Source organism: Emys orbicularis, chromosome 12 (genome assembly GCF_028017835.1).
Source record: "Emys orbicularis isolate rEmyOrb1 chromosome 12, rEmyOrb1.hap1, whole genome shotgun sequence".
NCBI lineage: Eukaryota > Metazoa > Chordata > Testudines > Emydidae > Emys > Emys orbicularis.
Genome location: NC_088694.1, coordinates 1,886,652 through 1,951,290, shown reverse-complemented (window position 1 = coordinate 1,951,290; position 64,639 = coordinate 1,886,652). Strand labels below are relative to the sequence as shown.

General features: G+C 45.4%; 2 protein-coding genes across 4 annotated transcripts; both read left to right on the top strand.

The window, feature by feature from the left end:
* Nucleotides 1–7,774: 7,774 nt before the first annotated feature.
* MAPRE1 (microtubule associated protein RP/EB family member 1) lies at nt 7,775–17,337 on the top strand. 3 transcript variants are annotated; one of them, XM_065414203.1, is made up of 7 exons: nt 7,775–7,844; nt 9,161–9,284; nt 12,413–12,558; nt 13,779–13,986; nt 14,581–14,699; nt 15,299–15,451; nt 15,836–17,337. In XM_065414203.1, exons 2-7 carry the CDS (start codon nt 9,164–9,166, stop codon nt 15,890–15,892), a joined length of 804 nt encoding a protein of 267 aa, XP_065270275.1. In that variant the 5' UTR covers nt 7,775–7,844; nt 9,161–9,163; the 3' UTR covers nt 15,893–17,337. The 3 variants fall into 3 exon arrangements, with proteins under 3 accessions (XP_065270275.1, XP_065270277.1, XP_065270276.1); XM_065414205.1 differs by having other exon boundaries at nt 7,781–7,844; nt 9,192–9,284; XM_065414204.1 differs by lacking the exon at nt 7,775–7,844 and adding an exon at nt 8,418–8,501.
* Nucleotides 17,338–23,335: 5,998 nt separating this feature from the next.
* EFCAB8 (EF-hand calcium binding domain 8) lies at nt 23,336–61,408 on the top strand. The gene is made up of 27 exons (XM_065414767.1): nt 23,336–23,415; nt 24,050–24,107; nt 25,423–25,597; nt 26,529–26,647; nt 26,871–26,974; nt 28,274–28,454; nt 29,299–29,404; nt 29,703–29,787; nt 31,144–31,265; nt 34,396–34,469; nt 36,724–36,854; nt 41,251–41,318; nt 42,585–42,733; nt 45,085–45,222; nt 47,247–47,354; nt 47,528–47,755; nt 48,237–48,307; nt 48,550–48,754; nt 51,498–51,752; nt 52,196–52,339; nt 52,434–52,655; nt 53,054–53,215; nt 55,685–55,853; nt 58,108–58,240; nt 59,353–59,557; nt 60,687–60,785; nt 61,202–61,408. Exons 1-27 carry the CDS (start codon nt 23,336–23,338, stop codon nt 61,406–61,408), a joined length of 3,798 nt encoding a protein of 1,265 aa, XP_065270839.1.
* The last annotated feature ends 3,231 nt before the right edge of the window (nt 61,409–64,639 follow it).

Genomic DNA, 64,639 nt, shown 5'->3' with positions numbered 1-64,639 from the left:
GTCTACTACTTACCATGGCTCAGCCTTCTAATGGAGCCTGAGTTGTTCTGTCCATTAAGCCATGGAGAGCTTGTGTTTAATTCCTAAATTATTTCTTATTTCACACGTTATGTAACACAGCAACCCGAGCCTCCTGTTGGCTGCAGCCTGCCACTCAGTTCTGCCTCTGCAAGCCAAGGCCTCGCCATCGACAATGGAGTCTAACCTTTGGTCTCTGCAGCTCACCTCACATCCTTGCATAACAAGAACAGCTGCTCAGCTCGTTCCCTGGATTGCAACCTTAACGAGGGAGCGACTGCTGTCTCTACATATATATTGAACTAACAGGACCCCTCAGTGTTTAGGTCAGGGAATCAGAATGGGTGCTCGGTGGCGTTGGTGGCCTTTGATGTACAGGAGGCCAGACTAAATGATGTGGGGATCCCTTCTGGCCTTACATGCTGTGCTTCTATGCCTCGAGTATCGAGTTATTCACACTGGGCAAAACTATTGATTTCAGTAGGAGCAGGGTCAGGACCTTGCTATTCATTCCAGTAGTCCTAAGAACCATCCTCTTCAGCAGCTGTCAGGGCATGTGACCAGGGGTACCATACCTATGCGTATCCACATTGTTCCTCACTCTGAAGTCAATATGAAGCCAGTGGTACTTTATCAGTTACAGCTGGACTTCTTTTCATACTGATATCTTTGGTCACCTAGAAGCCTTTGCTCCTGGCTGTGAATTCTCTGCCAGAGAATTTGGTCTGACCTGACTGAAGACTTTTTCCTTATTTTCTTAAAGCCCGTGATACTAATTAGAAGTTTTAACAGTTTTTCTGAACTGTTTTTTAGAGAGTGAAGCCCTTAGAGAAAGCTGTTGCAAAAAGAACTATATATAAATTATAATTGGTGAACCTTCTGCTCTCCAAAGCATTAGAAACTCACATGACGGGACAGGAATTTCTAAATAGTTATTGCTAAAGAAACACTCCTCTTGTTTGTGTTCATCATGCTCCTTATGTTACGCTGCTACATATCACATGAGCAAAGCCACAAAAGATAAACAAAAAAGGGAACTAACTGCAAGATATGTTAAAAATATACATGCATCAAGGAGCAGCATAAACTTTGTATTTTTGTTGTTTGCTTTTGCACATTGTAGTCATAAAGATGAGGTATTTTCTATCTTGTGTCTCCAGCTATGTGCAATGAAGAGATACAAGGAGACATAATTCTCCACTGCCTAGCATCTTGTGTCTCCATCTACACAAAGTGAGTGCAGAGCACAGGTGAAAAGTACAACACAGGATGCAGAACAAAGAAGATTCAGGCCCTTAGCTATTAACACCTACCCATGGTAACATGGTCTTCTAGAAAGCGATAAGAAGTTTGTGTATGTGAATGCAGGGAAGACAGAGTCATTGACTGATGGTACTGAGGTAGATTCCATGCATATTTAAAGAACAATTGACATTTGTCTTTCATCTCAAGTGAGGATCTGGTTTAGCCCTGGATTGAGGATGGCAATGGCTACTCATTGTTGTACCCAGGGATGGGGACTGGTGATGCCATATTTTCCTGTTGGCAAATCAGGGAAATTTTTTTATACCGTGGGGAGTTGAAGTGGCAGATGATGTGTTCCTAGAGGGTGGGGTAAGTCATGCCAGTCCTCTTTTGGCCAAGTGGGAACGGGCTTATCTTCCTGATTTGGGGCTGGGTCGAGATGAACATGCCCTACGTGGCGGTTGGGGGCTGCCAAGGTCTGGCTTGGGCAGTAAGCGGAGGGCTTTATAGACATGGCAATGGGCATTCGTGCCATGGCCACTATGCACAAGACAAGCCTGAGTAAACACCTCAAACGTTGCTGATTATTTTACATAAAGTGTGCGCGTGTCTTTAGAGTCCCCTGACCCTCCTGCTGCAAGGAGAGGAGCCCAGTTGTTTCTGCCAGGGTCTGTATGCAGCGCCAGTGCCAAGAAAAGGGCTCTCAAGAAACAACAGGTCAAACAAACTGGGAAGCTGGAGACTGCTAGGACCTAGAGGGGTCTGCGTGCGGGATGGTGAGGGTTTGCAGGGGTCTGGGGTGGAGGTCAGGGAGTCTAGGAGGAAATAAGCCTGGAGTGAGGTCTGGGGAGTAAGCATGGAGGGGATGAGCCTTGGGGGAGGATGGGGCTAGGGGTGAGTGAGCCTGGAGAGGAGGCAAGGAGACTGAACTGAGGAGGAGGAGGGACTGGGGGGCAGTGAACCTTGGGGGGGGCAGTTTGCCTGGGGCAGAGGAGGGGCTGGGGGGCAGTGAGCCTAGGGGGAAGCGATGAGCTAAGGGCAGGGGAGACTATTGGGGGAGGGGCTGGGAGGGGCAGTGAGCTGGGGGGGAGCGATGAGCTGGGGACTGGAGGGCAGAGAGGCTGGGGGGGCAGTGAGTCGGGGTGGCAAGCAATGAGCTAAGGGTGGAGGAGACTGGGGGGGCAGAGGAGGGGCTGGGGGCAGTGAGCCTGGGGGGAAGTGATGAGCTAAGGGTGGGGGAGACTGGGGGGGCAGTGAGCCGGGGGAGGGGGAAAGCAATGAGCTGGGGACTGGAGGGCAGAGAGGCTGGGGGGGCAGTGAGCCGGGGAAAGGAGGTGTTAGGGGCTGGGGGCAGGATGGGGAGGGGCTGGGGGAAGAAGGGGCTGGGGGAAAGTGATAAGCTGAGGGCAGTGAGCCTGGGGGGGAGTTTCAGAGGGGTAGCCGTGTTAGCAGGGCCGGTGCAACCTAGGGCGCCAAGATTTGGGGGTGCCGCCGCCAATCAAGACTAGGGTGACCAGACAGCAAGTGTGAAAAATCGGGACGGGGGTGGGGGGTAATAGGACCCTATATAAGAAAAAGACCCAAAAATCGGGACTGTCCCTATAAAATCGGGACATCTGGCTGCAGATCGCAGACTGTAGGGAGGTAGGACATATATGATAAGAACCACGCTCCCAATGAATTGCTCTCCGGCCATTTAGAAAGCCAGCCAAGGCCTTTGATTGTGAATGGATACAGATAGGTACATTTACACAGCACTAGCTCCTCTGTCTTGTAGATTGAACAACAGCCAGAAGGAGAGTGGAGCAGCTTGCAGGGGGGGGGGGGGAGAGGAGGGGGAGTGTAAGACCCCCCCAGCCCCCGCCGGGGCTGAGCTGTGCTGTCAGTGCGGTGTAGCCGGGGCCAGCTTGCATGGCATGCTCGGAGAGCGGGCTGCAGGATTTGCAGGCAGGGGCTCTGCTGCTCCCTGGGGAGAGAAGGGAGGGACGCCGCGGCTGGCAGCTCTGCATGGAGGGGCGGCTAAGCCTCCCTGCGCCCCAGTTTTCTACCCTCCTGACCCTGCTTTGGTGTGAGGGCCGCGCACTCTCTGCCTCACAGTCCTGCCTGCCCCACGCCCCCCTGCCGGAGCGAGAGCCCAGCATTCAACTCCTTGGCCCCGGCGCAGGACAGACTCGTGAAGGCAAAGCAGGCGACACACTCCCATTGCCCTGTTGCAATTGCACTTGGCCTCTGCTGCATGCCAGGGACTGGAGAGGAGAGCGCCCATTTCACCTTGCGGCTCTTTGAATCCTACTCTGCCCGCCACCCCCCGGCCAAACCCAGATTGCGCCCTCTCCCCCCTCCACACCCAAACCCGGTTGGCTTCCCTTCCCCTCCCCAGCCAAACCCGATCCTCCCAGTGACCGACCCCGGTCTGCTCCCCTTCCCCTCCCCAGCAAAACTCGATCCTCCCAATGACCGAACCCGGTCTGCTCCCCTTCCCCTCCCCAGCCAAACCCGATCCTCCCAGTGACCGACCCCGGTCTGCTCCCCTTGCACTCCCCAACCAAACCCGAACCCCCAGTGACTGAACCCGGTCTGCTCCCCTTCCCCTCCCCAGCCAAACCCGATCCTCCCAGTGACCGAACCTGGTCTGCTCCCCTTCCCCTCCCCAGCCAAACCCGAACCCCCACTGACCGAACCCGGTCTGCTTCCCTTCTCCACCTAACCCGATACCCCACTGACTCAACCCGGTCTGCTTCCCTTCCGCTCCCCAGCCAAACCCAGTCCCCTACTGACCCGAACCCAGTCTGCTCCCCAGTACTCGCCAGCCAAACCCGATCCTCCTAGTGACCGAACCCGGTCTGCTCCCCTTGCACTCCCCAACCAAACCCGAACCCCCAGTGACTGAACCCGGTCTGCTCCCCTTCCCCTCCCCAGCCAAACCCGATCCTCCCAGTGACCGACCCCGGTCTGCTCCCCTTGCACTCCCCAACCAAACCCGAACCCCCAGTGACTGAACCCGGTCTGCTCCCCTTCCCCTCCCCAGCCAAACCCGATCCTCCCAGTGACCGAACCTGGTCTGCTCCCCTTCCCCTCCCCAGCCAAACCCGAACCCCCACTGACCGAACCCGGTCTGCTTCCCTTCTCCACCTAACCCGATACCCCACTGACTCAACCCGGTCTGCTTCCCTTCCGCTCCCCAGCCAAACCCAGTCCCCTACTGACCCAAACCCAGTCTGCTCCCCAGTACTCGCCAGCCAAACCCGATCCCCCACTGACCGAACCCAGTCTGCTCCCCTTCCCCTCCCCAGCCAAACCCGATCCTCCTAGTGACCGAACCCGGTCTGCTCCCCTTGCACTCCCCAGCCAACCCCGAACCCCCACTGACCGAACCCGGTCTGCTTCCCCTCCCTACCAAACCCGATCCCCCAGTATGACAGAGTATCTGCCATTCTAATAGTCCGGTGGCACCTTAAAGACTAACAGATTTATTTAGGCACAAGCTTTCCTGGGTAAAAAAACATGCATCTGAAGAAGTGAGGAGTGAAAGTTACAGATGCTGGAATGACACATGACGAGAAGGGAGTTACCTCACAAGTGGAGAACCAGTGTTGACCGGGCCAGTTCAATCAGGGTGGATGTAGTCCACTCCCAATAATAGATGAGGAGGTGTCAATTCCAGGAGAGGCAAAGCTGCTTCTGTTATGAGCCAGCCACTCCCAGTCCCTATTCAATTGATGGTGTTAAATTTGCAAATGAATTTTAGTTCTGCTGTTTCTCTTTGAAGTCTGTTTCTGAAGTTTTTTTGTTCAAGAATAGTGACTTTTAAATCTATTATAGAATGTCCAGGGAGATTGAAGTGTTCACCTACTGGCTTTTGTATGTAACCCTTCCTGATGTCCGATTTGTGTCCATTTATTCTTTTACGTAGAGACTGTCCGGTTTGGCCAATGTACATGGCAGAGGGGCACTGCTGGCACATGATGGCATATATCACATTAGTATACGTGCAGGTGAATGAACCCTTGATGGTGTGGCTGCTGTGGTTGGGTCCTCTGATGGTGTTGCCAGAGTAGATATGGGGACAGAGTAGGCAACGAGGTTTTCTACGGGGATTGGTTCCTGGGTTAGTGTTTCTGTGGTGTGGTGTGTAGTTGCTGACGGACTCCTTGTTGTTTTTGTGGATACAGACTAACACGGCTACCCCCTGATACTTGACACCATGCAAGGCTCTAATTTTATTAATAACAATAATTGGATATTATAAAGGTAGAATAAAATGTAGTAGATTTTGATATGAAAGAATGAAGGACGGAAGTGACAGTGTATTGTGTATAATGTATGTGATTTATTTTAAGATCAATGCTATGTTGTGCAAAGTGAAAACAATAACAATGTCAACACTGTCAGGTTATTCATTTATTTTTATTAAATATGTAGACTAAATAATGAAATTAATAAATTTTCAAGCCAAACGTGTATTAAGTCTAATGAACAATGCCATATTATGTAGTATTCATTTTTTAAAGTTTATAATAAGCGATGTTCCGGGGGGAGGGGAGAGGATGGAGGGGGGCGCAAGGTGGAAGTTTCGCCTAGGGCGCAAAATATCCTTGCACCGGCCCTGCGTGTTAGTCTGTATCAGCAAAAAGAACAGGAGTACTTGTGGCACCTTAGAGACTAACAAATTTATTTGGGCATAAGCTTTCGTGGGCTAAAACCCACTTTTTCAGATGCATGCAGTGGAAGATACAGTAGGAAAATATATATACACATGAAAAAATGGGTGTTGCCATACCAACTGTAACGAGGGTAATTAATTAAGGTGAGCTATTAGGTGAGCTATTATCAGCAGAAGAAGTAGTGATAATCAGGATCGCCCATTTTCAACCATTGACAAGAAGGTGTGAGTAACAGTAGGGGGCGGAAATAAGCATGGGGAAAACAGTTTTACTTTGTGTAATGACCCATTGACTCCCAGTCTTTATTCAAGCCTAATTTAATGGTGTCCAGTTTGCAAATTAATTCCAATTCTGCAGTTTCTCGTTGGAGTCAGGGCCGGCTCTAGGCACCAGCAAAACAAGCTGGTGCTTGGGTGGCACATTTTTAGGGGCGGCATGGCTGGCGCCAGAATGCCACCCCTAAAAATGTGCCCCGGCCGCCCTAGCTCACCTCCGCTGCTGCCGCTCGCGCACCATGGCGCGCGAAACAGCTGATTCGCACGCCGCTGCTCTCCCTCCCTCCCAGGTTTGAGAGCCTGGGAGGGAGGGGGAGACTCCAAGTGGCCGCGGCGTGTGCGCCGCTTCTCCCCCTCCCTCCTAGGCTTGAGAGCCTGGGGGGAGGAGGCAGGGCTGGGGATTTGGGGAAGGGGCGGAGCTGAGGCGGGGCCGGGGGTGGGGTAAGAAAAAAACGGGGGGGGGGGGTGGTGGCCAAAATTGTTTCTGCTTGGGGTGGCAAAAATCCTAGAGCCGGTCCTGGTTGGAGTCTGTTTTTGAAGTTTTTTTGTTGGAGTAGTATTGCGACTTTGAGGTCTGTAATCGAGTGACCAGGGAGGTTGAAGTGTTCTCCGACTGGTTTTTGAAGTGATGAGCTAAGGGCGGGACGGGCTGGGGGGGCTGTGAGCTGGGGGGAAGCGATGAGCTGGGCACTGGAGGGCAGAGAGGCTGGGGGGAAGCGATAAACTGGGGGTGGGGGGGCAGTGAGCTGGGGGGGAAGTGATGAGCTAAGGGAGGGGCTGGGGGGGCAGCGAGCCGGAGGAGAGGAGGGGCTGGGGGGTGGAGGAGGGGCTGGGGGGAAGTGATGAGCTAAGGGGGGGCGTAGGAGGGGCTGGGGGGCAGTGAGCCGGGGGGAGAGGAGGAAGCGATAAGCTGAGGGCGGGAAGGTGGAGGAGGGGCTGGGGGGCAGTGAGCTGGGGGGGGAAGTGATGAGCTAAGGGGGGGCGGGGGGGCAGTGAGCTGGGGGGAAGTGAGCCAGGGGAGAGGAGGAGTAGGGGGCAGAGGGGCTGGGGGAAGCGATAAACTGAGGGTGTGGGGGCCGGGGGGGGAGTGATAAGCTGAGGGCGGGGGGGGTGGAGGAGGGGCTGGGGGGCAGTGAGCTGGGGGGGAAGTGATGAGCTAAGGGGGGGGCGGAGGAGGGGCTGGGGGGCAGTGAGCCAGGGGAGAGGAGGGATAGGGGACAGAAGGGCGGAGGGGGGCTGCGGGGCAGTGGGGTGGGGGGGCAGCGAGCCGGGGGGGAAGTGATGCGCTAAGGGCGGAGGAGGGGCCGGGGATGACCCCGGAAGGGGGCGGAGTCTGGCAAGGTAGCCCGACCCCACCGATCCTCTGACATCAACGAGGGGGCGTGGCTAAATAATATTACGTGACCCAAAAAGGAGGCCGTGCGGCGCCTTAGCAACGAGGGCTCGGCTCCGCCCCTTAGTAACCACTTCCCTCCTCGCCCCGCCCCGCCCCGCCCCAACGTGAGGAAAGGTGACAAGCGACGCTCGCTGTAACGGACGCCGGGTGGTGACGCGAGCACGTACGGTGCGCGTGACGTGCTGCTCCCGGGCAGGCGGGCGGGGCCGGTTTGAACGCGGAGGAGACGGGGCAGAGCGGGGGCAGGTAACGGACTCGGGGGCCGCGCGGAGGTGGCGGGCGGGATGGGCCCCTGGCCTGGGGGGGGCCGGCAGGGGCCGAGCCTGGGGGGCTTGGTAGGGGAGGGGCCGGCAGGCTGTGAGGGACCGGCACGAGGCCCGGGGGTGGGGCGGGGCGGAGCGGAGCCGGGCCGGGGGCGCTGCCTGAGGCGCCCCCACCCGCGCCGGGCCGGCCTGGCCTGTGGGGGCAGCTGCTCCGCTCCCAGGACACGCGTGTCGCCGCCCAGCGGGCAGGGCGGGGGGGGGGCTGCGGCCGCGTGAGGCGCCCAGTCGGGGGGGCTGCAGTGGCCGGGCCCTGCGGGGGGCGGTGTGGGGCCCTCCGCCGCTTTCTCTGCAGGCTGCCCGGGGGCCCCGCGCCGTGGGCTGAGAGGTGAGAAATGGGCGGGGGGGGGGCGCTAGCTGTGCCCTTCCCTAGGGTGGGACTGCGGGGTAGTTCCAGGGGTGACTGACCCACGGGGGAACTAGTAGCTGGTCCCAGTGAGCATCTCCCCGACACGGACGTGCTGCCTTTCTGGTCTGGAAAACGAGTCCCGCTCCGGCGGCCCTGCAGGGCGGGGGGGAGCACCAATTACATCACGTGTCAGGCTGAAAAAGAGACTCTGAGCGGCTCTTGCTTTTTGCTGAGGTGACTTCCCTGAGGGTTTGTATTGGGAAACTCGAGGGTGGCTACTGCTTAGAGAGGTTGCTGGTGAGCAGCTTCTCTGAACAGCGGTTTTATATTCTGTGGAATGGTTTAGTGGCCTCAGCCCTCGGGAGTGCACACCATATAATCCACTGGGAAACCTGCCTAGTAGTATCCGAAGAAGTGGGTTGTAGCCCACGAAAGCTTATGCTCTAATAAATTTGTTAGTCTCTAAGGTGCCACAAGTACTCCTGTTATTTTTGCGGATACAGACTAACACGGCTGCTACTCTGAAACCTAGTAGTATAGTGGACTATCCTTTTGGGCAGTCTTAGGGGAGATGGACAAGAGGACTGAACCAGCTCATTACAGAGATGGTTCCTTTAGGTCAGGGTGGAAGCATACTAGGGGAAGTTTGGGTTGCCACTACCTGATGGCATGTCTTTCACAAAATACTAAACCAACTCCTGTCTGCTTCTGATGATGTGAGGTACTTCCAGCAGCTAGTTCTGTTACCTGGCAGTGTTAGAATCTGCTCTCTGTAGCAACAGGAGGGTGTAAATCCGGGTGTACACTACTGTTCTAATGAGTCAAGTCTGTAGCGGATCGTATTCTAACCATACTTTAGTATGAAACTTTCATCTGTGGTTTCTATCTTTCAGAAAATGGCAGTTAATGTGTATTCTACTTCAGTGACCAGTGATAACTTGAGTCGACATGACATGCTTGCCTGGATCAACGAGTCTTTGCAGTTGAACCAGACAAAGATTGAACACCTGTGCTCGGGTAAGGGGGCTGACAGGGCACTACTAGGGGTTTTAAGAGCATCTCTCTGATGGTTACTATCAAAAGGTTAATAAGTGTGCAAAGTAACTGACTGCAAGTATACAAAATATAGTAGTCTGTCACTGGATCTTGCTTGATTTGAGACTTGCCAACCCTGAATCCCAAACTATAGCTCCTAGTTGTGAGTACAAAGGATTGCTTCTATAGCTTTGTGGAACCTGAAGACTTGTACACTCTACTCTTGCCTTAGAACATAGGCAATTTAGCGGAAAGTTCAAGGCTATTTCTTTTGACAACAGCGCTAAAGCTGGAAATTGTAAAACATGGTTATGATACGCCTCTACACTGCCATAACTACAGGGTTGGTTAAAATCCTAGTATAGACAAATCCATAGTCAGAGTTAATCTGTCACTTTGCATTATAACTTGCCTGCATTTAATGTGAAAGGTGTATTTTAAGATACAGGACAAAAGTTCAGGGAAGGGAGACTAAAGTAATATCATTGGTGTGGAGAGGGGAAGTTTCCTGGGAGAAACTGAATTCTAAAGAAGGAATTGAAATGGCTTTCATGGACAGGAAGTAGACTTTCCAAGCATCTTTCCATGTCAACACAAGAGAAAGATGGAAACTAGATTGTGGCCACTGTTTATAAATGTTGGTGGTGACTGACTTCTCTGAACAGCTGGTTACTAAAAAGATGAAAAGAAAAGTAAGGTGGGAAGCTTGGGAGGAGCTTAAGGATTGAACTGGGACAGCAGATGGATAGGACTTTGAAGGTGAGGTCAAGGAGCTCTAACTTAATGTGGTAAGGAGGCAAAGCCAACAAGGGGATTTGAGGTGATATAGTTGGAGTTGAGAGGATTTTGATATGGTGGTGTTTTGGATAGACTTGGATGGGGAGAGAAGGGTTATGGTACTGAAGAGTCACATTTTAAAGGAATTAGTTCTGGAAATTGAAACAAAAGGGTGTCTTTTGATGCTGATAAAAATGAAGTAACAGACCTCAAGACAGGATATGGGGAAGGGAAAAAGAGTTGAAGACTAAACCAAGGTTGTGAGCATGGGACACAGGAAAGGTAGTGGTAGGTAGATAAGGAAGGTGGAGAGGATCAGCAGAAAATAGTTCAGTTCTAGGAGGTGAGTTTGAGACCGTGGCAGGACATTCAGTAGGTGTGAAACATGAAATTTCCTGATTTGACAAAGGAGGGGGAGAAGTTGAGGTACATTTGGGAATTGTCAGCAGAGTTTGTGGCTGAATCCATGGAAGCAAACTATTACAGAGAAGCAGAAAGGAGAATGAGGTGCTATTAATAAGATGCTGCAGAAATGGTCAGCAAGGGTAGAAAGAACCAAAAGTACAGAGTTACAAGAACCAAAGAGTTGAGTTACCCAGTGTCCAAGGTTTTAAATCCGAATAAGAATAAAGACTTTTGGATTGCTGGTGACTTTCATTTAGGACCAGAAGATTTGGAACTCCATGAGAACTTCGCCCTGGGGAGTGAGAGAACCTACATCAGCTTCTGCAGAAGCTTTATTTATTTTTAAAGGTCTTAGATCCTACCACTCACAGTTGCAAAGAAAAACTTTCAAATGCATACTTGCTATAAACTGCGTAGTGTCACTTTCCAGTGTCTGCAGACAGACCTCTCCACTGCTGCTGCTCATTTCTCTACAGAGTGAAATAAGCAAGATGAAACAGCTTCACTGCTGTTCGATGAAAACTGATTGGTCGTGTCAACTTCCTGGGGAATGTCATGAACAGCAGAGGCAGACACTGGAGTTATTCACTGAATAGGAGGAAAAGATGCTGGAGGGTTCAATTGCAGACACTTCTTTCCTATCTTAATTTGCACTATCAGGAGGCTATGGAGAAGGGAGAAGAAGCTCTTTTCCAATAACAGGAGGAGACAGTGGGAGCTCCCAAGCAGGAACAGCACCCTGATTGAATTTCCTGCATTCTCCACCTTCCTAACAGCTGCAGGTGGCATGACAAGACCACACATTAGGACTAAAGGCAAAAGGGAATTTGGAATTCTATGTTCTTGGCAGTTAAACAGACTTCTTACAAACTTTCCACAAAAGTGTACCACCTGTCTTAGTATGACAGTTCAGGGTGTTTGGCTTCTGTTGCCACCAGTGAATGTGGACATGGACTCCTCTGGTATGTCAGGAAAAAAAATAACCCCTCTAAGTTATGCCACAAACATGGTAGGTGCCTGAACTGTTCTAGCTAGTTAACCTTCGAAACCTATTACTAAATACATATTACCTCTGCAGCCAACAATAAGGGCTGGAAACTTTTTTTTTTAATTAAAATCTTTGCAGAATCTAAGTTAATACTTAATGGGGAAAGATTTCTATTTTTTTCTTGGTGAGTGGCTTTCCCCCCCTCTCCCCCCCCTTGCAAGTTCTAATTGTAGTTATGGAGGGACTGGAAGGGAATGAGAGGTCTTTGAGGTGGGTGGAATGAAGCACTGGCTTTTTTGTTACTTTTATTATGTCTGGATTTTTGTTAGGGAGTGAGGATTGATATGGCCTTTTAACTCCCAGGGCACCAAGGGCTATGGATAAGTGCTGTTTGTTTTATTTATTTATTCTAATTTCTAAAATTATTTTTAATTTATTCACTAGGTAGAGAACCACGTTTTCTTGCCTAGCTGAATATGACAGGTTATCTATCCCACGCAACCCCACTGAGTTTATTGTTGCAGGCATGTCATGGCGCAGATCTTAGTTACATGTCCAACTAGTATGCTCACCCAGTGAATTATGGAGGCAATGTTATAAGGGTTCAAATCATAACAGGGACCATCTTATATCCTTCATATTTCCTCTCTCTTGCAGTGAATAGTCTGCCCAGAAGTCTCTGCTTCTGACTGACTGAATAAGATGATGTAGCCATGTTGGTCCCAGGATATTAGACAAGGTGGGTGAGGTCATGTCTTTTATTGGACCAACTTCTGTTGATGAAAGAGACAAGCTTCTGAGCTCCACCTGAAGAAGAGTTCTGTGTAGCTTGAAAGCTTCTCTCTTTCACCAAAAGAAGTTGGTCCAGTAAAAGATATTACCTCTCCCAACTTCTCTTGGTATAAGATGGCTTATGGAAACATTCTGTTTTTCTTGGCAGGTGCTGCCTACTGTCAATTTCTGGACATGCTCTTCCCTGGTTCTGTAGCACTCAAGAAAGTGAAATTTCAAGCAAAGTTGGAACATGAATACATTCAAAACTTCAAGATTCTACAAGCAGGTTTTAAGCGAATGGGTGTTGACAAAGTAAGCTGGAATTGTATTTGGTTCTCCTTGCACTTGGGTGCATGCAATTTAGTTTCAGGTTATCAGTACTGCCAACTGCACAGCTGTATGAACCCTATGGCTTAGACCTGGATTTCTGTTTACATCTGGGTGTCTGCCAATCATCAGCTTAGATGAAGCACTTACCCTTCCAACTTCCCCAAATTGGAAATTGAGCTGCTAGGTTTGGATTTCTGGCTCTTACTAACTGAATGAGTTTCACTACCTGAAACATACATGCTTATTTACAGACTACTGTTACAACTCTTCTGAGGTACTGCAGTAGAGCTTCCTGCTCTGTTTGTGCCAGACATGTGGCCATAACCAATTGGTATGGTAATCCCAAGGACTGCAAGTTTTACTTCTTCCCACAAATTCCAAGCGGCTGTAGAGTAGACATGTGAAAGTGGTGCTTCACAGTTTGAATAACCTTTGTTTTCATGGAAAGTGAAGTTTATTCCTGTAACGGGTACTGCATAGCAATATCAGTACAAGGTTTCAGTATTCACATTTCAATGTTCTCTTATTTTGAGGGAACCTCATCTAAGGGTGAATAGATAGGTGCACTGAATGGATATAGAGAATGGGCTAAGACTACTATTTAGTGTGACAACTGCATTAGTTTGTGCAGTTCTTGTCTAGTAAGAACTGGGCTGGACTGCTATGTCTCAAATCACTGAATAACCATCAGATGGCTAGCCTTGGTCATTGCCCATTTGGACTGACCTCATACTTGTTGTCTATAGGCAAAAGGTTTTTAATAATTCTCTGGCTTTTTTCTCGCGAGGTGGGGTGGGGGAGAGAGGAACCCCCCAAAACTGGGTGTTGAGTGTGTGTGGAGGTGGGCCAACAAGTGAGACTTGGAATGAAGTTACGATATTAGAGTAGGGAGAGATGGATGGACTTCAGCAGAGGAGGAGCAAATTTGACATTGGAACTCATTGCAGAAATTCTTATTGCTTAATGGTATAAGATGTGATAGTCGCCACTTAACTTTAAGGGTCCAACTATCTCCCCATTCCAACTAGTGGAGAAAAATCTTTGACCACTCCTGTGTTTAAATACATAAGAGAAATCCTCCCTGGACTTGGACTACAAATTGCATTTACACAATCCTGAGCACAATCTGACTTTGTAGAGCTTGCTCTTTACTCTCAGAATGTTTCCCTCTGTTTAACCAGCTTTATTTTCCCCTCCCCCAGATAATTCCTGTGGACAAATTAGTGAAAGGAAAATTTCAGGACAATTTTGAATTTGTTCAGTGGTTCAAAAAATTTTTTGATGCAAACTATGATGGGAAAGAGTATGACCCTGTTGCGGCTCGACAAGGCCAAGAAACAGCTACAGCACCTACCCTTGTTGCTCCAGTACTGAACAAACCCAAGAAAGCTCTCAGTTCCGGCAGTGCAGGTAAAGGAAACATTGAAGGTCTTCTGAAAGTCTTTCTAATTGATAAGAGCTTCAATAACCTAAATAGCAAAACTGACTCATTGCTTAATTTCAGTGCATTAAATTGTGGTAGTTTCATAGCTTTCTTCTATTTCACAAAGATTCCAGTCTCTCAAAACACAGAATCAAATCATGATACGTATGCCTGAGATCACACTATAGTGCTAAACTTCTTATCTCATGGAGGCTAGGAAGCTCTTTTCCATGTGAGACACTTAATCTGTTGGTTTGGCATGGCAGGCATCTTCAAGTCAGATAGTGTGTAACCATTAGAATTGCTATACCTCTTCTAGATGACAGTTACCTGGGAGCCACAGAAATGAAGGCTGCAAGAACAGATGCTTCTTCCTTAAAGAAAATGGCGATGATTGGTACCAACACCCTTGCCAGGGAGAAGGGACACTTCACATGGGGAGCTTGGGGCATTTCTTGCTACATTACACTGGCTTTCAAATTCTTCACTGTTCTATCTAAGCATGGATGGAAATAACTCCTATGGGGACTTGGTTCTAAAAATGCTTAGGCTAAGAATTAACACTGCATCTTACCTTCTAGCTCCTCAGAGGCCCATTGTTACTCAGAGAACCACAGCAGCTCCTAAAACTGGCACTGGAATGGTTAAAAAGGCTCCTGTAGGAATAGTAGAGGATGAATCAGCAGAGCTGATCCAGCAGGTGAGTGTTAAACCTGTGGACTGTCAGGTTAAGTGAAAGTGCTTTAGATTAATCTACACGAATCTTTAAGTTAAGAAATGACTGGGTCTTGGAAATTTAGCAAATAATTCAAATTCCTTTTGCAACATGGCATACACACACACTAACTTAAATCCATTACATGCTGATACTTCATCCTGCAGTGCTGTTGCAGACATCTAGCGGCATTGCAGTTAAACTATGAACGGCTGCTGCTATGCTGCAGTAGTCAGTGTGAGATGTCATGGGTCACACTCTTATAAGCTAAACTGACCTCATGTAAATGGTAATTTAGCCTCTAAAAGAATAAGCCCTGCAGATGGTTGGGTTTTTATCTGTGTGAAGTAGTGATCCCTTAACATTTGCAAAGAGGACCACCCCTTATGTGAATTGGATGTCTAGCACAGAAATAGAACATATAAGCTAAACTGAATGTCAGTAATAAACCAATGCAGTTCTTGATTATGCCCAAAGTGCTCTCATACATCACAAAAATCTGCTTTTTTTTGTGAACTATGAGAATCTTGCTTTGTGGACTTCTCTCTGGTGGAGAAATGATCATGTGTGACTCTCTTTGGCAGATCAATGTATTGAAACTTACTGTTGAAGATCTGGAGAAGGAGAGGGACTTCTACTTTGGCAAACTGAGAAATATCGAATTGATCTGCCAAGAGAATGAAGGGGAGAGTGATCCAGTGTTGCAGAGGATTGTGGAAATTCTTTATGCAACAGATGTAAGTCTGCCTTTACATAAATACTAGTTGGCAAGCAGGCGAATTTTCTCTAACTAGAAGTCTTCCATGAGGCCAGTGCCCAATCTTGCTTTCTTCTATGTGCTTTGGGGCAGGCATCTTTTGTACTAAAGCTCTAGATAGTATCCTTGTGGTTACGCCGGAGATTGTCTGAATAGAAAACTACTTGAAATTTCGTGACAACTGGATCCAAGATTTGAGAGGGAAAATCTTTCTAGTATCATAACTGGTCTTTCATAAGTGAATGTATACCTCCTTGACAGTATCCCAAGTAAAACTGCAGGGAAGGGTATGTGCAACCAGCTGGATCAGTGGGCCTGATTTGACATCTGCTTCCATTAATACAGTCTTTCTTTCCCCCTTCAGGAAGGCTTTGTGATACCTGACGAAGGAGCACCACAAGAGGAACAAGAAGAGTATTAACAGTCCATATACTGTACCAGCAGAGCAGGAACATCAGAATTCTTTGCCCCAAATCATGTGCTTAACTGTAAAATACTCCATTTTATTATTCTTAGAGGACTCACTGGTTTCTTTTCATAAGCAAAAAGTACCTCTTCTTAAAGTGCACTTTGCAGAAGTTTTACTCTTTTCCAATGGGTTTGAGTTAGGAGCTCTTTTTCACTTCGTAGCAGAACAGTATTAACATCTAGTTGGTATATTTAGGGAATAAGGTTGAATATTTTGAAGCTTGCTGCGGAATTGTTTGGTTGCTGGTAAAACATTGGTTTGTGGAAAGTCTTTTCTTCTGTACCTTACTGAGGTGGAGTGTAATAGAGAAACTAAACACTGACTCACAGAAAGATTGCGTTAATGTGAAATTGCAGCAGAGAACTTTTAATAAAAATGCCTTAAGAGTATTTAAAATATGCTTCCATATGCCAAATTATAAAGTAATGTGACAGGAGATTTTATGTGCTTCATACTGGGGTTAGAAAGTGTCTAACTTACACTGCTGTCTGGGAGGCCTTGTGCGGCAATGTGACTATTCAAAAGGGGCTAGTAAAATAAAACTCCATCCCTGTGTAAAGCCGCTCACTAAGTTGTTAGTTCTCAATGACAAAATAGGCCTTAATGTTGCCTGTCATAAGATTGGAGGGAGTATGAAGAGCTCAGACAAACGTGTACAAATTACCTTGAGTGCTAAATCCTTCTCTGGCATTGTGGCTAACAACTTTGCCAAACTCGTGTACTATATTTTCTGAGAAATAACATGGATCTAGTCGTATTGCCTAGAAGGTTCTTCAAAAGTTTCTCACTTCACTCTCTGGATCATTTTTCTACTTGTCCTGTCTCCTTCTATTTTTGTGGTGTCCTTTCTGGTATGTTTGTTTCTGGTTTCCTCTTCTCTCCCCCATCCTAGAGTACTGGTTAAACCAATGGATCTAACAGAACTTGCGTTATGCAAGTGTCTCGGTTGTATTAAAGGGAGTGAGTGGGTTGAGGATATACCTATTTTGTGCCTGTTGGGAAGTCTTCCTCAGCCCTTGGTGTATCTTAATAGTGATATTTGCCAGTACAGTAACCTTCTGGGGACAAAACAAATATGTTAGCTAATAGAAAAGCTAATGTTGTTGCAGAAAATACAGTACCCAGACTAACTTTAATATTAATATTTAAGATACTTTATTCTTGAACTGTCCCTTCCTTTGCTATCAAGTTCCTCTCATTGCTGTTTGTGTTTGGCAAGATCCCACAGGACATCTGATCCACCCACACTGAGTCTGATCAGTCCTGATATGCTTGTATGCATTGGTTTCTGGTTGTAGCTTGTCCTAAAATGTGTGTAGCAGGCGAGCATTTTATGGTAACTGTTGTGTACTGCATGAATCTTTGTGAAATTCAGAGGAAAACCCAATTTCAGTGAATGCCAAAAAAAAAAAAAAAAGCAAGTAACTAGCCATTGTTTAAAATTCCAGTGGTGCTATTTCTCTTGTGGCCTTCTAGACTTTTGTTGCCCTAAAATTCCATTTTACTGAAAAACCATATTCCACCTGGATTTTTCTTGACGGGTTTTTTCTACTTTAAGCCGTTTCTAAATAAAGTTCTGTATTTCAAGAGTGTCATGTCTGCTGGAGTCGTCATGTTCTGGGGATATGATTAGATTAAGCAAAGGATCCTGGTATTTTCAGTCTGAAGCTACACAACTTGCAACATTGGCCTTCATCCTCAAATCATAGCTCCATTCCTTGCTCAAATTACTGCTGCATTAATTTTTCTTGGGGCTCCCCTGTATTCTGTTGGGAGAGAACTTCTTTTGGTATCTTAAGCTTACAGTGAATACAAATCATAGTTGGACTGTAGGCTTCCCCTTCCTTTGGTGTAATGTAGTGGTGCAGTGTAACAGCAACATTGGTCTGTTTCTTTGTATCTGACTTGTGAAGTCTAATGCATTGCATTACTAGAACACCAAAGTTAAAAGAATACCATGTTTTTGACCTTAGGTTCTGTCACCAGCCTCTCTGAGCAAACATAATATCTTGTAACTTAGTCATCTTGTTAAGCTTGCCGTAAGTTTCAGTGAGCCAAGCCTTAATGTTAGACAAGAACTAACTAGCTTCTGCAGAAACAAATGCTAATGTGTCATGTCTAGCCTTTTAAAAGTTCGGATAAATCCCCCAAAGTCTTGCCAGTATTCATGCTGGCAAACTTTGGAATGGTCCATCGAGGTCTTAGCCTAAGGAATAGTTATTGATGGCAACAAAACTAGTACTGCAGTGTGAAAGTGCATTGGTAAAATGGGGTTTTGATGCACATAAAATCTTCTCTACCATTACTTATTTGGTATGAGGTCAAAAACTTACTATCTTTCAACTTTTGATAAGTGTGTCCATCACTCTGTTATCCTTTCTGCATACTCAAGGTAAAGTAGCAACATGTGGCTTGTGGGACCTGCCTGCCGTGGGAAATTACATTTTTAGGCTTTCCACATTTTGTGAAGGGTCAGCTACGTGCTATGGATCATTGGGGTTTCACCTTTGTATCGCAAGATCCCACCTGGTGAGGAGCAAGGATGGATCCAGGTTTACCATGACACTAGATGAGTTGCGCTGTGATCAATTTGACCTCTGCTTCTGCCAAAAGTAAACAAATCTCTTATGCTAAAAAGGAAGGAATGATGGGAATCGTAGAAATAGTACTAGTGCTCCTTGACTACAAAATTGACCACAACTCAATGTGGAAGACTTTGAATCTTGCAAGTCAAAGTCCTGTGAAATTTCAGATTGCTGAATCATTCCCTAATATACCAAGAAATGACAAGTCATAAATAGAATTTGGAAATTCATAATACAGGTAACTTATTTACAAGTTTGTATCATAGACTTTTTGGGCAGTCTTTTATAATTTCCTTGCTGGAAAGCAGATGACCAGAATAAACTTAAAACTCAAGTGACTGCTCTGACCTGGTACAGCATTGGCTGATAGATGTTAAGTGCTTTTCTGCTGGAATGACTATTTCAGAAAACAACCAACCTTTCTTAGATGTAGTTTTATCGGTTATCTGAAACAAACAAAATGGAACAACCAAAAGCTTATATCTGTCTTTCTGTACCCAGGGTGTCTTACAGGTGTGCACTCAGATTTTTTTAACTTAATTGTTCAATCTTTTCAAAATTCCTGGTTTGCAATGACAATTCTTACTGTAACTGTTAAAAGGCTCCAAATAAAAGCCAAGAATTTACATCACTCATTTGTCTATTAATATTTAATGTGACCACTGTTGCACTGACAAATGATATCCTGTTTTTGCTTTTGATGTTAGCACACATAACACGTTTATAGAATTGGCTGAAGTTGAACTAGTACTTGGGGGTCCTCATAGCCTGGTGATTTGAGCACTGCTGGGAGCTAGGAAGTAGTTCTGATCATAGCTCTCTCCCACCTCTACTGTGCTTACTAAGATGGAGCTATATCTCAGAGGGTTTGAGGATGAGCTGGGAATTGTTTGTACAGTGCTCTGACTAAACTGGGTCCTGAAGACTTACATAATTCTAAAGAAAAATGGCACTATGCAATGACCTGTGAATTTCTGAGCTTAGTAATGAAAATTATGCAGCTGTTCCCATCATTAGTGTAAACAGCTCATCTACACTTGTGCAATTAAGAAAAGAACCTTAGCCCGTTGTGCAGGAAACCCTTAAACTGTAGTCAGATTGCTTCTACAGCACTGAAGACATAATGTGTAAGTACTGAAGTCTTCTAATACTGCCCACGCATGGTCTGCAATACATCTACTCTGGCAGAATAGGGCTCTTAAACAGATGCCTGCCATGTGGATTATAGTCTTGTGATACGGAGCAGAGGGTGACAGCAGCCCACCTAGTCATTGTAAGATAAATTTCTACTGCATTTCCGTTAAAAGAGGGTGCCGGTCCCTCTTGGAAATTGCTTGACTTTTTCCAGAGCAGCTTCATTGTATTGTTACAAAAGATGGCAGCAGTTTGTATGTAACTAGGAGCAAACTGAAGTCTTAAATGTCAGAGACCTAAACAAACTGTGATGTGGGTTCCAGAGCAGCATAGCTTAGATGTGATGCTTTCAGCTTAGAATTGCCAGGTATAAAATCATGGCTGAGGGTTTTTTTTTTTCCCTTCTCCCTTGCTGCTTTTTCTTACAAGTTGGGTGGTGTAATTGATTCAAAGATTATTCTCAGAGTTCCATCTTTGAAAGATAACTTAATTTTTCCCTTTGCAGATCATCTTTGGGTTTTGACATATGAAGATTCGAAAGGACTTAAAAACCTGAGCTCTTATCCAGATAAATTATGTGTTGGTGGAGGATCCCTAATGGCCTGTATGCATTCTACTGCTTTTCTCCCTTCCCTGGTTATAGGATTCTTCTCAGGATTAGTGCAGTGTCTGTGTCTTGTTCTCCCTGTGTTATGGTGGAAGAGCTTTATGAAAGGTGGTGGTCTAGCAACACCTCTTGCTCATTAACAATTCCTGTGAAGTTAGGATGGGAGTTCTTTGGGATGGGAGTTAGGACTGGTGCTTGGGGGCCTATGATTGGATTCCGCAGCCACTTCTTTTATTAGATGGGGGTAGTTTCTGCCAGCTGTGATGACCGAATAGAAAGTTCTCTGCTTCCTTTACCATGGTGGCATATTCCTATGAAAAGCCTTTGTGCTGTTATTGGATGGGTTCAGGGCATACTTTGTCCCCCTGACATCCTCACTTTCTTTTTATGGGCTTCATTTCCTGATTCTCAATGGTGAACCTTGGTGATCTTCCTGCCCTGAGAGGAGGAAGCTTGATGTTAGTGGTCATCTGGTGATCCTACTGTTCTATTGACTTGTTAGCCCTTTGGTCTCACAGCTGGGCAGTTTTTCTTCCTAGTGTGTGTTGAAAACTTAGGATAAAACACGTACACAGACCAGTTGGCTTTAGGGGTTCATTCCTAAGAATGGTCTGACCCAGTATGCCCAATGGTCCATGTAGCCCATTATCCTGTCTTCTGACAGGGGCCAGTGCCAGATGCTTCACAGGGAATGAACAAAACATGGACATTCAATAGAGTGATCCATCCCCTGTCATCCAGTCCCAGCTTCTGGCAAACAGAGGTTATGGACACTATCCCTGCCCATCCTGGCTAATAGCCATTGATGGACCTATCCTCCATGAATTTCAGTTCTTTTTTTGAACCCTGTTATAGTCTTGGCCTTCACAATATCCTCTGGCAAAGAGTTCCACAGGTTGACTGCGTTGTGTGAAGAAATACTTCCTTTTGTTTGTTTTAAACCTGCTGCTTATTAATTTCATTTGGTGACCCCTAGTTCTTGTGTTATGAGAATGAGTAAATAACACTTATTTACTTTCTCCACACCAGTCATGATTTTATTAGACCTCAATCATATCCCCCCTTTGCAGTCTCTTTTCCAAGCTGAAAAGTCCCAGTCTTATTAATCTCTCCTCATATGGAGAGATTCCATACCTCTAATCATTTTTGTTGCCCTTTTCTGAACCTTTTCCAATTCCAATATATCTGCAGACAGTATTCAAGATGTAGGTGTATCATGGATTTATATAGAGGCAATAAGATATGTCTTCTTATCTATCCCTTTCTTAATAATGCCCAACTTTCTGCTTGCCTTTTTGACGGCCGCTCCACAGTGAGTGGATGTTTTCAGAGAACTAGCCACAATGACTCCAAAATCTTTCTTGAGTGGTAACAGCTAATTTAGACCCCATCATTTTATATGTATAGTTGAGATTGTTTTCCAATGTATGTTCTCTGCACCTATCAACTTTGAATTTCATCTGCCGTTTTGTTGCCAAGTCACCCAGTTTCATGAGATCCCTTTGTAACTCTTTGCAGTCAGCAGCTACTCAAGATAGTAGTTTTGTATCATCTGTAAACTTTGCCACCTTACTCTTTACCTCCTTTCCCAGATCATGTATGAATATGTTGAACAGTATATTCTCCAGTTGGGATGGGTGAAGACCTTGGTATTTGGTGGTTGGAGCTGGAGAGTGGGATATGTGTGATGTCCTCAATAGCAATACCTACCAAAAATTGGAGAGACCCCGGGTAAAACCTATAGCTTTCATATTAGACAAGGGAATGGGAGGTTTAAAACTCATTTTGGATACCCCTACTTCACTCAAATAGCTGAATTAATAGTTGGAAGAAAAAAATTATTTGTGAAAAGGATGTGGGTGTTGAATCTTTATCTAGAGGCTAAGAACTTCCAAGGCACAAGTCGGTGTTGTCTGAGAGAGGCTTCAACCCAAACAGGTACAAAGCTAAATTTGACCTTCCTGATATTACTAAGGTGAAGGGAAAACCCCTTTGTTTAAGGTTGAAGCAGCCACCATATTTCTACATGGTATAGAAGTAAAATATTGGCACAAACCCATTCTTTGCCTGCAGGCCATCGTGACGTGATCTGGAAGACACTGGTGTTTGTCAGAAGACATGCTTGTCTCTTTAAAGCAATTTTTTCTCAGTCATTTAGTAAGCTTGGCTAGCTTTCAGACAGCAGCCTTTTAAAAATCTGTGTCTGACCTGTCAGGAAATGTAGAAAACAGGAACTGAGGGTGCTTTTCTGAGGTCTGCAAGAAATTTCAGCAAGGCCCCGGAGGAGTGATGTCCTTTTGCAAAGTAGCTTCATAAACTGGTTGCCTCTTAATCTTCCAGGATCTCTGTGAATCTACTGCTGTTCTAATGGGAGCTACAAGAACAGTTATCCAGGAAGCTTTAAATAAAGTGGGATTATATTAACATAAATCTCAATATAACCTCAACTTCATGATTCAATATTTTATATCAAATAAACAAGCAGCAGGTTGGCCTAAAATGGAGGAACAATTGAGATGAGATCATCTCAACAAATCTAAATACAAACCTCATTTCAGCTTGGTTTTCTCTCAATCATCCCGCCACTGGGAGGTGAGGGGCGGGTTTAATGACAAAGACCAATGGGAGTCCTGACTCTGGATCCGTTGCAGAGACTGCTCTCCTAGCAGCCCTTGAAAAGAGCAGGAAAAGGAAATCCCTGGAAATGGCCTCTGCCATGTTCCTCTCTTGTGTTCTATGGATCCTTTGTAGAGCCCCTGCCTCAAGTCATCTCTGGTGCATACGTGCGCATGTGTGTGCTCCTTATGGAGCAATTGAAGAGGAATTCCCTCTCCCCATCCAGCTGCTTTGAGGGAGAGGGATAGAAATGGGCTGCTCGGTGGCTTCTTGGCATGGAGATCTCCATCCAGTCTTTCTAAGGAAGAGAACCCCTTCCAACAGAGACTGGGGAAAGCAGTCTGCCTGAAGTTCTGTGGATGAAGTCACAAATCCAAAGGTGACATCATAGTTGAGTCTGTTGATGGCCTTGGGCTAGAAGTCCCCAGTGGATACACAGCAGGAACAGGGAGAATGTCTACTTCTGAGAAACTGAGCAGCTCTTTGATGGGCTCAGAGACTCATAGGATCAGTGTTCATCCCTCTGTGGCATGGTGAGTGATGAAAGACAGGACACCCAAGGAACTTTGCTTTTCACAATACCTAGTTAATTTATTGCTGCTTCTCTGAGTCACCCTCCAGTATAGTAACCCCTTCTCTTAATCCAGCCTTCCTCCTTGCTAGGATGATGTAGTGAGTTAGTGTGTAAGTGCATTGAAATTCTCTCCTAATTTCCCCATCTGTAAAATGGGAATAAAAATGTCTCTACCTTCTTGGGCATTGTAAGGGTTAAATCAAACTTGTAAAACAATAAGGGCCTGCACATGCAGCTCCCATTGACTTTAGCTGGACTTTCTGCATATGTCTGAAAATCAGGCCTTAAATGACTTCAGTTCAAGGTGCTTAGCACCTCTTATGATCAAACCCTTCCATAGCTACCAGGATGTGAGTTCAGGATTACATAGCTCCACAGTAAGAGCTACTGACATCGTAGTACCTAAAGCAGTATCGAGAGTGTCGTTTCCTACTTCAGGTTACACTAATTTATACTGGAATTACTTTAATACAAATATTAATACCTGAATAGCCATTTTAAGGGTTGAAAGACTTGCAGCCTTATTAATGATTACAATCTCTCTCCCACCCCCAAAGCAAATACAGCTACATTTTATCTGTTTAAAATTTCAGGGTAGACAACGATTCTGAAGATGAAGGAAGCCTTAAACAGTATCAAATGGGGCAAAAGGTAAATGAGCAGTAATGGTATTGATGGACACAATGTTATATGGAAAAGGGCTGTTATCAGATGTTCCTAAAATGCAAATGGACCAGGATTGATGTGGTGATCTTATTTTCTTAACTGTACACATCAATATTTTGGAAGGTTAAATCATACAATATCAGGGCTGGAAGGGACCTCAGGAGGTCATCTAGTCCAACCCCCTGCTCAAAGCAGGGCCAATCCCAGACAGATTTTTGCCCCAGATCCCTAAATGGCCCCCTCAAGGATTGAACTCACAACCCTGGGTTTAGCAGGCCAATGCTCAAACCACTGAGCTATATCTCCTCCCCCCCTTGCTTCTCTCAAGTGTAGTATTCGGTGACCCCTTTAATATCTGCATCCAGCTATATTTTTTTCCCTCAGATTTAAATGACTTTAAGAACTGCTAGTCATGTTTTAAATTTTTTTTAAAGCAAGCTTTAATGGTTATACCTTTACCTTAAGGTATCAGATGGGGAAGGAAAATATTTTGTTTTAAAGTTGAAACTTACCACAGTGTTTCCTGCTTTTAAACCCCAATGTGCCCAGTTCATCTTGGCTTTGGGGCTAAACTCTGTGCCGTTGCTGAGCGGGTGCAGGGAATGTTGGCTTGATGCTCATTTTGCGCCTTTCCTCTCCTGGACCAGCGAGGGGCCTATTCAGCTTGCAGCACAGATTGAAACAGCCTGAGTGCTGGGCTGATTTGCACCCAGCTTGGCTGTGACAAATGGGCCAGTGTAGCAACTGGGAATCGACAGCGCTTAGCCATGCCTGCTTGTTTCTGGGATTGCCTTTGCCATGCCCCTTGTGCCAGGGTCTCCTGCCGAGGATGGCAGAGAGCTAGCTATGCCAGCTGTACCCCAGCCAACGAAGCCCTCTATGTAAAGTAATTGCTTGGTGGCAGCTATAAATTGGGTCCTGTATTTCTTAAGTGATTTAAAATTAATGATATTGTAGTAATGAAATGGGGCTTAAGTGAGAGTTGTGGTGCATAAGACCTTGTGTGGAGTTTCTGCACTGTCATGGATTTACCCCTGTTGAAGTCTGTGGGGCTACTATCAATAGTGAGGACTACTTCCATGACCATGAGTTTCCAGAACTGGACCTTCAGTTTCTAAGGTCTTCTGGGCAGGGGCCATTTCTCTGCTTATCTGTATATGCTCTCATAAGGTTACTGCTTATAAGATGTTTACTGTCTTCCTGCTCTTGCCCCATTTATGTAAGACATGAGTAAAGAGGGCTCTCTTGGGTATAATAAAAGCTCTGCACATGCTGTTCTTGATCCGAACTGTTGTTTCAGCTCACTGGACTTCTGAGCAAATCTGTCTCGAGCTGCTCATCTCCCAAACAAATACTGAGGTTCCCAGAATCCACTGATACCTCCCGTGCACAGCAAGTTGAGGACCAGATCAATTATGAGCATTTGCAAAAATTGGAGCGATCATTCCGGGAAGCGGACTTAGACAAGGGTGGAGGTGATGATGCAGCATTTCCCAAAGCATTTCAGTTTCTAGATAACTGCTCTTTTGGTCACTTTTTTTAGTTTCATAGCTATCTCTGTTGCTGTTAGGAAGCATGCAGTCTACACAACAGCATCCACCAGAATTAGTCCCTTCAAGCTTCATCAGTTACTTTGGACCTGCTTTTTTCCACTGAAGAGGTCTCCAGCTTACCTCTCACAGCGAGTCTATATCACCCATTCTTTGTGATTAGCTTTGGGTTTCTGTATGGTGAAGCAGACACAGATTTCCTCTTCCTCAGCTGTTAGATGTAGGTTTGTGTCCCATAGTTCTGTGGTACAGAAGTCAAACTTAATATTCAGGAAGCCAAGAGAACAAATTTACCACTCTCTAATTAGGTTTGGTTTAAACAGGGTAAAATCACATATTGTAATAATGACACTAATACTTCCATAGCATCTTCCAGCTGAAAATCTTGATTTCTTTATGAGCATAAGTTAAGCCTCGCATTGCTCCAAGTTCTGACTCAGGTTTAGGCACTCTAGGAAAATCTTAGTTAGGGGCCCCTGTTCAAAAATCTGTTTGCCTAGGACCAGACTTTCAAAGAAGTTCTGCACTTATTAGGTGCTTACCAGTGTGCACAACTACTGCAGATGTGCATGCAGATTGGGAAATTGCATATGTAAACAGCTAATTTATAAGCATTTGTACACAGCGATGTGTTACAATTTATTGCAACTGTGTAAGTGTGAGCAAATTAGATACCCAATTGCGTGCGTTTTTTTGTATGCACAAATTATCGAAAAATCTGCCCCCATTGTGTTTTTTGGGAGATTGCTTTTGATGCTTAATTGCTATTTTGATGTGCTCTGTGCAGTCTATTTTTTCAATAGACATAATTATCTGGAAAAGTTTAGGGCTGAATATACTGTGCTTATTCTCCCAGGGCTGGATATTAAGGAGTTCCGCAAGGCAATGAAGAAGATAATGGACAATATTACTGAAGAAGATATTGATATCATATTTATGAAAATTGACACGGATTGTGATGGCTCCGTGGGCTGGGTAATATTGTGCTCTAATCAAAGAGAATGGTGGTTGTGTAGCAGTTGCAAAAATTTCCTGATTTTTATTTACCTTGGTTTAATGTTGGGGGAAGGCAGTGTTTCCTGCTATTCCTGTTATCTTTGCCATAGTTCTTGCTGTATCTGTCAGCACCACAGAACTTGAGATAATTAATTCTGCTCTCCTTTTTATACGGTGCTGATGAAATTGTTCTCTCTCACAGGAAGAATATCTGAACTATATATTGCGAGAGTACAGAGGAAAGGATGACATGCTGAAAAGCAAATCTCCTCTGCTATTTCAGACACCCATGAAAATCATTCCAGTGTAAGCTCTTAGCCATTCCTGTCTGAGGAGGAGTGATCCACATTAAAGCTGCATGTATTTGTGTTCCAGTTTAGTGTTCTTGTGACATCCTAGCTGCGAAAAATGTCTTTTTTAAAATCCGGTATTTAACAGCAAATGGCAAACATGCGCATCTTCCCATATGAAATTGGCTTAATAAACTAGCCTCTAATCATTTAAGGAACAACCTCTATTAAAGATTATAGCCTAGGTGGAATGGCTGCTTGAGATGAATTCCCGTCAGTATTGAATCAGTCTCAGTAGGATATTGTGAGTATAACTAGGGACGCATTAGCTTATTGCTGTCACAGCAACAAACCTGAACATGAGAAACGACAACGCTCCCTTCTCTGGGGGTCACTTAAAAGTGAGGAGTTGCTTCTTTCTCAGGCCTGCCAGTGTGATACCACTTGGGGTTGGTGCTATGATGAATAACTGAGAGCGAGTGTGGTGAAATATGGCTAACTTCTCTTGCACGCTTGCTTCTGACTCAATTTTGTTTGAACTCAAATCCTCTCCAGCCCAGCCAAAACTCTCCCCCCAGCCAATGCATCCCCTTTCCTTCCTACCTGGATAGAGCCTGGGAATAGATGAGCTTTGCAGCATGAACTGAAGGCTAGCAAATTCTGGGGAAGCATGCCCCAGAGCCATGGAGACTCTGGGCTGACTTCAGTTTCTAGGGTGTTAAATAAAGGGACAGGTGGTCTTTTGGTGTCCAGGCCTCTCAGAAATGGGTGCACTGTAAATACTTCAGTCATAGTGTCTCTTCTGATCTTAAACCTATGATCGTCTAGTCCGTCCTGTCTAATACAGGGGTTTTCAAGCTGCACGCAAAGGCTCGGCCCATCTGAACTAACAGTTTGTGGCCAGCTTGAAAAAAACATCCCACGTGATGTGTCCGGGTTTCAACTTATTTCCACACATGCCAGTCCCTCCGACAGGTATTTTCTTCTCTGTATGTGCTGTAATGTATCTTTGTGCTAAGGGGTTGGAGACATCACAGCGTGAACACCAGCAACCTTATAACCTTATAGTGTGAAAATCTCCTTCCCACTCCCACCACTTCGCCTTGTGTCTCTCTCCCTGGGTGAGGCTGAGACTGACTTAACTTGCATCAAAAGCTCCTGAGCTCGGGGACCTGAGTTTCTAATTTCTGCTAAGTGCTTTCAGTCCTTGTGTTCCCACCTGCTCCATTCCTGCCCTCTTACAGGCCTACCTTACCCTTCTGCTTCCTGACCATTCTGCTCTATTTCTCCTATCTCACTCCTTTCCCTTGCTCAGGATCCAAGGCCAGGAAATCATCAAGGTGCAGTTTTTCCCAAGCCAGGGCCGGGCAATGGACAGGGATGAAAAGGCCAAGAAAAGTAGTGGTTGGAATCTGTCAGGGCGATTCCTGACGGTCAGCAGGGATGGAATCTTACTCTACTGGAGTGACGCGTTCAAACTGCTTCGCACTGTCCAGGTACGTGGCTCATGAACCTGATGGAAATGAAGGGCTAGATTCTCTCTCTAATCCACATAATGCAGGGCTCTCAACCTTTCCCAGACCATGACACCCTCCCATTTAGCCATCTAGAAATGAGGTCGATGTGGCCTCCCTGGGAGTCTCAACCCATGCCCTCATGGAGCTTGTATTCACAGTGCCGATGTCTCCTTTGCGTATGTAGTGCTCATTCTGCATGGGTGACATCCCATTGCCATGAGTGGCGATTCCACAAGTGTGGGTGCATCACAGAGCCCCCCCCCCACTGCAGATGAGAGACCCACAGCGTGGCTCGGAGGGGAGAGTTTTGCCCATCGTATGAAGTATTTCTAAATCACCAAATCACTTTAGTCAGTGGGGAGGCAGTGCTGTGCTACGCTGGACACGGCTAGCACTGAAGGTGGGGTCAAAGCCTTCTCTTCTGGATTGCCAGCACTCTCAACAAACCTAATATTGAGGGCGTATAAGGGGAAAATGTACTGTTTCTCATGGAAGGGATATTGCTCACTAATTTCCCTGGAGAATCTCTTTAAACAGAAGCACCTGGTCTCAGCTCATCTTTCTATCATTTCAGCAGTAAAACTCTTCCTATTTAAAAATAAGTGCTGGTCTGGAGCTCTCATTCAGGGTGGAAAATACCAGAGCTGCTGCTAACTTAAGGGGAAATTCTCCTCAGGTCAGACAGCGAGCCCAAGGCCTATGCATTGCTTACATCCTGCTTAAGCCTGATGCACAGTAGTGCTTTATTACGTGAGCTTTGAGTGGGATTTGCAACTACTTTGGGGTTACTTGATTTTCAATGTATGTTTCCTCTTCTGTGTAGCTTGACCAGTCTGGACGACGGCCCAGTCAGCAGATGTGGGTCACTGACATGGTGTGTCTGTCTAATATCAACCTGTTGGCGATAGCATCTACTGATCAGATTATTGGTAAATAGAGACAAATCATTCCCCATTGTGAAGATCTGGATCCTATCCTGCACCACTGATGTTAATGGAAGCCTTGCCATTGACTGAAGTCAGCATGAGGTCCTGCTATGTATGGATGTAGTAGTGTCGGTCAGTTGAATACCTGTTCAGCAACAGGCATGTTTGCATGGCAGAATGTCTAAATAAACACACATGCATGTGACAGGTTCAAAAGGTCTATCTTTGCATGAACACCAAACATCAAGATGTTGATGCTAATTTTGAGATTCATGGGATTTCTCTTTTTTCTGTTGCACAGAATTCTTTGATATCAGTGGCAACAAATGTGACAGGCTCTTCTCCCTCATTGAGCTTGACAGCTGTGTTACGGCCTTGGATTACTGGTAGGTTACCTGCTTCTCCAAAGAGGCTGTTATCAATTTTAAAATACCTAGATACTCGTATCACAGACCCACGGCTCCTCTGCTGTGCAGGGTACTTGAGAAATGAGTTACACTATATTGTAATGAACTGGGGGATGTTCATGTGCACAGATACCCTCTACCGGATGGAGAGAGAATTGCTTACTGAAGCACAGCCCCTGTACTGGCTAACACTTAAAGGCCATGGATCTGTGCTCTTTGGAGTAGAAGAGATCTGAGTTCTAGATCTGCTGCTGCTGTGAAGCTCTGAGTGTAGAGACAATGGCAAGTTGTGAGATGCCACAGATTTGTCACCTACATTCTCTTACTTTACATAGTGAGACTCTCTCCTTTTCTATTTTCTTACTAAATAGTGTAGTGACAGGAGTTTAGGGATGTTCAACCCTATTCTTTTGTTTTTTACACACACCTTCTTCAACTTCTCATGAATCTTTTTAAAAACAAGAATGTGTTTTGCAAGGGGCATATGTTTTGTGTAGCTCCTCCAGTAGGCGTGACACTTCTATGTCCCTCCAAGAACTCCCAGAGGACTCCATGTCTTTTATCTCAATGTCACTGTCTCTGGTATACTGCTTGTGCTGTCATGTATGTCAAGGGGACAGTGAATATCATGGACAGAGAATTATTCTTGAATGTTTTTCTTTTAGTTGCTCATGGGACTTCAGTGAACATTGGAGTCTACCAAAAAACATGGCCAAGTGGAAAATCTATTGAATCCTCCTCCCTCTTCCCCATATTTAGGTTGCCTGGGTGTAGTGTTATCACTGGATAATTGCTGGAGTCTGTTTTAGGATATGTATCCTTAAAATTTTGTCAAGGGGGCTGAGTTTGGGATGGTCAGTTTTATTAATTCAAATTCATGCTTATAATAAATAAATACTGTTGTATCTGAATTGCAGCTGTGTATAATAGAGCAACATTTCAGCTTTCAGATACTACCTAGAAAAAAAAATTTCAGACAATCTTAAAAAAGCTGCTTCCAGAGAGACGATAGGCCCTCCTTCCTACATCTGTCTTGTGCCCAGTGCACGGCTCTGGTATTTAGATGTTCACTTTCCGAAGATGAGTTCTCAAATAGGCTCTCCAGATCCTGCCTATGAATGCTCATTTTGGCACTTAGGTGCGTAAGATGGGTGTTTACTACATGTGTCTGTGAGCCAATCGGAACACACATGTTCAGTTAAGCTGGCCCTGTTTGAAAACTGGGTTATCTATTTGTGACCCCCCTCGCCCCCCCAGCATTCTAGTTTAATACTTGCCTGAAATGGCAATGTACATGGGGTCTGATCTGTGTTCTTCCCTTTCTCCCTGAGTCAGGACAGATGGGTACAAAGGAGTATTTTGTGTTGGCGATGTGAAAGGAAACATTCTGATCTTCACCTCGCTGGACGTTCTAGCAAATGGGATCTTCAACGTCCGTCACTATATAACTAAGCCAGGTACAGATACTTTATAGCTATGCTTGGGCAATCACATGTTCTCCTGTCTGGTATTACTGGAGAGATGAGCGAGGACTGAGCATTTATCTGAATTGCCCTTCCTGGAGGAAGAGCAAGTGTTACCCATTTTACAAACACAGTGGTATTATGAGACTGACTTTGAGATTTTATTGACTTCAGAGAGCTGCCAGGTGCTTCGCCCCTCTGAAAATGGCACTCTCCACGACTCGTCCAAAGTCTCACAGAGTTGGGGTAGAATCCAGGAGTCCTGGCCCTCAGGTCTCTACTTGCTCCTTAACCATCCTGATTCCCTAAGCAGGGCTAGATCCAAAGCACCTTGGTTTTGGTTTTGAAAAAACGAACTCTGTTGCAGGTTTTGCAAAACCAGAATCATCCCTGTTCCTCGGTGTCTGTCCTGATGCACCACTTTTTCTAATCTCTAGGTAATTGTGAATGATTACTGTTAAGATCATACAATCATAGGACTGGACGGGACCTTGAGAGGTCATCTAGTCCAGTCCCCTGCACCCATGGCAGGACTAAGTATTATCTAGACCATCCCTGACAGGTGTTTGTCCAACCTGCTCTTAAAAATTTCCAGTGATGAAGATTCCACAACCTCCCTAGGCAATTTATTCCAGTGCTTAACTACCCTGACAGGAAATTTTCCCGAATATCCAACCTAAACCTCCCTTGCTGCAATTTAAGCCCATTGCTTTCTGTCCTATCCTCTCAGGTTAAGAAAAATAATTTTTCTTCCTCCTCCTCATGACAACCTTTTATGTACTTAAACTGTTATCATGTCCCCTCTCAATCTTCTCTTTTCCAGACTAAACAAACCCAATGTTTTCAATCTTCCCTCATGGGTCATGTTTTCTAGACCTTTAATCATTTTTGTCGCTCTTCTCCGGATTCTCACCAATTTGTTCACATCCTTCCTGAAATGTGGTGCCCAGAACTGGACACCATACTCCAGTTGAGGCCTAATCAGCACAGAGTAGAGTGGAAGAATTACTTTTCGTGTCTTGCTTACAATACTCCTGCTAATACATCCCAGAATTATGTTCTCTTTTTTTTTTTTTTTTTTTTTTTGCAACAGCATTACACTGTTGACTCATATTTAGCTTGTGGTTCACTATAACCCCCAGATCCCTTTCCACAATACTACTTCCTAGGCAGTCATTTCCCATTTTGTATTGAATTTCATCCTATTTACTTCGGACCATTTCTCCAGTTTGTCCAGATCATTTTGAATTTTAATCCTATCCTCCAAAGCACTTGCAACCCCTCCCAGCTTGGTATCATCTGCAAACTTTATAAGTGTACTCTCTATGCCATTATCTAAATCACTGATGAAGATATTGAACAGAACCGGACCTAGAACTGATCCCTGGTGGGATCCCACTAGTTATGCCCTTCCAGCATGACTGTGAACAACTAATTACTCTCTGGGAATGGTTTTCCAACCAGTTTTGCACCCACCTTATAGTAGCTCCATCTAGGTTGCATTTCCCTAGTTTGTCTATGAGAAGGTCATGTGAGACAGTATCAGAAGCTTTACTAAAGTCAAGCTATACCACATCTACTGCTTCTCCCCATCCACAAGGCTTGTTACCCTGTCAAAGAAAGCTATCAGGTTGGTTTGACACTACAGTATTTGTTTTTGACAAATCCATACTGTTACTTATCACCTTATTCTCTTCTAGATGTTTGCAAATTGATTGCTTAATTATTTACTCCATTATCTTTCTGGGTACAGAGGTTAAGCTGACTGGTCTGTAATTCCCCAGGTTGTCCTAATTTCTCTTTTTATAGATGGGCACTATATTTGCCCTTTTCCAGTCTTCTGGAATGTCTCCTGTCTTCCATGACTTTTCAAAGATAATTGCTAATGGCTCAGATATCTCATCAGTCGGCTCCTTGAGTATTCTAGGATGCATTTCATAGTAATAGTATTCTAGGAGTTGAAGACATCTAATTTGTCTAAGTAATTTTTAACTTGTTCTTTCCCTATTTTAGCTTCTTCTGATCCTACCTCATTTTCACTGGTATTCACGATGTTAGACACCCAATCACCACCAACCTTCTCGGTGAAAACCGAAACAAAAGTCATTAAGCACCTCTGCCATTTTCACATTTTCTGTTATTTCCCCCCCGCATTGAGTAACAGGCCTACCCTGTCCTTGGTCTTCCTCTTGCTTCTAAAGTATTTATAGAATGTTTTCTTTTTACCTTTTATGTCTCTAGCTAGTTTGATCTCATTTTATGCCTTGGCCTTTCTAATTTTGTCCCTACGTACTTGTGTTATTTGTTTATATTCATCCTTTGTAATTTGACTCAGTTTCCACTTTTTGTTGGACTCTTTTTTGATTTTTAGATCATTGAAGATTTCCTGGTTAAGCCAGGGTGGTCTCTTGCCATACTTCCATGACCCAGCCTCCTTCCCCACTACCACGGAGGCCATTTACACCTGGATCCTGCAGTGGGGAAGGAACTGAGGGGCAGTTGGGCCTGCTCCACCCTTACGTCTTTGGTAAGGGAGCATGAGGACACTTAGGCACATGTGGTCCCAGTGAATGCTGCTGGCCAAAAGACTGGTCTCAAGCACGTGGGCATATGCGCTCCAAGAGCGGAATGTACATAGATGACACATCTCAGAGGGCCAGTTACAGTAACATAAGTAACTTTTTTCTTTTTTGTCCATCTTTGTTTGAAACACAAATGGGGCCAAATTGGAACCATTTCTCTGAACATCTGTGAACTTTGAGGGGTTGGATAAAATGCGACCTGGATCCAAATCCTCATCTTTTATCTCATATCCTGTTTGAATGCATTTGCTAATATTTCTCCTAAGCCTCGATTGTAGCTAACACTTTAAACCTTTTAGTGCCATGCTTGTGTCTCGACATTTAAGGTGGATGTATGAAAAGATCACGTAATCCTTCCAGGCGTTAATGAATGTCCCTGGTGACTAGCTATCCTGTATCCTGTGTACTGTATAGCCTAGGTCACGCAGGGGGGTTAGGCTACTATGATTGCCTTAGGTGCACTTCAGCACAATTAAAACAACTTCTTTTCAGGAATGTGGCAAGTGTTGGGTCAGGATTAATATATGGCTTTTCTCCCTCAGGTGTCTTAGCCAGAATCCCAGTGCATCTTCTCCTGAAAGGAAAGGCCAGCCTATACAGAAATTTCCGAGTGCCGGTGAGTTTCTCTGTCTAAAGATACATTTTGGCACAAACCCCACTCCTATTTAGATTCCTGTTGCTCCCCTATCCTGAAGAAAGTTGGGGAAAGTTGATATTTATTAAATTACAAACTAAAAAACTCAGAAGCAATTATGTACAATGTCTATCAGAATTGTCTCTTTCCCACAGCCTCTGTATGTTGTTCGCCTTCTTAATCTGTAAGCTCTTTGGGGCAGAGGCCTCCTCTACCTGTGTGTGTGCAGCACCTGGCACAGTGGGGTTTCTGGGTGCTGCCATAATACAAATATTATTAATAATAGGTCTGTGGGATGCCCATTGCTCTCATTCCTTCCATCTTCTTACATAAAAAGGAAAAGTGAACTTTACTGCTGATGCTCGTAGACCAAGAACTGTGGCCTTTCAGAGTGTGCCTGCACTGAGCAGCAGCTCACAGTGGTGAGTCTCAGAGCCCAGGTCTACAGAGTCCGGCTTGCCAGGTTTTCCCTATAGCATTAAAAATGGCTGTATAAATGTTGCCGCTTGGGCTGGAGCTCAGACTCTTTAGCCTAAGGAAGGGGGTGGGCTTCCGAGCCTGAACTCTTACACAGCTATTCTTAGTGCTGTAAATGCAAGTTTTGTGGGTCTGAATCTGTAGAGCTGGGGTCTGGGACCTGCTGCCGCTCCCTGTGTCGACTCACCGGCGGGGTGGAGTATGGGCTGCGGAGTGCCACGAGGGGCTGCGCTGTTTACACACCCTGAAGGCAGGCTCTGCAAACCAAAATGACTTACACGTGGGTCGTTTTGTATCGTTCCATCAGCCAGCCATTCACGATCTTGCAGCTCAGCAAGCAGCCAATTCAGACCATTCTGGATGGCAGTAGGGGGGTCGTGGGTCTCTCCCCGTCAGTCGCTGTAATGCTCCTAGAGCGGCTCTGTTCGGGGGGGGGGGGAATTAGCCAACAGTTAATAGGCCCTGGCTTTCAGGCCAGGTAGCAGTTGGGTCTGGTAGCCCTGACATTCAGCCAGAGCGGGGCAGCACATAGTTAATGGGTCTGGCCCGCAGTTGGGTGTGGTAGTGGCACATCTCTAGGCCTGGCACCTTCAATCAGGACAGGGTTGTAATCAGTGGAAGGGCTTTGGCCTGCTGTCAGGCAGAGCAACTCAGCAATCTAAGGAAAGATTAGGTCTCTGATGGGAGAGTCAGCAAAACCATCTGGTGTCCTAGCTCGGGTGGGTGTCAGACCAATGCAGGCCTCTTGGCCTAAAGGTGGGGAGGCTGCCACCCCTGACGGTGGAGTGGCAGGGGGTAGAGGGACTCAGGACCACCCACTCCACTGCATCCCAGCCCAGGGCCCTAACCGCGATGGAGTGGTCCGCCACTGGGTCAGCGGGTAAATCTGTCCACAACACGCTGACCAGCTTGCAGTGAGTCACACAGCCGAACACTATACAGCTTCCCTGGCTCCTTCCTACGCTCCCAGTCCGGGAGTACCTGGGTTCTGGGGTCATCGTTCGCCTCGTGGGGGTAGACAGCTAGTGGCAGCCCCAACAGCTCCTCAGTGTCCCCGGTGTCTGGCAGTATGGCAGCCGGGCTCCAGCAGCGGGGGGAGACGTCCTGTTCCTCTGGCAGCTCTGCCCCAACTGAGCTGGAGGGCCGGACTTTTATAGTTCCGGTTCCTATCCCGCCCCTCTGCTTCCGGTGGGGTGGCCGCGGGTGTCCCGGTTCTGCCCACCAAGGGGCGGTCGTGGGTCTCTCCCCATCAATCAGAGGGGGAGACCACGTGCCCTCGCTACAATGGCTAATGCACATTCAAAGCCCCACTGCTCCCTGGATCCCAGAAGAGGCTTGTCTATAAGAATCCCTTTGGTCTGAACCCTCTCAATCCCCATGTCCAAGTCATGACCCTCTTCACGTTTCTTGATGTGCATAATGACCCATCTCCTCTTAACTTAAAACTGCACTCATCCAATCAAATACCAGGCCCTTTCCCTTTTCGGGGTTCTGCTGTGTGTCACCCTAATGTTTCTCTTCTCCCACTTTCTGCTGCCTCTGCTCCTTGTCCCACTTTTCCTGTGTTTATTGTTCCTCAGCTTCACATTTCACTCTGTTTTTCGCTGGCGTTTTTCTGTCGTCTTCAAACTGTACATGAACCCCGGCATGTCGGAATGGGAGTGGCACTGCTGAGCCCCCACTGACGAAGAATGAACTCCCTGTGCTCTTGTTTATGACCTGCAGTATCATTAAGCAAAGTCTTTCCTCTCTCTTCCAGGCTCTCCATGGGGACTGGTGCCACCAGATAAAATTCATTCCTCAGCTCAATCTTGTTGCCTCCTGCTCAGCAGCTGATAAGAGAGCCATGGTGCTTACTTCACTTCCACTACATATCATGGGTAAACCCCAGTAAGACAGGTCTCTTTGTCTGTTCTGTAAATTATCCATCACACAATGGTAGCAGGCAATGTTACAGTTCTCTTCAAATTCCGTTTCCTCCAGGAAAATCCTGTTGGGACTCAAATTTCAGGGAGGGCTCAGGAAACCTAAATTACAGAAAGTGGGTAAAGGGGCCCATAATTGACACTACTCAGTGGCCTGTAAATAGATGAAGTTTCCAACAGACTTTTCAGGCTGTAAGTACAGTCATTTCTGGGGCCTCTAGGCAGTGGGCAAATTGCTGGACACGGAACAGTTTCTTGAGGAAAATTTCAGAGAAGATGGGAAGACACTGCTCCAGCTCTATTATGTCATCTATATTTTATAGAGATGGGCCTGACCTGAGAAGTCTAGCCTAGACCCAAATGTCCCCAGAGCTGATGGGCTGAAGGGTTTGGTTTCATCTGTCACAGAGCAAAGGTCTAGCTGGGAAGTCCCAAATTCCTTAGCAATTGTGGGTTTTTGGATCGAAAATTTTGGTTGGGTTGGACTTCTTTTTAATGTCCTGTAAACCTCATGTGCTGCATGGGAAGTTTTCTCCACAGGAAAAGTGAACAAACAAATGCAAGTCTCTTAGACTTTTTTCTTTTTAGCTAAAAAGAAATTATTATTAGATTTGCTGAAGTAGAAAATAAGCAAAATGTAGCTGCAGTCAGGGCCGGCTCCAGGGTTTTTGCTGCCCCAACCAGGGCCCCCCCCCCCCGCCCAAAAGCCGCGATTTGCGGCAATTCGGCGGGAGGTCCTTCACTCTGAGACGGAGTGAGGGACCCTCCGTCGAATTGCCGCCAAATAGCTGGATGTGCCGCCCCCCTCCGGAGTGGCCGCCCCAAGCACTTGTTTGCTAAGCTGGTGCCTGGAGCCGGCCCTGGCTGCAGTGGTGTCTGACTTCCTGTTTTTTCCTCCTTCCCGTCTTCAAGAGGCAAGGCAAGGTGAAATGGGGCTTCAGTGTAGCAACGGTCTTCTGGTCCGTTTTCTGGGTGTGGATGCCCATCCTGCTGTTGCTGCTCCTGGTCGGCTGGGTCCAAGCGTGCCGTGCTTGTTTGTAGGCAGTGGTGCTGAATCCGAGTGTTGCCAGAGCTGAGCTGCCCGTGGGGAGCAGCACAAGTAGGACCCTGTGTTGTGAGGAGGAGGGGGTGGGAATAGGGCAGGCTCAGCGGGTTGTAGAGGGAATGGGCAGGTGAATGTAAATTGGATGGATCGGAATTTTGCTGCCCAGCTCCAAAGTTCAGCTCACCCCAGAGTTAACATCTGAGATGGGGGGGGGGGGGAGTTTGTATCCAGTGTTTCCAGTTCAGGCCTATCTCCAATTAAAATGTTTCAGGGATTGGATCTAGAGTAATACACATCCAGCAGGACAAGTACAGGGTGGAAACCATGTTTGTGAAAATGCTTGAGGAAGGGGAAGATGAGGTTGTCTTGAATACATTGCTAGTGTTTACAAGCTGTATCCGCTGTGTACCCCAGCTGCCATTCACCTCCCTCATTTCTCTCTACCCTTCGCTGCTTCTTCTGATTATTCTCTTTGCAGCCTTAGCTCGTCTCCCTTTTCCTTTAATCCCCTTCCCTGCTTCTTTCTCTCCCCTTCTGCTTTCCTCCTCCTCTCTCTTTTCTTCCTCAATCCTTTCTGCTTCTTTCCCAGCCCTTTTCATCTCTGTATTCTGTCCCTGTCCCTTTCTCTGCTTTCAAAGTGCATTAGGGCTGGCAGCTGTCCATCGCCTCCTGAAAGCTAATGGGGTGCAGCAGAAAGCCCTGTCGTTAGCTAGCATCCTGGCAATGGGCCAAATACATATTTCAGCAGCTGGCTCATTGTAAATCGTGCAGATAGCGGGTTGGAGCCACAATTTTACTCTCTCTGCAATTTTCCTGGTAATCACCATTTTCTCTCCCCTTTCCCAATACATGCAACACTTGGCTCTAGAACGGCACCCTGTCCAGATCTTTATTTCATCCCTCCTCAGAAATCAATCCCTTTGACAACGGTGGCTATTGCTCTTGAAAAGGCTGAATTATGTGTTGGCCTGGAAATTGCAGGCCTCTGCATCTGCAATCTGTCCAAATGATCATGGAATAACAAAAGATGTGAATGCTAAGTACCACCTCCAAGAGTCGAGTCTAAAATCTCAATCGCATGCTGCTGACACCTGGGTGTTGAAACTCAGCTATCTTTGGGGCCTCTGGAGAGAGTAATGCCAAGTCTTCTGTTGATAATTCATATAATTTAACAATCTCTCTGTTTGGTCATGGGGTTCTTACTGTAGAAATATGTTCCTCTAGTGACAGATGGGTTTAAAGGAATGGATTCCAGTGATTTGTGAATGTAAAGATGGTGTGTGCAGAACTACATAATTGGGTTTGTCTGCATTTAATACTAAAACTTGCTTTATTAATGGATTTGTCTGCAGTTCTGAAGATTGTGCATCCTTAAATCCAGAGACATTGTCCCATGCTGTATCTGTATGTTGGGTAATTTCTGAAGAGGGGTGTGTGTGTGTGTGTGTGTGTGTGTCTTTCTCGCTTAATACAAGAAAATCCGGATTAATGCTAAAATAGCTATTTCAGAATTTCATGACCCCGGTTGCAGTGTGGACAATTTACCAGCAGGTGGTGCTATTGGGCTTTCCTTTACCTGCGACGAGAGAATTATTGGTCTTGTTCTTTTATGTAGATGAGAGCTGTGTGAGCAATTCCCACTGAACAGTTTATTTGGCAGCTTTAGCCTGGATCATTGCAGCATTTTTATTATGCTATTTGTATGGAAGTTTTGGGTGAATAAATTCCAGCTCGCGGGTTACTTGCCAAATACCCATTACCCCTTGAGTATTCATAACTTGGTATTTAAGTTGTGCTGCTGGTTAACTACGTTTCATGGTATTGTTTTGGTTCCTTGGCAGGGAGGCCTAACTCTTAGGAGCGCTACTTCAGCTTCCTTTCAAACAGTAGCTTGGTTAGTGATGGAACGGACCTTGGGTCACGTGGCAGGCTTAGAATGTGCTCTGCGACCATTTGTATGTGCAAATGTTTGCTCGTGTGAGTGTTCATGATGAGGGGATAAAAAGGACACAGTCAAAGAGAGAATCTATTTAGAAGTCATCTAATTGTTTGCAAGTTGTTTTTCTCTAGTGAAGACGGATTTCTTCATTTCTAATGATCTCCACCTGTGAGCTAGCTACTGTGGTTACTGCTCTAATGCAGCCGAGCCTTCTGCTCTGCACCAATCCCATTTTTATGATTTTCACCCTTGTGCTCCCCCTCTCCCCCCACAAACTCGTTATTTTTAACTAGGGCTGCTTTCACTTTTAGCAATGGGTTGTGTACCTTGAAATGGGTTGGCAGAGGCCATGGAATTGACAGCTGTCAGTGGGGTGAATTGTCACACCTGGGGTCCGAATATCATCTGAGATGGAGCTCCAAGGACTCAAATATAATAGAGCAGCACACTGCCGTGACAGGCGTTATTCTTCTGTTATGACCCCCGGCTCTCAGATAATAAATCACTGGATAGTCCCAGCCAGGGCCTTGTCCTGCTAATTACTATTGTACTACCCATAAGAATGGGTTAGACTAGAGGATGGTTGTGTTCAGCTCCTTCCTTATAGCTGTTCCATTTCTTCTCTTTATCTGAATGCTGTTGCATTTCCTCTTTGCCAGCAGGTGGCTTCCCAAGTGGCACATTCTCTGTGATCCTCCTCTCTCTTTTTCTCTCCCCACCATAGCACTTCTCCGCCTTGAGTCTTTACCCTGCTCTTCCTCTCTCCTTGCAACAACTTTTCTGCTTGGTCACCCTAACAATATGCAGAAGCCCAATGCAAGAGGTCCTAGCAGTTGGGAAGTGAGCCTGCCTCTCCTTCCTGTCCTATTCTCGCAGAGGGTGAAAAGACCTGCAGTATTTTTCCCCTGGGCTCCTGCCGGTAGGGGTAGCAAGTTGTGGAGCTTGTATGGGATGTGGAGATCCAAGCAGCCCCTTGCTTTGCTTGTGTTGAAGGCCAGCCCTGGTCCCTTCTCTTCCTTAACCATTTCTTCTTAGAGATGGGTCTGAGCTGCACCCTTTGGAGGGGAACTTTTCCAAAGTTTGGGGATGTTTTGGATTGGGGGCTTCAGTTAGAGCCCATTGGAGGGCAGGTTACAAAGTTTGGCTAATTTTATAGAGCTCTCTTGCTGTTCCTTCTGCTTCTCTACACTTGTCTGTATTTCCTCCTTTTCTGACGATCCCACCTATTCTGGAGCTCCCCTGTTTAATTAGCATAGAGTGTCCTTCACACAAGCAGATGTATTTTCCACAGCCTTGCCCATCAAATCTGCAATACATTTTAAAAGGGCCAGCTGCGGTTCTTGCACAAGTCTGTTCATTTTATTTTCTCTGTTTTAGGTCATCAACGATTGCTTTAAAGAAGGGCATTCTCTGCTTTGATTATTCACCTGAGATGAACGTGCTTGGTAAGTCGCCATCATCAAAGCCCATTTTTCACCCCACTGATCTCTGCACTCGTCTATAGTTGCTGTGTTGAAAGCTTTGATAAAAAGACAAGTGTCCAGAAAGAGTCCGAGTTCAAATACAGAGAGACGTGTCTTAAGCAGCCATGTAGGGGACCAGCAGAAACTGGTTACTTTAATGGCAGTGGCCTCATAATAATGGTGGAGCAGGGACTCTCAGATCATGGGGTTCCATCCCTGGCTAATAGCCATTGATGGACCTATCCTCCAGGAACTTATCTAGTTCTTTTCTGAACCCTGTTATAGTTGTCCTTCACTACATCTCCTGGCAAGAGTTCCATAGGTTGATTGTACTGTGTATGTGTGAAATGTACCCCTATGTAAAAGCCAGCACACGGCCTGTATGGTATTCCATTTAAGTCCCATTGAAACCCTCTAAATAGGGGTTAAGTGGAGCATGGGCTATGAGAATTTTCTTCTGCCTCTTGCTCTTAGTGGCCTGAGAACATTTTTAATTGAAGTTATTAATCAGCCAAAAAAAAAAAAAAAAATTCCCTACGTCGTCATCCACAGAGAGATCTAACTCCCTTTATTTGTACTTGTGTTGCAGACTAAAACATCAAGTATCAGGGGGTAGCCGTGTTAGTCTGTATCTACAAAAACAACAAGGAGTCTGGTGGCACCTTAAAGACTAACAGATTTATTTGGGCATAAGCTTTCGTGGGTAAAAACCTCACTTCTTCAGATGCATCTGAAGAAGTGAGGTTTTTACCCACGAAAGCTTATGTCCAAATAAATCTGTTAGTCTTTAAGGTGCCACCAGACTAAAGCATGTGACACTATTTCTCTGTTGGAATCTGTCACCCTCTAAGCCAGTTTTAGAATGCTGTGATATTTCAGACTCTAAATAGGAGACTGAGTATGACACAAAGGCTTGGCCTTATTTAAGATTTAAGCACATGTAGGGGAAAAAAAACTATTTTCAAATAAATATCCAGTGGAGATTGTGGAAGAACACACACAGTTTGGACACAGGTCTGAACTTTCCCAATCTGTGCTTCACCCCCTCGTTAGTCATATCATGGTCCTAGGTTTTCTCCTCTGTGTGTCAGGTGTGGTAACTACTTTGAATTAGAACAAGGAGACGGGTTAGGTTTGGGCCTACGCATCTTCTGATGTATTGTTCCAGTGTTTCCTTCATGGGATGCTGGAGAAGTTAGATGCATCATTGTCTTCTTTTGTAACTAAAATGTATTTTCTTTACATTAGTGACCGGGGGATTGGATCCACTGGTTAGAATATGGAATCCATTTGTTACCAACAGCCCCATAACGCTGATGAAAGGCCACGTTACTGCTGTGACTCACATAATAGTGAATGGAAAGAGAAACACCATCCTCAGCATCTCCAAAGACAAAGTACAAAGTCTGGAGTATAGGAAAAATAGCTTGCTGCATTTGCAGCTATATATTTCTCTGCTCAGGCAATGGGAAAGCATCTAAATATCAGTAGTACTTACTAGATTACACTTCTGTGGGTATGATGTGTGCAGGAGCTGTTTCTGAACGACCAGCTGGATTTGTATTAGGTTTGAGAGAGATTATTTTAATGCTAGACATGGGAGCAGGAGAGAGGAGCAGGGTTACCATATTTGAACTTTCAAAAAAGAGGACACTCCGGGGGGTAGCCCCGCCCCCTAGCCACTCCCTCCCACTTCCCGCCCCCTTACTGCCCCCCAACCCATCCAACCCCCCCTGCTCCTTGTCCCCTGATCGTCCCCTCCTGGGACCCCTGCCCCTAACCACCCCCGGGGACCCCACCCCCTATCTAAGCCTCCCTTATCCTTGTCCCCGACTGCCCCCTCCTGAGACCCCCCCCACCCTAACTGCCCCCCTAGGACCCTACTCCCTACCTGTCCTCTGACTGTTCTGACTCCTATCCACACCCCTGCCCCCACCAGATCCCAGGGACTCCCACGCCTATCCAACCGCTGCCTGTCCCCTGACTGCCCCCCCAACCCATCTAACCCTCCCTGTCCCCTGACTGCCCTAATCCCTCTCCACACCCCTGCCCCCTGACAGGCCCGCCCCAGAACCCCCGACCCATCCAACCCTCCGCTCCCTGTCCCTTGACTCGCCGCGCTCCCTGCCCCACCCCAGCTCACCTCCGCTCCGGCTCTGCCTGCTCCCCTGAGCGCGCAGCCACCCAACTTCTCTGCACCCCCCACCCCCGCAGGCTTGCCTCGAATCAGCTGTTTGCGCGGCAAGCCTGGGAGGGAGGGGGCGAGAAGCGGAGCGGCGCGCCTGCGCGCTCAAGGCTGCAGGCAGAGGCGGAGTGGAAGTGAGCTGGGGTGGGGAGCGGTTCCCCTGCGCCCCCCCCCCGGGTTACCTGCTGCGGGCAGCCCTCCCCGTGCCCCCCTGCCCCAGCTCACCTCCGCTCTGCCACCTCACCTGAGAGCTCCGCTTCTCCCCCCTCCCTCCCTCCCTCCCTCCCTCCCAGGCTTGCCGCGCAAAAGTCTGGGAGGGAGGGGGGTGGAAGGGAAAAGCAGCGCGCCTGGGGGAGGAGGCAGGGCCTGGGATTTGGGGAAGGGGTTGGAATGGGGGCGGGGAAGGGGCGGAGGTGGGGGGGGGGGGCGCGAGCTAAAGTTGGTGCCTATGCCCCGCGCAGCGCTGCCGGCGTGCTGAAGCTGCAGGGGAGGGGCTTTTGCTGCCGGAGAGGCCCCAAGTGAGCAGCTCAATCCGGCGCGGCTGCCCTGTCAGCCACTTTTGGGTCTTTAAATAGCCATCCAGGGGGAAATCCCGGACATTTTAGCTTTTTACAAATTCCCCCCGGACGGCTATTTAAAGACCCAAAAGCCGGACATGTCCGGGGAATCCCGGACGTATGGTAACCCTAGAGAGGAGCCTTTGGTGTAATTAGCGCATGCTCTTCAAAAAGAGGTTAAACGTTGGTGAAACTGGCTTCGCTGAATAGAAAACTACATCTTTGCATTCTCTGTAGGCCAGGAGCAGGCGACTGAGGGGCACCAGAATCAGTCAGTCAAATATTATAGCTGCCATGATCCTGGGAAGCTCCCACATCTGTTTAGTTAGGGGCTGCCAAAGCCTGAAAATGCGGTTTGCTCCCCCTTGCCTTCCTCTGGCCCTGTTTGTCTTAACCCCATCAAAACCTAGAGCGAAGCAGTAACACTATTCAGTCCCTGGCCATCTTCCGTGATGCCGTTCTACCTTTGTTTGTAGCTCCATCTTGAGTAGATGTCGGGTACAAAGAGCCTTTTTTATTGTGTCCTTGTCTGTTGTGCTCAGCTCACTAACATTGGTGGGAGGAAGAACCAGGGCAGTAGAAAAGGCTCAAATATTAAGATTTTAGCTTTAGCTTTGAATCTCCTTGTAGGTTGTGGGTTTGAATCAACCCCCCCAAGCATTCCATTGATATAGCTTGTATTGTAATTTAAAGCTAGTACAGCGTCATACTTTAGTACAGCCTTCTCTGGAATTCTGCAAACAAAACAAAAATTTCCCGGAGAATGTTGATATTTGGTTTCCTTGGGGAAGGCGGCGTCTATCTGGTAGGTCCTTTGCCTCCATTCCTGGGCTATTGCAGGGAACACAACTCTACATTGGGATTGTGCATGTGTTTGGATATTGGCCTGAGCATATGGGAAGCATTTATTTCCTCTGGGTTGAGCTGCTAAACAGCATGAACTCTCTAATGTGCTCACAAATGCCTTAATCCCTTTGACTTCTGGTTTCTTTCCTGCATCCTTCAGAATATCCGTGTTTGGGATTTGCTGGATCACTTTTGTCTCCAGTCCATTCCTGGCAGGAGTATCTCATTAGGAAATTGCTCGATTGTTGATGCCTATTACAGCGCGTTAAACAATATGCTTATCTGCACCACCTTCTCCGTGAGTTAGTTATTTTACCTTTTAACAGAAGACATAATGTACCCTTTTCTTTCACAAAAGGGAAAAACATATTTTTGGGATGACATCTCTCCTTTCTTTGCTCATCTTTCTAGCAGACATCAGTGAGTGCTTAATTTTTGACCAAAGTTCAAAGTTCTTATTGATTTAAATTCACTCTTGTGCAAAGGGCCAACACGAGGCTTATGCACCATTTAAACCTTTAGGGCCTATGTGGGACCGGGGCTGGGTAGGAAATGTCTTTCCCAACCTGGAAATGTTTTTGAGAGTTTGAAAATTTTTACCATCAGAATGAGAATGGAAGATTGAAATCTTGACTGTAAACAAATAAAAAAACTGAAACCAGATCTCTGTTTGAGCCGGGAGGTCTGGTTCCCAGCTTGCATCGACATACCTGTGCTAGTTCTGCTCGAGCGAGCACCCAAAAATAGCGCTGTAGTTGGAGGTAGCGTGGGGGCTACCTGCTCAAGTACAACTCCAGGGAGCCTGAGATGCTGCCTGTGCTATCCTGGCTTGGGAGCAGAACTAGTGCAGGTTTTTGTACACAAGCAAGGAATCCCACCTCCCAGCTCAAATGTAGATGTAGCGTAAGTTCTTGGTTTGGGTCAATTGAAATGTTTTTTGTTTTGATAATTTTGGAATGTCTGATTTTGGCCCTTTTTTCTTTTTTAAACTTTTTCAGTCTAACTAGCTTAAGTTTCAAAATGAAAAGTTGTTTTGAACCGCAAAACCAGAATTTTTCTTTTTGAAAATGTTAAAATGAAATGTTTCAACTATTTTTCAAAGTGTTTGTTTTTTTTTCTCTACATTTTGTTGAGTTGGGAAATTTGCTGAAGCAGACCCCATTTCACCAGCAGGTTGTGTTTCACCAAATTGATATTTTTGCTGAAAAACAATGTAATCAAAAAATCCTAACCAGTCCTGCATGGGGTGAATGTCTACACACTGAGACACAGCATGGCCTAGTGGAGACAGACTCAGGAGCACATACTTTTTAGTTTCATTTCTGCCACTGGCTTGCTGTGTGGCCTAGTGGAGGTCAACTAACTTCCGCCTCTGTACTCATCTGCAAAACTGGGACAGTAATATTCTTTAGCTACCTCACACGGATATTGTAAACAAGATTTTGACTGAAATTCTCACCTTATTCATGTGAACAGAGCAGAGCGTCAGTGGGACTGCTCGCATTAGTTAGGGGGGCAGGATTTGGCCCTCTGTTGGGGTCTGATCCTGCAGAGTTCTGAGTGCTTCTCGTAGGGTGCCATTAGTTCCTATTGAAGTCAATGGGAACTGCGTGAACGCAGCACTTTGCAAGGTCCTGCCCATAAGTGTTTTTACAGTGCTTTGATGACATAAAGTGCTAAATACTGTCAGTGATGCATGGTGGTGGTATTAGTAAATGCTGGATTTTTATTCAGTAGGAGGTTCGGAATAGAGATGCAGATATTTGCTGACCATGTTTGTGGATCATGGATGGACGCAGATCCAAATTCTATATCTGGAGCCCTGCAGATCTGCGTATATCTGCGGACCATCTTTGCGGATCAGACGCGGATACAAATTTTGTATCCACGCAGGGCTCTGCAGACCAACTGCTGCTCTGACATCAGTTCCAGATATCCCACCATAAAAGAAGGAATATCTGGATGTAACCTAACATTCCTTCCAGTGTATCTGCAGGAGGATGGTCATCCTGAAAAACTAATATAGTCTGGGTATTTCAATGGACTGAAGTGGCACTTTGGTATCAGTAACACAGCAATGCAGATGTTCTTGAGGTCCTGGCTTATTTTTCCTTGGGAGGTATAGCCCCTCAATATTACTATCTTTGCTGATGGTTTCCCTGTTCTTGAAGCATCTAGATACCTTTAGTCAATGTTCCATTCGCTGCCTAGAGGTGGCAGCTCTGATTCATATAATTCATCTTCTATTCAAATCCTGATAGTTCTTTTTGCAGAAATGTTTGTTTTTGCATCTTATGGTTTTTTAAATCTATTTCAATCCAGATTGGAATTTTCTATGGAGAGGTAGAATTCATGGAAACCATTAACTCAGAAGTCACGTCCCATGACCAGCCGCTATGTACAGCCCTGTATAACAGGAACTTCAAACAGGTGAGTGTCAGGATTATAAACTGTCTTAATATCTGTGGTCACTAATAAACTGCTGTAATGACATATCAATGTCTAATGCACTGATCTGTTCCCCCCCATTATATCTTTTGACCTAGAAATGCTGAGAGCTTGATAGATTGACAATATGTACTACTTCATGGTGGTCTATACAGGTGGTGAGTGGTTGCCATCGTGGGATGGTCAGAGTTTGGGATATCATGACTGGGCAAAAGATGATGCAGTTTACGACCTCAGAGGGCAAGCACACTGAAATAACAGCAATGGCTTTTGATGGGCCGGAGAGACGCCTCATCACTGCTTTGAAAGATGGGACGATCAAGTTCTGGAACTTCAACAATGGGGCCTGTCTGCTTGAGATGCCTCACTTGGATAAAACAGAGGTCAGCACCACGTGAAAGAAGAGAGATGTGTTTTATCAGTGCTTGTCACATGCATCTCTCCTCTGTCCCAGCCTGGAGTAGAAGCACCATTTCATTATGCTCTGATTCAGATTGCCAGGAAGCAGGGGGTGGTGCTATCATAGTGTTTTTTTGTCCTAGGATAAATAAGCGGGAGAAAACTGATAAAATGAAATACCAGTAACAGTTTTACTTGGAAAGGTGGCCCTTTCAGGGCCAGACTTTCAAAGTGTCTGTAAAAACCCTGAAAACATTGCAGAGGCATCCATTGTGCATATAAAACCTGCCTTCCTACATGCAGTTTGACCAAGTGTGACAGCAGTGATGGGTCGTTTGGTGCACAATTACCTGATTTGTGCAAATTTTGCACAAATGGAGAAGTGTGGATTTTGCATATGTGAGCAGATGTTTTTCAGGCAATTACTAGTTATACCTTAGCATTGTTTCTGTGTCTTTCCCGTAGATCAGTGGAATTCTGTATATCAATCTGAAGATATATGTGACTGGCTGGAGTAAAAGAGTTACATGGTACCTGTAAGTAGGAAGTGGGCGGGGATTACATGATCCCATGTACAAATGTATTTCCTTGGTTCCCATTGCTGGCTCATTATCTCTAACCCTGCTGTGTACCAAATGTCTCCTTAAACATACCAGTGTCTAAAAGGTGAAGCGGATTATGGTCTTGAGAGGGTTTTGTTGTACTTTACAGTCCACTTCCTTCTAACTTCATTAAATACACTGTTCTTCCTGGATGACTCTTTGATCTTGCTCACCAGAGATGTTAAAGAAGATGAGGTAATTGAATACAAACACTGGAAATCCTACCACTCAGAGGACATCTTATCTATAGCCAAATATAACAGTCAACTCTTGGCTACTGCCTCCTGCGATGGAGATGTAGTGATCTGGAGTAGAGACTCGGGACAGGCACTCTGCAGGTTTAATGCATCCCAGAGTCCTTTGACCCTTATGCCAAACAGGGTAAGTTCAAGAACAGCTGCCCAGCTCTGTTTCCTACACAATTCAGTGCTTCAGTATGTTAAATGTGCCTTCTGATTACTGTTAAATTGAGGGGATGTGTGCACCACATTCTAACAGCTAATCAGATTGCTCTGTCACTACATACAAAATGGTGGGATCTAAATTAGTTGTTACCACTCAAGACCTTGGCGTCATCGTGGATAGTTCTCTGAAATGATCTGCTGTTCGTGCAGCAGCAGTCAAAGAAGCGAACAATGTTCGGAACCAATAGGAAAGGGATAGATCGTAAGACAGAAAATATCATAATGGCACTATTATAAATCCATGGTTGATCCACACCTTAAATAGTCCATGCAGTTCTAGTCGCCTCATCTCAAAAAAGATATATTAGAATTGGAAGAAGTACAAAGGAGGGTAACAAAAATGCTTCCAAGTGAGGAGAGATTAATAATAATAATAATAATAATAATAATAATAATAATAAATGGAGATATCCCATCTCCTAGAACTGGAAGGGACCTTGACAGGTCATCGAGTCCAGCCCCCTGCCTTCACTAGCAGGACCAAGTACTGATTTTGCCCCAGATCCCCAAGTGGCCCCCTCAAGGATTGAACTCACAACCCTGGGTTTAGCAGGTCAATGCTCAAACCACTGAGCTATCCCTCCCCCCTTTAGACTGGGACTGTTCAGTTTGGAAAAGATGCAACTAAGCGGGGATATGATAGAGGTCTAGAAAATCATGAATGGTATGGAGAGAGTGAATAAGGAAGTGTTATTTACTCCTTTATATAACACAAGAACCAGGGGTCACCCAATGAAATTAATAGGCAGCATGTTTAAAACAAACAAAAGGAAGTTTTTTGTCACACAACACACAGTCAACTGGTGGAAGTCGTTAAAGGGATGTTGTGAAGGCCGAAAGTATAACTGGGTTCAAAAAGAATTATAGACTTTAAAGCCAGAAGGGACCATCATGATCATCTCGTCTGACCTGTGCTTTGCAGGCCTCGCCCACCCACTCCTGAAATAGAGCCATAGCTTTTGGCTGAGTTACCGAAGTCCTCAAATCATGATTTAAAGACTTCAAGTTACAGAGGATCCACTATTTGCACTAATTTAAATCTGTAAGTGACCCATGCCCCATGTTGCAGAGGAAGGCAAAAATTCCCAAGGTCTCAGCCACTCTGTTCATGGATAAATTCACGGACGATAGGTCCATCAATGGCTATTTGCCAAGATGGTCATGGACAGAACCCCATGCTCTGGGTATCTCTATTCCTCTGACTACCAGAAGCTGGGCCTAGAGGACAGCGGGTGGATCACTAGATAAATTGCTCTGTTCTGTTCATTCCCTCTGAAGCACCTGGCATTGGCCACTGTCAGAAGACAGGATAGTGGGGTAGAAGGACCATTGCTCTGACCCAGTATGGCCGTTCTTGTGTTCTTATGATTTACAGTTAGAAAATATATTTTTATTTAGCAACAAATTAAACTTTTTTTTCACTAAAATGAGGTACTGATGATAGCTGGAGCCAGGCTGTGCGCCTTTAGTTCTACGAATGTTCTGCAATCCTGAGTTATAATGTCCCTGCTCGTCCACTCCTGGGCATTTCCCGAATGGGGACCTGGAAATCTGATGAGTTTTACAGTTGTTTTGTGCTAGTGGACAGATGTCCTCTACATGCTAAGTTGGGAGTGATGGAGAAGTTATCCAAATAAAATTATGAATATTAATAATACTCTAGCCAATCAGAAACAAGATATTTAAAGTACAGTCAATTGTGTTTTTAATAAATATCTTGGTTTCTAGTTGGTTGAGGCACAGGACAAGTCTGTTCCTGTCCACGTCAGAGCGTGCACACCTTGTTGAGACAGCAGCTGTCCTATCACTGGAGGAAATTGAAATTGTGGAGTCACTTGATGGTTCATTTGCATGTCAGTAGCCAGAATTCTGTTTTAGCTCTTACAGAACAGAACTAGCACACTGGGGGACAGAGCATAGATTTGTGTGGTGCTTTGTAAGTGCATTATGTTTTTATAGAATCATAGAACTGGAAGGGACCTCGAGAGGTCATCTAGTCCAGTCCCCTGCACTCATGGCAGGACTATATTAGACCATTCCCAATAGGTGTTTGTCCAACCTGCTCCTAAAAATCCCCAATGATGGAGATTCCACAACCTCCCTAGGCAATTTATTCCAGTGCTTAACCACCCTGACAGGAAGTTTTTCCTAATGTCCAACCTAAACCTCCCCTGCTGCAATTTAAGTCCATTGCTCCTTGTCCTATCCTCAGAGGTTAAGAACAACAATTTTTCTCCCTCCTCCTTTTGTTCCAGTGCTTTACAAGGCTGGATTGTGGGAAGCTTTGACCACTATGAACCTCCAGATCTTGTATTGAAAATATATTGCATTGGTATTTGTTCCACAAGTTAAAGGCTCATCCTCCTTTCACTGAAGTCACAGACGTTATGAATGGGAGATAGATCAGACCCTAATTTAGTCATACTGGCAGCTACTTCTCAATAGAAACAGGGATTCTACTTCTCCTTAAGCTACTGCAGCAGAAAAGTGATGTTGCTGGCCAGAATGGCTGGGTCTGCTTTGCAAGTGAAGAACCCATTGCCTCTTTAGTAATTCAGTCCAGCAGATGGGATGAGATATAGCAGTTTGAAGAAGGAAGATGGGAAAAGTCTCAAGGGACCGTTTCACACTGAAATGCAGTTTTTGTTCCCATTGCTTAGGTGTTTACTGAGAGTAAGGAAGATCCCAGCAGAGGAAATATCCCAAAGAAACCATCAGTATCCGTAAAGCTCAGCTGTTATGCAGAGTCTGGGAAAAAGCGCTGGGCAGACTCGAGGACTAGCTTGGCAACTAGGCTTTCAACTACTGAGAATCCTTTCGTTTCCTTTTTTGGCCAATGCAGAAATTTGGCTCCTGCTCCATCTGTTATAAGACAGTCCAGAGAAAAGCAACTGGATGAAGCTAAAAGGCAGCAGGTATGGTTCTGTGAAAGCTCTTGTGATTTAGGCTAAACTCACAACAATCTCTGGCTTGTTCCAAGCTGGGGTGAAGACATGTCACAGCATAAGCATTGCTGTCTTTTACACAGTGAACCATGCCCTAAACAACAAATGGTGAAAATTCAAGGTGGTTTCCTGGTACTCTTGCTTTTTTTTCCACCCCCCCACCCTCTGCCACATGTTTCTTACCCAGCTCTCTGCTTCTTTTGGCCCTTACTCACCTCCGTAAGAGGGTCTCAGGACCTGGCCTTATAACAGAGAACTTCTTGTAGTTAAGGTTGAAAGAAATATTGGCCCCTCAAAAAAGCACTGTCTTGTCTTACCACCCTGCAGAGTCTGTTGTCAAGAAGAGCAGAACCTAATCAGCCTCCAATGTAAGGCCTGGCTAAAGGTATGTGGTGGTGTTTTTGATTCTGTAGGCAGTCCAGCCTCCAGGAGGGGAAAATACTGACATAGAAAGTGATTCTCCCAAAGACCAAGATGCTGCTGAAACCAGCAACCAAGAGCAAACCTATTCAAATTGGCAGGAAGAGTTGAAGGGCCTCCCAGCTGCTGTGGAAAAGGTTAGACGTCTACATTTCTCTCTGACCTACCCAGCAATCCGAGTGGATGTGAGAGTGGACAGGGCACGTGTTGCTATGGCTTTCTCTTTTGCAGATACTTTTCCTGGAGACACGTGAGCAGTCTCCTGACACAGCCATTTTGCTAACCAGCTCTGCAGGTGGCTACATCTATGCCTGGTCAGTCAGTAGTGAAGGGGGGATGTTGGGCAAATTTCAGGCAGTACATGGTGATGATGTAAATGCAGTAGTCGGTACCATGTCCACGGATCCAGAGGACTTCATCTTGTTGACTGGAGATTCCCTAGGTTATATTAAGGTGATTGTTTTATGATGTCTGAAAAACAGCCTCTTTGAAAGTCTGACTCTGAAGATAAGAAGTAAAGTCATAGGGTTTGTAACTTGTCTGCTGTTCAAAACAGACCAAACAGCTTGTTCCATTTGAAAGGCTTGGAAAGTAATGAGCTGTGTGAAAACTTGAGACCTTAATTTAAAACCCAGTGAATGCACAAACAAAGCTGGAGAGCAAATGGGACTATCTTTTGTCCCTAGAGATGTCAGAAGAGTGAAAACTGGAGGATGAGTTATGTGCACCACTCATACTATGGTGAATGGGAGCGGTGTGACTGGTCACTTCCTAGCCAGTTTCAGGGGAATGTGCAACATGGTGTTTCTGTAAATGAAAATTAAAAAGTTACTAACAAAGTCTCTCCTTAGATCTGGGATATCGAGAATTACTGCAAATCAAAAGAGGTAAAGAAAGTTTCCAGGGCAGGAAAGACAGAAACATCTCGTAGAAATGAGAACATGTTTCGTCACCTAATCCCAAAATACTGTAGAGTTCCTGCCAGAAAAAATCCATTGATGGAAACTAATGAGGTAGTGCATTGCAGAATCTGTACTGTAAAGAGTTTATACATTATATTAATTAGCAGTGGCATAGCCTTGTTTCCTTTAAGCTCTCCTCATCACATTCAGGGTGGGGTTGGCATTTCAGAGTTTTTGTAATGGACTGAATTTTCTGTGGGCCTCTAAGATGTCCCTGCATAATAAATAGGACTTGTGCTCCTAAATCATGTAGGTGCTTTCGAAAATACCCTCTCTATATTCACAAATATTGCCCATGCATTTTTAGGAGCTTATTGGAAGTATGACTGTAAAGCTGTCTGAAGTGGCGCTCAAGCATGAGTACCAGCCTCAGGGCAGACTGTGTAGAAGCAAGGCACAAATCCCAAACTGGTTGTGAGTTCTATACTTAGATTTCACCAACCACATATCAAGTGTGAACTCCTCAAGCACTTATAACAGGCTTAACATGGAGTCAGACAGTCACCTTGGGTACTCCGATCTATCTTGCCACCCAGGTAAACTTGCCTTTGTGTGATAGATGCTCCCTTACACCAAAAATCACAACTTCCCATCCCAAAGGACCAAGTACTTATCCCAGATCAGCTGCACTTCAGATCCTACACCAAAGTCAATGCTTGTAGCCAATCCTATAATAAATTAACTAAAGATTTATTAACTAAGAAAAAGAAATGAGTTATTTACAAAGTTAAAGCAGATAAACACATACGAATGAGTAAGTCTTAGGTTCCAGAAGGCAATAGAAGCTGCTGTAATATGCAAGCTCTATAAGCCCTCTAGGGCTAACCCAGGCAAAAAGGCTGGGGATCCCTTGCTTATGCTTAGAAATCTTTGCCTCTCAGAGTTCAAGCGACACAGATATCAATTTCTTCTTGGTGGATTTTTATTGCCTTCCTCCCAGAGTTCAAGCTGATGGGACGAGTGCTTGTGCACATCTCTTTGTGAGTGTGGGGGGAGCAATTAGCAAAGTCTTCTGTCCCCTGATTTTCCACAATGGCTTGTCTGGTGTCTATAGTCCTTCTTTTGTTGGGCAGGAGATGACACCCCTTGTGGCAAACTGGTATTTCACACTTGGTAATACTTCTCTCCTGACTGTGAGGGTTTACACGTTCAGAGTAAACACTTAAATACTACCTTATAACCTGGGATGCAGACATTATAAGTGAGATTAATGAAGGCAGCAACTCACTAGAGTTTATGAAATGCTTAACACTAAACACATTTTTATAAATCTGATACCTATTTTAACAATACTAACACACAGGTGAGTCAGACTGGCTTCCAGCTCTGCATTTGTCATTGTACAGTGAGGCCTACGGGCCTTGATGTGAGCTGGCACCTGGTCTGCCAGTGTCAGTGACCACCTCATGAAATACTTGGTAGATTAACTAAGCTATGTGGATTGGTCTCATTGCTTTTGGGAAGGTATCAATAGACGTGCTGATGCATGACATTATTTTCAATATAAATATCAGGATTATTTCTCTTTCTGGAGTGACATTATGAAAACATACCTCTCTCCTCACCCTTGGCGGTAACCTGCACTAAATTCACACCACCTCTATGAGGAAGGGAGGAGGTTCTTCAGCCCTTCCTGGCTCAGCGAGATGTGATTTCATAGCAAGAGGGAAAAACAAATACACTTGCCTTCTTTGAATTGAGAAATATGGGCCAAGAGGATCTTGACTTTGTAGACTCCCTAGTGTTGTACTGGATACAACTGCTGGAATTGATATGCAAACTAGATACAATCAATTTAGGATTGAATAAGGACTGGGAATGGCTGAGCCATTACAAACATTGACTCTATCTCCCCTTGTAAGTATTCTCACACTTCTTATCAAACTGTCTGTACTGGGCTATCTTGATTATCATTTCAAAAGTTTTTTTTCTCTTACTTAATTGGCCTCTCAGAGTTGGTAAGACAACTCCCACCTGTTCATGCTCTCTGTATGTGTGTATATATATCTCCTCAATATATGTTCCATTCTATATGCATCCGAAGAAGTGGGCTGTAGCCTACGAAAGCTTATGCTCTAATAAATTTGTTAGTCTCTAAGGTGCCACAAGTACTCCTGTTCTTTTTGTGGATACAGACTAACACGGCTGCTTCTCTGAAACCCATTAGGAGATTCCCAGTGGAATTGGGATAAAAAAGGAAGACTTTGCCAGCTGATGCATACTGCTATCAAGATAGTTACAGATTATGGTTGAAAAGGTGTCAGAACTATAGAACCCTACTGGCTTTATACCATTATCATTGCTGTCCACAAACCGGAAGGGATGAACATTTGTTTCTTGGTAGATTACATTCTTATGGTATTTAAATACCATGGTGATAATGGCCATAAAAATAGCTTAGATAGGGAGTGGAGATGATTTATAGATTATAAAGGTTTGTGTCATGTTTAAACTAAGCTGTTGACCTTCTCCCAAGTGAGCATGTTCACAAATTAATTTCTCATGGCATCTGTTCTGCAGGTCCTGGATGGCTGGAGTACCACCCTCGTCCCCCCAGATCTTCTAAGCTCTTGGAGGGGTCATCTGAAGAATGTATCCCACATTGTGTATGTGGAAAAGCTCAGACTGATTGTCACGTCCAGCTATGACTGCAACGTCAAACTCTGGATGCTCTCAGGCAGGCACATAGGTACAATTGTTTGGAATGCTAAAGCCATTCATACCAGCTGGTGTTTTCTAGAGATCCACCTTGGTTATGAGACAGAAGAGACAAATAGACGTGTCACTTTTGCTAGATAAAACTGGCTTCCTAACTTAAGTGCAATTTGTTAACTCGAAAGGATTTTTATTTGGGTAGGATGGCTGGCTCTCAGCTCAGTCTAATTGGACCACAGCTGACCCCACCAAAAACGACATCCTTAGAAATATTCTGAGCCCATCAATGCAGTTTTGGTTATAATGTGAGGAAAGTGCTGCAGAAGGGAAAGTGTCAGCCAACTCTCGCCAAAGACTATGAAACTACAAGGATGTCGCCTCATGGCTCAGGACCCAGCTGAAAATTTTCAGGGAGAACACTGCACATAAGAACGGCCAAACTGGGTCAGATCAAAGGTCCAGCTAGCCCATTGTCATGTCTTCTGACAGTGGTCGATGCCAGGTGCCCTAGAGGGAATGAACCTTGGGCTGAGCTACCAATGCCCAGCTACTGCCTGAAGCCATCCTAGGCATAGTGCCATTTCTTACTAAAATGTTAAAGATAAACATGTGACAGCCCTTGGGAAGGTAAGGTTGGTCTATAGTACAGGCTTGACAGGGAGCCCCCATGTTGTGGAAATGACGCCAGCTGTGTACAGAATTGCAGATAAGAGAAATGATGCCATACAACTCCCATTTCTAGGATTTCCCCCTTTTCTGTAAAGTTTACTTTAAAAGAGAAAATTTCAATCCAATTTGTCAATTTTTTTAAAAACAATCTCAATAATAAGAAAATTATTTTGGTAACAGTTCTCATTCAAGTTAGCCACGGTTACCAGGAAGCTGGGGGTAGGTGACTCTGATATCATGCCATTTCCATTAGACAGAGGTCTGCCCCAAACACTCAGGGCCAGATACCGCCCCATGTGAAGGTCCCTTCTCACTGCCCTGGTGGTGGAATGGGGCTATAAAGCTTCCCAAACTGTGCTGCTGATGTGGCTAGCTGGCTCTACACTACCCCCAGAGAGCAAAGGGCTTATCAGGAGCATGCCCATGGCAGGGGATGGTCATAGAATCATATATCATAGAATATCAGGGTTGGAAGGGACCTCAAGAGGTCATCTAGTCCAACCCCCTGCTCAAAGCAGGACCAATCCCCAGACAGATTTTTGCCCCAGATCCCTAAATGGCCCCCTCAAGGATTGAACTCTCAACCCTGGGTTTAGCAAGCCAATGCTCAAACCACTGAGCTATCCCTCCCCCCAAACTGGTGTGGGATGCTGTTGTTTGTTTGTAATATGGTAGCAGCTAGCGGCTCTAACTGAAATGGGTCCCCGTTGTGCTACATGGTGAGGGGCCCGGCCCCAAAGAGCTTAAACCTAAACAGAGAGGAGAGGGTGAGTTTGTGGCCCAAGTGCGGCTGCGCTCTAGTGATCTCTGGCTGGCAAGACGGCTCTCCTATAGTTCAGGCGGTTGGGGGCTGTTCTTTAGGGCTCAGGCCTGGACGGTTTGGAGTGCTCTCACTTCCTATTGGTTTCAGTGGGAATGGAGAGTGCTCCGCTCTTCAGCTGGGCCCTGAGAGTTCTGTCCTGGCGATGGCCCTGGAGCCAGGCTGTGGTGTGTAGGGCTGGCCAGAAACCAAGGTCCCATTTTGTGAAAAACTTTGAGGTTTCACAATTAGTTTTTGTTCCACTTCAGAACAAAACTAAGACCTTTTGATGTGTTTCGTGATAAAATGAGAGCGATCCACCCTGGAGTAGCCGATAGCTCAGTGGCCAGGGCACTCACCTGGGATGTGGGAGACTCAGGTCAAGTCTGAACCATTGCAAAGGGCTATTCTGGGATGGGGGTGTGTCTGTGTGTGTCTGTCTCTCTCTCTCCCCTTCTGGCTTTGACTGGAAATTCCATCCTGGATCTGAGAAATCTTCCCGATGAAAGTTTAGTCAAAGCCAGTAAGTTTCCATGGAAAGCTTCAGTTCTGATGAATTGGCATATTCTGAAGAAAAACGTTTTGTCGATAAATTTCCACCCAGCTCTAATGATCTGTAGCATAGTGACAACCATAAAGTCCTGGGTTTATCATCCGTTTCACTTGCAAAAACCTTCCTTTCTGCAGAGATGGGGACTCGCCAGCCGTTCCAAAGGCAAACGAGTGAGAGGTTTGCTTGTAGGCAGGTGTTAATTGCTGTGTCTGGGCTATCCATTCAGCCCCCATTCTGACCTTTCTTTTCTGCTGGTTTAAATGGCAGGGACCTTTGGGCAGTCGTTGTGGAACGTTGGGCTGCAGTATCTGAGGCCAGCTGAGGTGCCATCGGAAATCCGAAGAGTTGGTTCCACTCAAACCCTGAAAGTGCTCAATGAGGGCAAGTTCCCTCACTGGGAGTGAGTGAACTGGAATGAGTCTTTGAAGAGTCACATTTAAGCAAATGCCTTTCCAGCATGGAGGATAAATACGATCGCCTCTGTCTTTGTCCCGTGTGGTTTCAGTATGCTGGGGCAGTCTGTATCTGAACTCAAAATAATGGACAGGGATGGTTAAAGGAAGTGATAAACTCATTCATTTTTTTGTCAGCAGGGTGGGGGGTAAACCCAGTAGCTGCCATGATCTGTTACAAATCTCTGTTCAGCAAGTGTTCAATCTCTTTCTCCACGGTTCGAAGTTGGATTTTTAGAGCTGTCTCTCCTGGATTGTGTTTACACTAGCACTTTTGTCAGTAAAACCACACCCCTGACGGACACAAGTTTCACCAACAAAAGTGCCGGTGTGGAGCGTCTCCTGCCAATATAGCTACCGCCACTTGATGGGGGGGGGTTAATTATGCTGACAGGTGAGCTCTCTCCCATCAGCATACACGGGAGACCTTACAACAGCACAGCTCAGTGGTACAGCTGTAAGGTCTGTAGTGTAGACATAGCTTTGGACTCTTTGGGGTCTGTAATATTTAGACTTGAGAAAATTCAATCAATTTTTCCGTTCCCAAAGGTTCCGTTCACAAGAAAAATGTATGGAGCCTTCTCTAAAGCACCTGATGCTTCTGTGTTTCTAGGGCTGCTCTGAGAAGATTTGTTCTATGTCTGATTGGACACTAAATGCCATAGGTCTAGTCCTGTCCTCACATACACCCATCAACTCTGATTGAAACCACTGAGAGTAGAGAGGGCAGAGCTGGGCCTCAGGAGAGCAGCCAGTGTTAGAAGCAGAAGTGCCGAGTCCCACCACGAACTAGGAATTGCAGAGAGCTGAGAAAATGATAGATAAGAGGGCTGGGAGGGGCGAATGGGAAATGATGCTGACTTTTTCTGAACCCAAAAAGTCCAGTTCAAGTCCTCTTATTTTATCCTAATTATTTTGCTTAGTCCTAATACGGCGTCTGCTTTAAATATTTCCTAGTTCAGTGAGTAGGCTGGGCTCCATTCTGCTGCATTAGGGAAGAGGGGAAAGACTATTAGTTTGCTGTGGAAGTTTAATCCTCTCCTTATGCCTTTGTGCCCAGAGGTACTCGAAGCATTATGCACACGCTTAGCCAGCAGAGGAGGCAGCAGTCCATGATGACGAATTTATTGCAAGGAAAATCAGGCCTAATCTCAGATGTTAATCTGAACTTTCAAAAAATGATCCAGAAAGAGAAGCGACTCACCCGTTACATGGATGAACAAATTGAGGCTGAGTGGCACCAGTGGGAAGAGAAGGGGAAGCTGGTGAGGAAACCAGTATTGTTGTCTGACATGCTGTTTAAAAGGGACAATGTACAGAGGGCTGGAGGAAGAATCCTGCAGAGGGAAACAAACGTAGTAAACTGCCTTCTTTTTAATAAAAACAGGGAGTCCGGTGGCACCTTAAAGACTAACAGATTTATTTGGGCATAAGCTTTGGTGGGTAAAAAACCCACTACTTCAGATGCATGGAGTGAAAATTACAGATGCAGGCATATTATACTGACACATGAAGAGAAGGGAGTTACCTCACAAGTGGAGAACCAGTGTTGACAGGGCCAATTCGATCAGGGTGGATGTAGTCCACTCCAATAATTGATGAGGAGGTGTCCATTCCAGGAGAGGCAAAGCTGCTTTTGTAGTGAGACAGCCACTCCCAGTCCTTATTCGAGCCCAAATTAATGGTGTTAAATTTGCAAATGAATTTTAGTTCTCCAGTTTCTCTTTGAAGTCTGTTTCTGAAGGTTTTTTTGGTTCAAGTATGGTTTCTTTTAAATCTGTTATAGAATGTCCAGGAAGATTGAAATGTTCTCCTACTGGCTTTTGTATGTTACCATTCCTGATGTCCGATTTATGTCCATTTATTCTTTTACGTAGGGACTGTCCGGTTTGGCCAATGTACATGGCAGAGGGGCATTGCTGGCACATGATGGCATATATCACATTAGTAGATTTGCGGGTGAATGAGTCCCTGATGGTGTGGCTGATGTGGTTGGATCCTCTGATGGTGTCGCTAGAGTAGATATGGGGACAGAGTAGGCAACGAGGTTTGTAAGAGGGATTGGTTCCTGGGTTAGTGTTTCTGTGGTGTGGTGTGTAGTTGCTGGTGAGTATTTGCTTCAGGTTGGGGGGCTGTCTGTAAGCGAGGATTGGCCTGCCTCCCATGGTCTGTGAGAATGAGGGATTGTTTTCCAGGATAGGTTGTAGATCGTTGATGATGTGCTGGAGAGGTTTTAGCTGGGTGATGTATGTGATGACCAGTGGTGGTCTGTTGTTTTCCTTGTTGGGCCTGTCCTGTAGTAGGTGACTTCTGGGTACCCGTCTCATCTTATTTTTGTGGCTACAGACTAACACGGCTACCCCCTGATTCTTCTTTTTAATATAATTATCACAGAAGAGTGAGATCCTGGGCTCCTTCTACAAGCAAAAAGTGAGGCGTCATTTGTCTGAATTCCTCCCAGATGTAAAGGCCTGTGTTACCCACAAAGAGCAGGTTAGTTGATGTCTTTTCACTGGAAGCTACATCCTCAGGGCCTGAATATCTGAGGGAGATGTCTTTCATCCTTGACAATGAAAAGGTGGTTTCAGATGTAGGTGCTGCAGAGGAGAAGGATCTTGCACAAATGGTAAGATGGACGGGAGCAGAAAGGAGGCAAATGATAGGAATGTGAAAAGAATATAAGTTGTGTAGAGACAGGCAGGACTTGGGATGGAGCAGAGGTTTTAAAGCAATGCAGGCTATCTTTGGATCTTGAACAGGAGGCTGATGGTGGGGTTGTGGGGCAGTATAGTCATTTTTTTTGTGCTACTGCTGCATTTTTTCCTTCTATGACTACTACAAAACAAGGCCTAAAAATGCAAAATAAGCCTCTAAAAATTTCCAAACAAGACTTCTTTTGTCTGGTCCAGGCCAGGGTCTATCACTGTATCCAGTATGCTGATCTGCAGGATGTCACTCCTCCTCCAGTTCCTGAGATGTTGGTAGAGATGCAACAATTTCAAGTAAACTTTAGGAGAAAATCAAGGTCAGGAAAAAGCTTATCTGCTGCCATTTCTCACAAGCTAAATCTGAAAACCTGTCAACAAAGTAAACTGTCTTCACGCACAAAAGACTGAACTTTACTGAAAGAAGCTCATCTGGGCCTTTGAAATAGATTGACCTGTAACAGGAAAAAAATGTGTAGGATATGTGAAAAAACAAACTCTGTTTTCTTAACAGATGCTAGCATCTGTACAATATGTATGCATCATTTATAGTTTGTAATAGTCTTAGACATTCTAGCCATCTGTTTTTATAAGTATTAGAAACTATTTCTGAACAGGTAACGTATTTGAGAAAATGCTGGATCTTGCAAATAAAGGTAACATTTATTTTATGTGCTAGCGTGGAGTTTAATGCACTGCATGTTTTTCTTAGGGAATGAGTCATGGAGCCTTGAAATGTTGCCAGTTGGAGTAATTCCAACTGTTAAATGCACCTTGTGGAAGAGCTGCAGGAAACGAGGATGGAATGTTTCACAGAGCTCTCAATACCAGAATGCAGCAGGCTTCATAAAAAAGTTAGGGTTGGCAGCTTCTAGATACAGTACATGTCAATGGTAGAGTTGCCCTGGATATGTAGGGAGGTGCCCTCTGCTCCGAACAGTTAATGTAATCTATAATCACGAGGAAAAAGTCTCAACTGTCATCATATGTCTAAAGTATTTAATACTAATACCTTCCCTGCAGCAGCTTTTCTAAGAGCTGTGTAAACTCTCACAACATCTCTGTAAGACAGGCAAGGGTTTCCATTTTCTAGATAGGTAGAGGGTAAGTGACTTGCCCAGTGCTGCAGTGGGCCAAAGGCAGAGTTGAGAATAGCCCCACCTTTTAGCCATTAGACAATGCTTTCCCTTACTTAATTAGCTCCTTCTACAAAGAAGTGTAATATTCTGCTTATGTTGACTAGGCAAAGTGATAAAAAAAAGCTTTGAAGGGATCTTTATGACTCAGGGAGCAGATGTCTCAGTGCATATAGGTGTAATGCAAGTGGTGTCCTCACTAAATCATGAGATAAAAATGTGGTTCAGTTGATAAAAACAGCTCTGGAATAAATCTGGTAAACAAAAGACTACAATGGGATATTGCTTCCATCTGGTGGGCATTAAAGGTCAGAGGGCACATGAGCTACAGGTGCCTAATCGCATGAACTTGCTCAATATATTAACTTTAGAGCCCCTTGTCACTCCTCCCCTCTGGATACTGATGCGGAGTGTCTCAGCTCATCTATAGGCATGTGCAGAAATATGTGCACACTGGGAAAAACAGGTTATTTACATTTCAAGATCTCCTAGAGAGCCAAGTCAAACCAGTTTAGTTTGAAAACTGACTGGGGAAAATCCCTCTTTTTTTTTTTTTTTTTTTTCCATTAAATGTTTGCAAGTTACTTCAATATTTCCAGGTTCCTGTGCCATGTATAGTCATTTTCTGATCTTAAAAAAAATTCTGACTGAAATCTAAAGAGGGGGTGACATGAGCAGAATTATTTTTATACTCCCCATGGACCAGCTGTCAGAAAAGGGGGTTTTACTGCAAATAAGTGAAGAGTTTCTCTTGGGTTTAGTTTGCTGCTATCAATCCATTTTAAGTGAGAGTCCTGCAGACTACAAAAGGGAAAAACCTTGAGATAGTCAGTGTTTGTAACTGTGATAGCACCTAACTGTAACTCTGCTCCCATGTGGAGTATGTGTAACTCCTCACAATCATCCCCCAGTTGGAGGGGACTGAGGCAAAAGAGGTGACGTCACTTGCCCAAAGTCGGATAGCACATCAGCGACAGAGCCAAGAACGGACCCCAGCAGTCATGCCTCTTCATTCCCTGATCAAACCACTAGCCAACAGTCGCTTCTCTGCCTTGGTAATCCCTTTTCAGGATGGGGATCACCAGGACGCCTACAGTATCAGCCTTGTCCAATCCAATCGCAACAGTGGTATTTAGGCTGTGTCTACACTAGAGAGCTTACAGCGGCACAGCTGTACCGATGCAGCTGCGCCGCTGTAAGCTCTCTCATGTAGCCACACTATGCTGATGGGAGAGAGCTCTCCTGTCAACATAATTAAACCACCCCCAATGAGCGGCGGTAGCTCTGTTGGCGAGAGAAGCTCTCCTCAGCAAGAGAGTTAAGTGACTGATGACCCTTCTGCAATTCCTAAGGATACCAGGCTTCTTATCTGGTAATTATATTGAAGGACATCCCAGGGAATAGTTACGAAAACTTATAAAATGTGGCAGCTTCCACTACATCATCAATATACACATCAGGTAAGTGTGACGGCTCGCTTGAAAAACCCTCAGTACTTGACTTGAACCTGAGACTCCTTTCGCATTTCCGGACTCAGCAGTGGGTAAACTCCTCCTCTCGGATGTGACTATTCTCAAAGGCTGCTGGTGTGAGTTAACATTTGAAGGCTTCCGTTTTCTGTTGTAAAAAAGAAGGGATGAGGTGATAGAAGGCTGTTGGTGGGGGGGGGGGTATTTTGTTATCTTCTTTGGTTTTTGGAGAGGCGTTATGTTGTGGAAGGAAATATCCAATGATGATAGATAGATCGTTAGATATAATAAAAAACCCCACCCTTTAAAAAATAAACAATTAAAAAATTTTTTTATCAGAGTCAAAAATGTGCAGGGCATGGGATATTGTAATGTACAGAGGCAAACACAAGTAGCTGATAGAACAATGCACGGGCCTTACGCTGCACGGGGCTCCTTGGCATTTTGTTAGCTCACAATCGTAGCTCTCCCTAGAAGAGTCTGATTATTTACGGAAGTGGCTTTGAACTCTGGAACTAAATGGAGCTTTGACAATGGCTGCTGATAACATCGCACCCATCTGCCCATTTGGGGGTTGATTGGGATCTCCAGGTACACGGGGCATGTCGCCTGGGGCATGTACATTTTAGCTGCTGTTTGTACACGTACTCCAAGCTGACTGTATCAGACGCCCAGCGGGCACACCCATGAATGGGAGGGAGCGGCAGAAACAAGCCCTAAGGGTTTAATTTTTTTTCCATACAGAATGATCCATTGGTCTTTATGACCTAATTTTAAGTGTAAAACATAGGTGCACACAGGAAATTGCATCCAGAATCTCTCGCCGAAATCCGTAGCATGGCTGGATGGCAGGAGAAATTATTTGCAGTGTTGGTGCAAATGTGTTAGTCCCAGGATGAGAGAGAGGTGGGTGAGCAGTTGTGGCCTCTATCCACACGTATCCATGTAAGTGCACATTTGCCTGTTTTGTGTGGACAAATGCAGCTCTTTTGGGCCTAGTGTGTGAGCAGGTACCCACGCTTTCAGCCTTTGATTTA

Bases quoted from the DNA above. Each gene is read 5' to 3' on its own strand.
- MAPRE1 (XM_065414203.1), top strand. From the start codon at position 9,164: ATGGCAGTTAATGTGTATTCTACTTCAGTGACCAGTGATAACTTGAGT. The intron at 9,285-12,412 runs GTAAGGGGGCTG...TTTTCTTGGCAG, and splicing joins GATTGAACACCTGTGCTCGG to GTGCTGCCTACTGTCAATTT. The intron at 12,559-13,778 runs GTAAGCTGGAAT...CCCCTCCCCCAG, and splicing joins AGCGAATGGGTGTTGACAAA to ATAATTCCTGTGGACAAATT.
- EFCAB8 (XM_065414767.1), top strand. From the start codon at position 23,336: ATGTCTACTTCTGAGAAACTGAGCAGCTCTTTGATGGGCTCAGAGACT. The intron at 23,416-24,049 runs GTGAGTGATGAA...TTAAAATTTCAG, and splicing joins GTTCATCCCTCTGTGGCATG to GGTAGACAACGATTCTGAAG. The intron at 31,266-34,395 runs GTACAGATACTT...TTTCTCCCTCAG, and splicing joins TCACTATATAACTAAGCCAG to GTGTCTTAGCCAGAATCCCA.